The sequence below is a fragment of the Phyllostomus hastatus genome, unplaced genomic scaffold, assembly GCF_019186645.2.
Source record: "Phyllostomus hastatus isolate PE091 unplaced genomic scaffold, TTU_PhHast_1.1 phas_scaffold_317, whole genome shotgun sequence".
Lineage (NCBI taxonomy): Eukaryota > Metazoa > Chordata > Mammalia > Chiroptera > Phyllostomidae > Phyllostomus > Phyllostomus hastatus.
In genome coordinates this window covers 16,974,031-17,046,119 of record NW_025334023.1, presented here as the reverse complement: position 1 = coordinate 17,046,119, position 72,089 = coordinate 16,974,031, and positions in this window count along the sequence as shown.

The following is a 72,089-nucleotide window of genomic DNA, read 5'->3' as shown; positions in this document are numbered from 1 at the left end:
ATTTAATATGAGTGAATGAAAAAAAGTAAATTATTTTCTTATAAGTATATTTTCCTGAAAAGTTTCTTGGGGAAGTTACCATCACTCAAAAAGAGTTTTAGGCCTCCCTGAGCCCTCCAGCCAAGAATCATTTAAATAGTGCCTTTAGATTCTTATATTACTTCCCAAAATGTCATCTTCCTTTTGGGAAGGGCTCTGAGCTACAGCACCATTTAGCCAGTATCTCTCCTGTCCTTCAGTGTACCTCTGTCCTCAGCACTGATCACTGCACCGACCACTCACACCACAGTGGCAAAAGCCACACCAGCCTCATGAAGGAAAGACACCTCTGGATGCTTTTCTGAGAATGGGAAACAGGTGTAGCTGGCACTTGGAGCTTGGTAAATTTCTCTGTAGTGTATTATTACTTTTTTCTCTGCCTCACTTGGTAGTTTTAGTAATTATATTAGATGCATGTAAAAACATGTCCCACATGCCTCTGCATATGCTCCAGCCCACCTGTTGGTTTATAATACTCCCTGTCTCACACCCACACCCAAAGCACTTGGCTATTGACAAAGCCCTAGTCCTATGCTCCATTTCTGTAAGCGGAGGACATCATTTACTCAGGTAGACTCACTTCCTACTCTCCCTGTTAATTAGGTAGCTCCCTTAGTTATTGTTCTCAAATGCTATCCTTCATCTTTCATGAGACTCAATTAGTTCTGTTAGTCATTGCGCAGTGTTGTGCTTTTCAGCAGACTGAACACTGAAGATGGTCAGGGCCTTCCCTCTGTTCCTTGCTATGCACAGCACAGCTCCTGTGTCTTCTATTTGCTTTTGTACTTTAACTGAGCAACAGAATTGACCAGGAGACCTTTTGAAGACTTTTAAGTATTCCATAACTATTTATTAATTTAGTATCATATAGGAAAAGATTCTAAAAATATTTCTAAGGGGGTATATGTATAAGCCTATTGGTATAATTATCTTTTATTACTATTATCCTTGAAAATTCTAAAATACTCAGATGTTATAAATATTTTTAAAATTAATTAAACCTTATCTATTTATACAATAGGACACATTGATATCTTGAGCCTCTGATGCACAAAGAAAAATGCTACTTAAAACCTCATCTGGCTGCCCTGGCTGGCGTAGCTCAGTGGATTGAGCGCGGGCTGGGAACCAAAGTGTCCCAGGTTCGATTCCCAGCCAGGGTACATGCCTGGGTTGCAGGCCATAACCCCCAGCAACCGCACATTGATGTTCCTCTCTCTCTCTCTCTCTATCTCCCTCCCTTCCCTCTCTAAAAAATAAATAAATAAAATATAAAAAAAAACAAAAAAAACAAAACAAAAAAAAAAACCTCATCTGACAAGTGGTAGTCAGGAAATAACTCATAGTATATTAAAATCTTTTTTAAAAAGTATATTGATACATTTCAATATGACTTCAAGCACTCAACCTACTATGTCCTATTTCTAAGCAGTGCCACTCATATCACTAATTGACTTTTATGTCAAATAACAGAGGGAACTGACCAGAAGACCTTTTGATAGAAGTACCATATCCTCCTGGAGCAGGGCACTTGAGAAAGGCTGGCATGATTCCCTAACAGTAATTATACGTGTCCCCACAGAACCCCTTTGTTTCCCTTTCCCCATACATACATACCCCCAAAATGTACCAGAATTCTGACTACAGCAGGTTCTAGGATAACATTGTTTCCTTCAGTGTTTTATTTTAACATGAGGTGCTATAGAAACTTAAATCATTTTTGTATTAATTAGCCAATGGTAAAATCATTATATGTTACTTCACTTAAGATTAGGGTGGGAGAGAGTAATGAGGGGAAAATGGGGATAACTATAATTGAACAACAATGAAAAAGTTACAGGACTTATCTATCACATTGAGGACTTACTGTATAGACTACTCCTTTTGCTTTGTAAAATCTCCCATTGATATTCCACACATTGCTTACACTTAGAAGGATAATTGACAATTACTAAGAACAAAGCCCTTTCTAAGGAAAAGAATTTGATAGCAATTTGGAAGGGGTTAGATTGCCAGGATAGGTAAGTTTGCTGAATTGAAGATACTTTACACTTTTCTCAGGGCCACCAAATTGGTTAGACAATAGCAGACACTGACCTCTTAAAAGCAAAACAAAATAGCTTCTTCTGAGCAAAGACATCAACAGATGTTGAATGCACTGGATTTATAAAGTTGTAAACCCCAACCAGTTTTAGCAGGGAGCAGAGCAGGGAGATCTCAGTGGATGGGGCCCCTTCACTCATGACTTTGCATAATTACAGAGAAAAGTCTGGTTGCTGTGATGCAGCTAAGAAGTGGGCACTACTCCCTTCAAAACTTCTTTAAGACATGAAATTCATGCTTGATGGGTTTTTTAAGACTTTATTTATTTATTTTTAGAGAGAGGAGATGGGAGGCAGAAAGAGAGAGGGAAATATCAATGTGTGGTTGTCTCTCACGTGGCTGCCACTGGGAACCTGACCCTCAACCCAGGCATGTGCCTTGACTGGGAATCGAACTGGCGACCCTTTGGTTCACAGCCTGTGCTCAATCCACTGAGCACACCAGCTAGGTCCTCATGGTTTTTTTTAGATTATCTAGCTCCCATCACCATCACTTAGCCCTTACCCATATAGTAATTAAATTCTATCTGAATTCCAAGCCTTATCCTTTATATCTAACCCTTTTCCAAAAAGGAAAAGGAAAAGTAGTTTCCACTTTATTTGCTGAAGACAAATCACTTCAGCTAATGACATTAATCTTTTTGTTTAAGGATGCACATCAACAAACCTTCATTTTTTTAACTTTTTCCTCAAATTAACAATGTTAGCACTTTTAGTTTCATTTTCTGTATAGCAAACAGAAACATGGTTATGTTCATGTAGCTGGCAAGGGCCTGAAGACTTTTAATCAGAAGTGTTTCTCTGTAATAAGAGCATGATGTCACCCTTTCCAGATACTTTATGTTAAGAGTAATTGCTTTTAATGTAAAGTACTAAGAATGTAATAATGAGCACAAATGAAAATGGATTCACACCAGTCTTAAGCTTAGGTTGGGGGATAATGAGTAAGTCTGTATCCTTTGACTCAGTAATTTAATTCCTGCCATTTTTTCATACACCAGCACTGAATGATATGCCTCAAATAACAAAATAGTTGTCCATTTGTTCTTGTTACATATGATGTTTTACTTATTAAAAGAACAATGATAGAGAATAAAGCAAAGCACATGGCCAGGAAATTTGTCTAAATGGGGCATAGCAACCACAGGTGCTTATCTTTTTACCCTCTCTGAACCCTAATTGAAATTACAGGAGAAAAAACAAATTAAATTTAACTTACAAGGACAAAGAAGTTGTCTTTGTAGACAACTTCTACAAGAACAGAAAGATATGACGTAAGTTGAAAGAGAAACATATGACATAAGTTGAAAGAGAAAGATCTGAGGTCATAATACGGAAGCCAGCAAAGGGGAATGAAAGAAACTTTCCAGTATAGCACCTGTACTCCCGACATTACCTGCTGAAGACCACTCTGGGAGGAAGGGGAGAGATGTGGACCGTGGCTCATGGGGTCCACGTCATTATGGATAAAATGAGACATTCACATGGATTACCAAATCTGGTGGAGGAAAAGGGATGGCATGGCTTTTCTCTCAAGGGGAACAAAAACCTCAGCCCTTGCTCCAATGAGCTTTTATTGTCTTACTGGGAATATTACAAGAAGGTCCTCATTAACTATGCACAGGTTCACTTTAGGTGGTTACCTTTTATAGAAAACAAAGGAGCTAATGCCACTAATCACATCACAGAACAGGGATATTTGCAAATGAAAAGGTAAAATTAGTTGGACCAGTTACACTCATCCTTGGAAGGTTTAGCATGGTTTTTAGGAAGTTGCTTTGCAGTAAATGTCCTCAATTCAGGGTGAGGGAGTTTTAGCAAAAAGCAAGACTCACAATGGCTTAGGTACATTGCAGGCCTGATTCCCCATGGGAGAACCTATTCATGGGTGTTGGTCCTGTGCATCTCTGAGTGGGAGCTGGGCCCACGCCATGCAGAACAGTCTACTACAGGGGAGAGGGTAAAGTTGGTGAAAGATGGTAATTTGAAATATTGACTTATGCGTTTCAGACTTGGAAAGAAAATATTGCTAGTTGTTGAAAGATAAAGTATATTAGAGGGAAATACCAGCTAATGTATAAGAAATTAACGTAAAAAATACTAACTTCAGAAAAAATCAAAATAATTCAAGAAGATAAACTATTTAGTTGTTATAAATATACACATAACTGTAATACCCTAAGTTCTATCATTTTATTAAATAAAACTTAATAAAGAATAGTAAGAGAATAGGAACAGCTAAAGTAGGGATAGTATATGTATGCAAGCAATAGAACTTTCTCAAACATCATACAAGAAAAACAATAGATAATAGAATCTACCTACAGTAGATAATACCAAAAGTAGCAGTACACATGCATTTTGGAAGACAGAAAAGATGGGACCATCTCTTGACTATTCTTTTCATAGAAGCATTTTAGTATTATTTGACTTCTTAAAATAGGTATGTGTATTATTTAATAAAAATTAAATTGAAAAACAACAAAGCAGATATTGATTAATTACATTTCAAGCCAATTTGTAAAGAAAGAAGATGTTTCTTGTGGTGACACATGCCAGCATTATAGACTTTTAAATCAATATGCTAATGATTTTTTACAACTCTAATAACTTATGGTCTCTAATTAGGGAGCACAAAATTACGTGCAAAACAAAAATACTTATTGATGTAGACAACTTGCAGCTAGGGAGCAATAACATGGTATGTGACTTCCCTATTTATCATTAAGATTTTATAGACTTAATTTAGATTAATTTTAAAATGAAAAATATATATTATATTTGCAAAATTTTCTGTTTTCTAAAATATAATTGATAGTTAGCCAAATATGTTGACCATAACTAAACAGTTTTATAATTTGAAAATTCATTCATATCAAGTATAACATATTTAAATCACCAGTGAAAGTTTCCTCATGAACCCTTCCAGGGACAAACACTGTTAAGATGTCTGTCACCATAGATTAGTTTTATCCATTCTAGAACTTTAAAAGTGGAAAATCACAAGATATATACTCTTTTATGTATGAATTCTCTTGTTCATTACTGTTTGACATATTCATTCACATTGCTAGGCATATCAGTAGTTCATCCCTTTTGTTTCCAAGTATTATTGCTATGTGTGAATACACCTTAATGTTGTTCATTCTTTTCATGATTGACATTTGGATTTTTGCTACTTTCTAAATATTCTGAAAAAAAATTCTATGAATGTTTGGGTTCAAGTCTTTTTGTAGGCATATATTTTTATTTATCAATAGAAAATACACATGAGAGGGATTTCTAGATTGTGATTTAGGTGTATGTATGACTTTATAAGAAACTATCAGAGTTCTGGCCAAGATGGAGGTGTAGGTAGAAACCCTTCACTTCCTCACAAAACCATAAGGATTTTAGACAACTAAAATCTAAATAGTTTTTAGATTTTACCAATCAAAAATTGATGAACAACCAGAATTACCAGAAAATCAAACTGCTTGGAGATATGACAACCAAGGAATTAAAGAAACAGTCAGCCAGAACAGCCAGGCCTGTAAGAACCCACACTGAGGTGGCAAACCACATGGGCAGGCCTGGAAGAACTGGAAACTGAGACTCAGAGCTCACTGTGAACTATGGTGGTTGCCATGGTGGGAGAAACTCCCAGTCTCACACAAGTTTTTTGGAAAGTGGGCTAGAGCTGAGCAGGGAAGCTGCTCTGTTCCCTCTATGGCCCCTCCCCCACAGACAGTGCCACAGCAAGGAGGGTTGCCCCACCCAAGTGAATACCTAAGGCTTTGCTCCCTTACACTTATCAGGTGCACCAAGACAATGAAATATGGCCCAAATAAAAGAACAGAGCAAAGCTTCAGAAAGAGAGCTAAGCAATGAAGAGATAGCCAACCTATCCGATGGAGAATTTAAAGCTCTGGTAATCAAAATGCTCACAGGTCTGATTGAGCTTGGTCAAAAAATGAAAAAAAACAAGTGAAAGATACCCAAAATGAAATAAAGAAAAATTTTCAGGGAACCAACAGTGACAGGAAGGAAACCAGTATCAAATCAACGATTTGGAATAAAGGAAGAAATAAACATCCAGCTGGAACAAAATGAAGAAACAAGAATTCAAAAAAAATGAAGAGAGGCTAAGGAATCTCTGGGACAACCTGAAACATTCCAATATCCGGATTATATGGTTGCCAAAAGGAGAAGAACAAGAACAAGAAATTGAAAACTTATTTGAACAAATAATGAAGGAAAACTTCTCCAATCTGGTGAAGGAAATAGACTTCCAGGAAGTCCAGGAAGCCCAGGAAGCCCAGAGAGCCCCCAAAAAGTTGGACCCAAAGAGGAACACACTGAAGCACATCATCATTAAGTTACCCAAGATTAAAGATAAAGAGAGAATCTTAAAAGCAGCAAGAGTAAAAAAGAGAGTTACCTACAAAGGGGTGCCCACAAGGTTGTCAGCTGATTGCTCAAAAGAAACTTTGCAGGCAAGGAGGGGTTGGAAGGAAGTATTCCAAGTCATGAAAAGCAAGGACCTACATCCAAGAATACTCTATCTAGCAATAAAATAGATAGAATAGAATGGAAGGGCAGAAAATGTGCTTCCCGGATAAGGTCAAGTTAAAGTAGTTCATCATCACCAAGCCATTATTATATGAAATGTTAAAGGGACTTATCTAAGAAGAAGAAGATAAAAAAATATGAACAATAAAATGAAATAAAATGACAACAAACTCACAACAATCAGCAAATGAACCTAAAATAAAGACAAACGATGAAAACGAAAACTAAGCAAACAACTAGAACAGAAACAGAATCAGAGAAATGGACATCACATGGAAAGATTTCAGTGGGGGGCAGAGGGAAGAATGGGGGGAAAAGGTACAGGGGAGAAGAAGCATAATTGGTAGGCAAAAATAGATAGGCAGAGATGAAAAATGTATAGGAAAGAGAGAACTCAAAAAACATGGGTACAACCCATGGACATGAACAAAGGGAGGAAGTAATGCTGGAGGGTTGGTGGGTACAAGCCAGAGGGGGGATAAAGAGGAAGAAATTGGAAAAACTGCAATAGCGTAATCAATAAAATATACTTAAAAACTATCAATATTTTTTCACCGATCAATGTATGAGAATCTCTGTATTACATCCTTCTAAAAGTTTGGTGATATCAGGGTTTAGTATTTTACTTCATTTTTTATTTTATATTTTATTTTGTCTTGGCAATAAATATATGGTATCTCACTGATATTAATCTGAATCTTCCCAATGACTCATGAACCCTTTTTCATGGATTTTTGCCATTTATGTAAAGTACTTTGTGAAGTATCTGGTCAAATGTTTATCTACTTTTTAATAGTTTTTGATATTTACATTTAGGGAGACTTGTTTTATATCCTCTCAACCCAAGCCTGTTATATATACATAGTGGGAACATTTTATTTCAATTTGTGGTTTGTCTATATTCATTTCATTAAACAATGTCTTTAAGATAGTATGAATTGTAAGTGATATCTAATTTATTATTTCTATGGTTAGTTTTTTCTTCGTCCTGTGTAAAAATAGTTGCCTACCCCAAAGTCCAAAAGGTAATATCCTATGATTTTTTCTCAAAACTTTATAATTTTAGACTTCTAGGCTATGATTGTAACCCATCTCATATTAACATTCTATATTGCATGGTTGTGATTGAGATTATTGATTATATGGCATTCCAGAACATTTTAAAGAATCATTTGTTGAAGTTGAAAAGACTTAAATTTATACCTAATAACTTTATGCTTTCTGCTATTTCAATTGTACATTTTTACTGCATTAAGACATGATTAACAAAACTACACTTATTTGAAAGGCAAGTTTAGGAAGTTTCAATACATATATACATCTGTGAAAACGTCACCACAATCAAGTTAATTAATGTGTCTGTAAGAGCCAAACTTTCTTTGAGGGTCCTTTCTACTAGGCACACCTAATCTCTCCACAGTGCCCCCAGGGAAGCATTGATTTTCTTGTATCACTATAGATATTTTACACCTTCTTAGAAATTTAGATAAATCTAATCATTAAAAATTCAATATACTTTTGGGAGGGTCTGTTTTCTTCCACCCAGCACAATTATTTTGGGATTTATGCATTTTTTATTTGTAGCAGTAGTTTGTTTCCTTTTATTGCTGATAATTTTCCATTGTCTGAATGTATCATAGTTTATCAATTTACCAGTTGATGGGCATTTGCAATGTTTTCAGGTTTTTACTATTATGAATAAATCTGAAATGTACGTTAAAATACAGGTTAGAATGTGTTTGGACACATTCTTTCAGTTTTTCTTAGGTGAACAGCCTGTGTCATATGATATGTATATATGTGTTTATCTCAAGATGGTCTATTCTGTTCTTGCTTTGCTCTGGCTATAGCCGTTGTAGGAACAGCATAATGGTTAAAAGCACAGGTTTTGCAAACAGACAAACCAAATTCAGATCCCAGTTGTGCCACCTTAGACAAGTTAATTGGCCTTATTTTCCTCTTTGTAAAATGTAAATAACACTAATCCCATTTCATGGGGTCATGATGAGAACTAAATGAAATAATACATACAAGCTATATAGCACCAGTGCCTAGCATATGGGCACTTTATTAAATAGTCACTGTTATTATTATTATTATTATCCTTACAACATCATCATTATAACTTTCTGTCAAAATTGCATTATGGAATAAATGAGAATCACCTGTAAGAAACTGGGATAGGACCTCTGAAATTATTTTTTTAAATTATACAAGAAACACAGGTTGTAGTCTGTAGGGAAGGTTATGGCTTGGCAAAAAGTCCCAGATCCAGTTCTTATTGGTTTTAAGAAAATTCAAAACTGTTTTTGAAGGCGGTCATACCATTTTACATCCTTACCAGCAGTGTCTGAGAGTTCCTGTTGAATACATCCTCTTGCAATACTTGGTATGGTCAATCCTTTTAATTTTAGCCATACTTAAGATGTATAGTAGCATCTCATTGTTTTCATAATTTTCATTTTCACAATGACAAATTATGTTGAGCATATTTTCATGTGCTTATTTGCCACCCTATCTCCTTTGTCAGTCTTCAAATACCACATTGCCTAATTACCATAACTTTAAAATATCTTAAAGTCAGATCCTGTGAATGTTTAAAATTTATTCTTCATTTTCAGTGATGTTTTTGTAGCTCTAGTCTTTTCATTTTTACATTAAAAAAATCTGCTTAGATTTTCATTGGCATTGTTTTGAATCTGGATCAGTTTGTAGAGAATTATTGATTCTTCTGACCCCTGAACATGATATTATTCTACATTATTTAGGGTTTTTGTTAGTATCTCTCAGTAATATTTTGTTTTATTCACCCTATAGGTTTGCCTCTTAACCAATTTATACCTAAGAATTTTATATTTTTATGGCATTGTAAATAGTATTACTTTCTTTTTATTTCAATTACTGATTGTTAAATGCTACTATATAGAGAAAAATATTTGAATTTGTTTAACAATCTTGCATGATACAACCTAACTAAATTGATTTATTTAGTTTCCATAAAATTTTTCTACATTGATGATCCTGTTGTCTTCTAACAAAGGTAGTTTTCTTTTTCCTATTCAACCCAGGTGTTTTTATTTCTCATGCTTGTCTTATTGTACCAGCCCAAACCTGGAAAAAATGGATATCTTTGCCTTCTTTTTGATCTTTGGAGGGGATATCCTGTTGGCTGTAGGTTTATCATAAATGTACTTTCTCATATTTTACTTTATATTTCTAGTGTGTTGTGTTCTTACTAGGAGTAGATGTTAATTTTATTACATTTTTTTCTTTTGCATCTATTTAAATAATCATTTTAAAAATTTTTCTGTTTAATATGGTAGGAATTACATTTATTGATTTTCAAATGATAATCAAATCTTTAAATTATGAAAAAATCTTCATAATGGTTTTTATCTTTGATATATTGTTGAATTCAATTTATTAAATAGCTTGAGAATTTTTACAGCTATGTTCATGAAAGCTATAGGTCTGTAGATTTTTTTTCCATAATGCTGATCTCATAAAGAGTGGAAAAACTCCTGTATCTTTAATTTTCTATTGAAATTTTTAAGATTGGTATTTTTTTAAATATTAGGTAGAAATTACCAACTGCTGCCATTTCAACCTTCAATTTCTTTAATAGCTATAAAGCTATTTGGGTTAGATATTTCTTCTTGAGTGAATTTGTTAATTACTGTCTCTCCAGAAATTTGTCTGTTTCATTTAGGTTGCTAAAATTATTGGCAAAAGTTGCCATACTATTCTCTGTAATCCCTTCATATGTGAAGATTATGTCGTGATGTAGCCCTGCTAATTTCTTCTATTAGTAATTTGTATCTTTTATTTTTTGTCATGATCAGTGTGCCAAGAGGTTGGTCAATTTTATTGATCATCTTAAAAATCTACCTCATAGTTTAATAGATTTATTCAATTTTTTCAATTTGTGGTCTGCTTTCCCTTATTTCCTTTTTCTGCTTAATCTATGTGTTGTTGGATTTTGTCAAATAATTTTTTATATCTATTTAGATTTTGGAGAGACTGATGTAAAACAAAGGATTTTATGAAACATTTTAAATTTCAGCTTTATAATTTCTGATAAGGGAAAATGCATATTTCTATGAGTATGTCTAATAGGAAGTCTGAAATTGCTCTTTTCCATTTCAATAAATATAAAACTCTTTCAAATTCAGAGAACTGTTCTGAAAATTTTACTTGTTTTAAGGGGAAATTTTTGTTAGTTGCATTATTGGCTTTGTATATTTGAGAATTTATGTTAATTAGGAGAAATGGCCAGAACAGAAAAATCAAACAATCTGCAGTTGAGTCAGAAAGTATTTATGAACTGTTTCCTGTTTTCTCACTATGTGCTAGGCATCACTGCATACTCTAAAGATGTAAAAATATATAAAGTAGTAAAAGTAGGTGACAGCCTGAGTGACACAGTTTCAAAGGGGACAGGGGAAAGGTATATATGAAATTGAGTGGGTGCTTGGTTTCATTTAATTGTTCTAGAATGAGAAATCTTAATTATATTTACAGGCTGATGGTAAAGAGCCAATAAACAGAAAAATGTTGAAAACTTGGGAGAAAGATTATATATTTAATGGGGTATTTGTCATTTTTTAATAACAAAATATAGCACAAAGTCAGAGGGATTATTTCTGGATTCTTATTTCTTCTATGAGTTTCTACAAACAAATTGTCTAGTGTGTTGCAAATTTAGCCCAAGAAACTATCAGAAATGATAAAAGTCCCAAGCAAGAATAAATTTTTGTTGTTGTTGCTGATCTCTTTTTAAATATTTTTATCCCAAAATAAGCTCATACTTGCTGTGTGAAAATATGCAGCAAATACTGATAGGCAATACTAATGTCAAATGTGAAAGCCATCCCAACCATATTCTTAGAGTTAACCTAAGCTAACAATTTATTTGTTTCTAGACAAACTTTCCTCCTAAATATAAACTTTGAAGGGAAAATAACATAAACCAATCAGGTTTTATGCTTGCTTATTAGTTTCAAGAAAATGCTGAGGTCACAGAATAGCAAGACATTCTTCATTAATGAGACTGAGTACCAATGAGTCCAGTAGCTTTCACCATCAAAATAGAAATAGAAACAAAGGACAGCACAGGTTAATGAAAGAGTACTCCATAAGCCACTGAAATCCCAAATTCTGGTCTCAGCTCTGTCATTGATTTTTCTGGACAACCTTTCGTTAGTCACCTATTCTCCTTGGTCTCGATTTCCTCTTTTATAAAATGAGTGGAATTGTCTGGTCAATCACAATAGTTAATTTTAATGATTGATAGATTTTAGCTACTTCAAGTTAATATATTGGGTTATAACTTTCATAGGTTTGGGTTTGATTAGAAATAGTGCTTTCAAAAGTAGTGATCTTAGACAATAAAAATTTCAATGACACTTGCCCCAAACAATGAGTTAAAAGAACTAAACATAGCAATGGTAAATATTTGAACTCAGTTTCACTAGCATTATAAATGATATCTTGACAAAACAAAACCCTTGTAATTGGCTGTAATACTTTTAAAGGTATATTACCCTAAAAGGCTTTTAATATAAACTAATTTTTATAATCACTTTTCATAATTTTTAATAAGCTATGCAGTAAGAAGTACTCTACCACTTTGAAGATGACCAAAAATAGGTTGGATTTTTATTATAATATAAGGCATCTTAAATCATATTTTTTTTTGCAAAACACAAGTAGCAAAAAGTTCCATCAAAATTTTTTTATTTTTTAAAGATTTTACTTATTTATTTTTAGAGAGAGAGGGAGGGAGTGAGAAAGAGAGGAAGAGAAACATCAATGTGTGGTTGCCTCTTGCATACCCCCAAATGGGGTCCCAGCCCCCAACCCAGGCATGTGCCCTGACTGGGAATCAAACCAGCAACCCTTTGGTTTGCAGGACAGCACTCAATCCGCTGAGCTACAGCAACCAGGGCCAAAATTTTTTAAAGCTTAAAATATTTTACTGATATTTTTCCTTGTAACTACGTGATTTATCAGAGTTTAGACATAGTTTCAAAATAATAATTTATTCATGCATTCATTTAGAAAACATTTATAAAGTGCCAATTAAAACATTTAACACTTAGACTCACCTTTCTAAGATGATTTTTTATGCAAATACATCGTCCTAAAGGATTTAAGATGCAAATGGATACTCTTGCTCTCTTGGCTGACAAATGAAGAGGAATTAAAAATTCAATTAGAGAAATGAAGCTATTATTTGAAAAATTAGATGCAAAAAAATTACCAAACTATTATTTTTAAAATAACATACCTACCTAATCAAGTTCCATTTGTTTGGTACTCACAAACTTACTGCTAATTGTTATTTTAGACTTATAATTAGCACTTACAATGTCAACTCTCTTGTTAAGTATATGCATGTCCTAGATTGTAAATTATTATTCATGAAATTTAGGTAATGTTCATTGAACATTTATCATGTGCCCATTAGTATTCAAAAAGATAGCAGTATAATGATGAAACATGCACATGGAAATGTATGTGTATGTGCTTCAACAAGTTCACAATCCTTAAACGGGAGAGGCTATCAAAGACATTAATTATATCATGAAATGGATGATACAAGGAGCAAAGATTATTTTGGGGAGCATAATGAAGAGAGTAATTAATGGCAGGGGAAGCAAGTAGTTTTATTGCATGGGTACTTCTGATACTAGATCTACAGCCACAACTACAATTTCATTAAATACAGGTGATAAGACAGAAGAATATCCTAAGAATGGGGAATTATATATAATTCCAGGGAAGAGTGAAGATGTCTTCTTGCTTGGGAAATTATAGGTAGTCTAACCAAACTCAGGCAAAAAATGTATTATCTTATGAGAAAGGACCTACACCATTAAGTGGGGTCCAATTTGGAAGTATCTTGTGTGCCATATCAAGATACCATGACTATCTTTTCCTAAAGTGAATGTTTCCATCACTGGCTGAGATTAAGAATTACTTGCAGAGCTTCCCTGTCTGTCCCCAAATGAGGTTAAATAAAAAGAAATCTCTACAGCCAAACCTGTAAAATAATATATTTTAAGTCCCATAATTTATTTTGATGTATATTAACATTTGAAAACCACTGTGTAAAAGAAAGGAAGAGACAGATTAGGAGGTGGCTGTGTTATTCCTGTGCTGGACATTGAATTTGAGAGGTAAGCAGGAGAGAAAGTTTTATGTTCTCCTGTAGCTTATATCTTAATAGGAGAAGCAATAATAAACACTATTTTATACACTATGTCAAACTGGAGGTCAATGTACATTATTTGAATAAATAAATGAATTAATCTTGTATACATTTTGATTCCTTGTCACTTTACCTACAGCCAGTGGTTGACAAAATTGGCTGTGTGTCAGTAACAACAGGGAATCTTGTTAAACACACAGAGGTATCAGGAAGCACTGTGGAGTTGGAAGTCCTACAAATCTGTATTGCTAAAAAGCCTCTCAGGTAGTTTTTTGATTCACAGACTTTCAACCATGTCCAAATCTTCCGTGAAGATGTTTGTTTCATGTCAAAATGTCCTTGATATTTGGTCCTGTCCAAAACGTCCACACTGAGAATACATCCCTGAAATCAAATATCCTACAATGTTTATTTATACTTTAGGTTTACAGGATTAGTACATTAAAATACTATTATAGCCCTGATTTGTGTGGCTTAGTTGGTTGGGTGTCATTCTGCAAAGTGAAAGGTAGACAGTTTGATTCCCAGTGGGGGCTCATGCTTGGGTTACAGGTCAGGTCCCCAGCTGGGGGTGTGGGAGAGGCAACCAATAGATGTTTCTCTCCCTCTCCTTCTCCCTCCTTTCCCCTCTGCCTAAAAATAAATAAAGTCTTTAAAAATACTATCATATTTCTTTGGTCCAATAATTGTGTTGTAGCTGCATTGACAATAACAACCCTTCTTGACTTGGTAGTCTAGCAGCTGGTAATGACACCGGTTGGGAAGATGGGTTGGCATGGATTGGTGTCTCCATGGATATTTGAGACAGGACCAAATGTCCTGCAAGGAGCTTTAGAAATGGTCTCAGCATAAATTTGCAGAGTGGCTTTGGGCATAAAGCAATCTAGAACTTGAAGATCCAGATTTGCTAAATAATCCCAGTCCTGTACTTCGTTCTATGCTTTGTAAAACTAATCTTGAGATTTATCTGGGAATTATAATTCATTACACTCTAAAGTTAAAAACTATTCACTTCAGGTTTGTGACTGGGTGGACAGATCAAAAAGGACTCTGCACTTTAGAACAGAAAACAGACTATATAATACAAGACAGAGCTAAATAACACAAAACCAAAGAGCTAGTTCCATACAGCAAGAAGGAAAAATAAGTTATAATTGATTCTGTCTGATGGAAGTAGACTGGAGGTGGGGGTGAAATGAAAACTAAGGCAACTTCTCCTTGAAGGTCATAGCATAGGAGCAGGGTTTACAAGTTAACATGGGTTTCAAAAGAGGATGAGAATGGCACGCCAGCCAGTATAAAGAAATAGCATAAACCTAGATTCAGAAGATGTTTTGCTTAATAGTTATAATTTTGACTAACATTCTTGAGGGGTAAGGTTTTGCAAAACTCTTGTTACATCGGAAGACAAGTGTCTAGTTCTTCTATATTCATGCAGTTTTCAAGACAAGAAATTCCTTTTTCAAGCCATGCAGAAGTTTTTTATTTTGATGAGATTTTGTTTATTCTTTCCTTTAATCCCTTGTCCTTGGGGACACATCAGTGAAAATGCTGCTGCGTGAAATATCCAAGATTTTCCTGCCTAAAAGAGAACCAATAATATCAGAAAACATATTTGCCAATGATATCTCAGACAAGGATTTAATCTCCAAAATATATAAAGAACTTACACAACTCCACTCTAAGAAGACAAGCAACACAATTAAAAAATGGGCAAAGGACTTGAACAGACACTTTTCCAAGGAGGACATACAGAGGATCCAGAGACACATGAAAAGATGCTCAGTATCGTTAGCTATCAGAGAGATGCAAATTAAAACCACAGTGAGATACCACTTTATACCAGTCAGAATGGCCATCATAAACAAAGCAACAAACAACAGATGTTGAAGAGGTTGTGGAGAAAAGGGAACCCTAGTGCACTGTTGATGGGATTGCAGACTGGTACAACCACTATGGAAAACAGTATGGAAATTTCGCAGAAAACTAAAAATAGATCTGCCTTTTGACCCAGCAATTCCACTGCTAGGATTATATCCTAAGAAGCCTGAAACACCAGTCCAAAAGAACCTACGCACCCCAAATGTCCAAAAGAACCTATGCACCCTAATGTTCATAGCAGCACAATTTACAACAGCCAAGTGTTGGAAGCAACCTAGGTGCCCATCAGTAAATGAATGGGTCAAAAAACTATGGTACATTTGCACAATGGAATTCTATGCAGCAGAAAGAAAAAAGGAGCTCCTACCCTTTGCAACAGCATGGATGCAACTGGAAAGCATTATGCTAAGCAAAATAAGCCAGGCAGTGAAAGACAAATACCATATGATCTCACCTTTAACAGGAACCCAATCAACAAAACAAATAAACAAGTAAAATATAACCAAAGACACTGAAATAGAGGACAGGCTGACAGTGACCAGAGGGGAGCGGGAAGGGAATTTCAGGGGGAAAGGAGAAGGGTTTGCACAAACAAGTATAAAGGACACATGGACAAAAACAAGGCGGGGTGGAAATGGGAGGGAGGAGGGGACAGATGGGGTTTGGGTTGGGATGGGAGTAAAGGCAGAAAACTGTACTTGAACAACAATAAAATAAAATAATAAAATAAAATAAAATAAAATAAAATAAAATAAAATAAAATAAAATAAAATAAAATAAAATAAAATAAAATAAAATTCCTTTTTCAAAAACTGAAGAACTAATCTTACAAGAATGACCCTGAGCATTTGACTGTGATTCTTTTTCAGTCACAATTTGCCTAGTTCACAGAACTCTCAGAATCCCTTAATACCTTCTCTACATTATCTTTCTTGGGTTTCATTTTCTCCTTTTGAAGATCATAGCAATCTACATAATAGGCTGCCTGTCATAAGAAGAAGGAGTGTGATAGCAAAGCAGACTGTCTCAACTCCCATTGAAACTGAGAGTCTTAATAAAAGAAAAAAATGAAGAGAAATAAAAAATTAATTTTAGAGAACAGAAGTAGTATCAGTTAAATCTCACTAGAGGGAAATTTCACCATCAAGATGACATTTGAAAATGTTTCTATTTGTGAATTTATGCTAATGTTTCTTTTGGTCACATAATATGAGGGCCAATTTAAAAAAAAAAATTGTCTCTATCAGCATGTCCTTTTTCTCTCAAAGCTGACAAGAAGAGCAGTACATAACATTAGAGATGTTAAAATATGCCAAGGTCCATATAATGGAACATAAATCATAGGTAGGTAATACCAGTTATGTCAAAGTTTTGTTTTAGCATATAATAACCACTAATTTGTCCCTAAAGTTTTAGTTTTTGAAATATCAGAAACAAAGTTAGCGATAGTCTTATGTGGCTCAAGCTAGGAGATCTGTGCTTCCTAACATTATATGCACTATCCAAACAAATGAAGTGTGGAATATGTTTATTCAGAAATGGAAAGCATTTATCAATAGTGTATTCATGCAGTATACCAGGCAGAAGCAATGCACTGTGGAGATTTCAATAGAAATATCAAACAACCAGCACAGTTTATAAATAGGCTTCTTTCTAGCAATGAAATTATTTTCATATTATAGAACACTACAAGATTTGGCATTGGACACATTGAGGTAAGCAACTCACCACCACTCTACTAATAACTCTATGACCTTGGACAAATTACTCATCACTCTGAGTCTTAGTTAACTCATCCATAAAATGGGGAAAATATATCTAAACCTTAGGGTTAGTCTAAGGAACCAGAAAAACATAACATATAGCAATCACAAAGTAGTCTACATATTCAAGTGTGTAGAATTAACAGCAAAAGGAACACAGTTTCATCACTTTAACCTTTGAAGTGACAAATATCCAAAGAACAATTCTGTAACTTGAGTGTTGAGTTTTCCCTTTGAGTCATATTCTAGAATGTTAGGCTTTATTATTTCAAATGATTTCCATTACACCACAGGTTCCTCAGATGACAACTGGCATGACTTTGGACTCCTCTGGTACTTTATCTGCCCAAGTAATAGAATGCAGCCATTCATCCAGCATTCCTTGTCATGGGACTCTATGCAGATTAATTGTGAACCCTGCTCTTAAAACAGAAAGGGGACTTTTTTAAAACAAGATGGTGCTGCCCAAATGTGTAGTGTGCACACAGTTTAATGACTAGTTTCTCATGCCATGAATCCTGTAATGGAGGAAAGGCTCTGTCCTCTGGGCTTTCTCCACAGCAGTACCCGCCCCTGCTCACTCTCTTTCCTGACAAATATTTTGTTTCTGACACAGTCACTGGGAGTTAGTAAATGACTGCTATTTGCAGTCATTTTTGCAGATAAGCTCCTCATCGGCAGAAGCAGGCAATGTTAGAGGCACTGAGATCTGGTTGCATTATAAGTGACTGGCTTTGTTGGAGTTTGAAAGATTCTGCATGCAAACACATGTAGTGTAAAAAGACCAAGGCCAAAAGAAAGGATCAAATTGTCAGCATAGTCTTGGAGCAGGAGATGGAAACATCTTAAATATATTAGTGTTATATACATACATGCAGAGATATAAGGAACAGTGTATTACTACATTATCATATGTTGTTCTGAAAAATATATATATATGCATACACACATATAACTAAACAGATAATTCTAAATCCTGTGGTTCACCAATATTGACCCCATGTAGTGATACACAGAGTTGTTACTTAAGGCACAACATAAGCATATTAACCATGAATAAAATATACATATAGAACTGTTATGCAAGCTTATAGGAAATGCTTTACACAAACATATTTAATCTCTATATAAATATATCTAATCAAATGCCATAAAAAGTGACAAAATATTGGGATAGAATTAACATTCTATCAAATACCATTTTGAGATACTGCATTTTGTCAAATGGTTGACTAATGCTTCTTTTTAATCATTTCTCACTCTCTTCATATGAAATTTCCATTTTTGTTATCTCTACAATTTCACTAAAAAACATGATCCTGCCCCCTGTGACTGATGCATAGTCATTCTGCCCTATCTCAGATTGTTCTTCCAAATCCATGCCTTTCTTGGAGCTTCTTAGGACTGTCCTCTGTAGTGTCGGCTTAATATTGCTCTGGGGCTCACTGAGACAGCAAAATTCTTAGAAATGAGAACTTACCTATGACAAATTATAAAAAACATACAGTCTTTTAGAGAGAAATGTAAAATAACCTACTGTAGGGGGGCTCCACCCACAGCACCCCCCTGCCCCCAACCACCACAAATGAGAATAAGTTTACTAAGATATGATCTGCTTGGGGAGGAAAGGTAGGTGGTGGATCGCTCAAAGAAAAAGGTCCAAGAGCCTTTTCCTCAATGGGCTTTTATTAAGTTCATTTTGTACAGGAATACAGGTAAAGCTCATTAATCGTTGTTAGGCAGTAAGGATAAAACAATAGATAACATACAAAGAACTCTGAGGGCCTATTCTCAGTCAGGGTCTATTAGCTAAAAGGCTACAAAACTTTGGGAAACAAACTCATTTCCTGCTCGGACCTTTATCATTTAATTGAGAGCATTCTTAACAAAGCAGGTTTCACAGGATTTTACATATTCTTCTTAGGCCTGATTACCCGTGGAGCCTGACCTTTCCAGCATAGGGCTGTACCGCCCTCTGCCATTGTTTCAGGCTTAAGCCAGGAAGGGGAAGTAAGGCAGCCAAGAGATTAGGAGACTTCTCACAGACAGGATGAGGATTCAGGCTTTGTCAAAGCCAAGGGGTGAGGGTTCATCATCCCCTTCCTTCATAGCCCCCCAAGTCCTTCCTTGGGGGCCTCCCACGTGATTGTGCCTGTCTTAGGTTGTTCCCCCTTGGGGAATCTTACCCATCATTGGCTAACCAACCAAGCATTGGGGGCCAGTTATGGATAAAGTAAAAAAAGCAGAAGTGGCACTCCCGCCAGGGAGATAAGCTTTGTCTCCTTAGTGGCTTCTGGTCTGAAGGTTGCTCCCTCAGCCTTAGCATTGGGGGGGTTACAGTTTCTGAAACCAGGCAGGGCAGTTCCCAACAACCTACCCCAAACTTACTGGAAAATGGTATTATGCAATGCTTTGGAATGCAGGCTATGGGAGATGGTCCTAGGCTTAAATCCTGGCTCTGCCACTTACTGGCTGGCTGCCTGAACTTATGAAAATTACTAACTACTCCAGATCCATTTCATCATTAGGAAAGAAGAGTTTAATAATAACTACTCCAGAGGATGGATCTGAGGACTAAGTGACATGATGCATTTAAAACACTTTTCATAATGCTTGAAACAAAGGAAGTTCTTAGTAAATATCAGCCATTATTGTTGCTATATTAAAATTAGTATCTGCAAAATGAGATAACTTTTGTGCAATTTTATCTAAGGCTATACCTCTTGAATACATAGATTTAATTATCTCCAAGATATATTATGTCAGAATGTGGGATGCTGATTTTATCACAGTCTGTTCACAAATAAACCTTACTAGGTATAATTCTCCTGTGTGATTGACAACAGTATGTATGATAGAATGATATGCGACCACAGATGTTCTATTTCAAGCAATTAAAGGCATGAACCCAATACTAAGTGGATCCCTTCCAAATATGCTGACACGAAATAAGAAAAATAATCCATGTTCTTCTTTTTTTTTCCAAGCAAAATGTCAATCTCTTTTAAATTTCTCAGACATCAGCAGGACATTTGCTTTGTTAAGAGTTACTACTACTTGTCAGCAGAAGCAGGGAGATTCAGTGTTTGCTTTGCTTTCCATAAGCACTTGCAAAGAGAGCACCTTAAAAATATGTACATATACACAAAATACTACATTTTATGCAGTTTTCATCTAGAAAATTGTTTCTCCTGGCTTCTCTGTGTAGTACCATGAGTACAGTATACAAAGGATTAGTTGACTTAATGAACAATTTTCTTTCAGAAATAATTTATTTGGAGAGAGGAAGAATGGAGGGAAAGAGGAAGAAAGAGGTTATATATCCTTTACTGTTGTCTGGTAGGATATCCAGGTGTTTGAGTGTGTGTATGTTTGTAAAATAAGGTACCTTTACCTACACCTTGATAAAGCACTGTGTACTTCTCTGAAATCTTTCATCATGTTACTTCTCCTTCTCCTTTCAATTTCACATTGCTCATTGAAACTTATGCCAAATGAATCAATGCATGAGAACATTATTTGAGCAGAATAAACACCACTAGGTTTAAAGCATGCCTGATTTGTCTTGAGTGGTAAAAAAGCAGTCAGAAGAACAGCACCATATATATTTTATTTTGGATTCTAAACATACAGACTATAAAGGTTTTAAAAACTAATTTTGTACATACACATTATGGAAATCTTTGTCTATTTAATGTGTTTGCTTACTTGATAATTTTGCTTCCTACACTCTTGCACATACATTAATTCCTTGAAACATCGTTATGGTTGGCAGGATCTAGAGTTCTTTTCCCTGAGTTTGGATAATGTGGGATATTAGTATTTTGTTTATTTTCATAAAGCTCACTTAAACTCTTTTACCATAGCTATGGGATAGAGACATGAAAATTCTACCTCCTGAAACAGTTACACATGTTTTTGCTTAATTCATCCTGGTTTCCCTTAATGCATCAACCCCCACATTGTGTTTGCTTCTGAAGGTTGATGCTGTTGCCTAAAGGGCTAGAGGAGGCAATTTGTCCAAGTCTCTACGTTGGCAGGCAATTTGAAAAACATTCCACAGCTGACTGAATCTACATTATGCTTATCCAGCATCGTGAATTCTTTGAAAACAGGAGTAGTCAATTATCTCATCTTTTTCTTTTTAATTTTTATTTTAATTGTTGTTCAAGTACAGTTTTCTGTCTTTTACTCCCATCCCAACCCTCCCCACCTCCTCCCATTTCTACTCCCCCCAGTTTTTGTCCATGTGACTTTTATACTTATTCCTGTAAACCCTTCTCCGTTTCCCCTGAAATTCTCTCCCCTCTCCCCTCTGGTCACACCTGTGCTCTATTTCAGTGTCTTTGTTTATATTTTGCTTGTTTGTTTTGTTGTTTAGGTTCCTGTTAATGGTGAGATCATATGGTATTTTTCTTTCATCGCCTGGCTTATTTTGCTTAGCATTATGCTTTCCAGTTGCATCCATGCTGTTGCAAAGGGTAGGAGGTCCTTCTTTCTTTCTGCTGCATAGAATTCCATTGTCCAAATGTACCATAGTTTTTTAACCCATTCATTTACTGATGGGCACCTAGGTTGCTTCCAACACTTGGCTATTGTAAATTGTGCTGCTATGAACATTGGGGTGTATAGGTTCTTTTGGATTGGTGTTTCAGGGTTCTTAGTATTATCTCATCTTAAAAAACATTTTAATCTCATTTGACAAGTAATAATGTGTATGGTCTAGGGGGAGAGGTGCATGAAAGCAAATGTCTCCTCGATATTGTATAGCTTTTCCTTTGTAATATGTCAGGCTAATGTCTATGTAATTATTCAAAAGTATGTGACAATGTATGTGTACATGCACCACCACTTATATAACACTGATAATTTCCAGTGAATCTGGAATGTATGGCATTTTTGCCTTCGATTTCTAAAGTGAGAACAAGCTTTAAGAGAAATAGAGAGAACAAATTTGACTAATTTTTACCATAATGCAGTGTGACAAGAAGACGTTACCCTGATACCATTTACTCACTATGAAGGTTTAGCTCTAGCAATATTTGCTAACTACACAGAAAAAACAGAAATGCAAAGGTCACTTTTCTCGAACTCACTCTTACTCCACCTTCTGCATGTTCATATTCTTCAATGGTAAGCTCAATTATTTATTTATATTAGTACCAAAGATTTATATTATACGGAATTATGGATCCTCTCTCATAGAGTTGAAATCTAAGACTTTGTATTTTTCTCTTAGTATCTTTCTTAGTGACCTGTCCACAATTACGATATATTCTCTAGAGGATAAAATGGATGACAGATCACATCTGACTTTTTTCAATTACATACTTTTCCAATTATTTTCAAACATACTGTTCTCTGTTATGTATGTATAAATTTTTACATATACATTTTTAAATTTAGTCATTAGTATAAACCTTTTGGGAGGGCATCATTATTCTTTAACTTTCTGCATAAAGTTGTCTTAAAATCACATACATTTATGGTGAATAGGAAATTCAAGAAAAAATAAATATATTTATTTTGGGAGGTATAAGTATAAACTGGAAAAATAATCTTACAATTATCAAAATATTTTTGTTCTTGGGAAGCAATTGTTTTTGCCCAAGTGTATATCTTTGCAGGATTTCTGGTTAAAGATGGCACACTGAACACACTTTTAAAAAACTTTTTCTTCTCTCAACTATGAGATGATGGTGAGAAATAATCATAAGCAACCATGAAATGGAAATAGCTTTCATTTGCACCTCAGAGAAGTTGATTCTTTAGAACAATCTCTAATTGAATAGGACTGTATTGACTTAGAAATCAAAGTGTAGAGGTTGAAGCCTAGGTAATGACCAGATGGACTTGAAAGAGCTACAAACCCAGAACCAGCAGCTACAGAGGGGAAAAAGCCGATATTAGCTTATAATCAAGGTAATGAGTGACTGTCTATAGAACAGCTTGATAAGGTGGCTCCTCTTCATTACAGGCATCCCCAGAGGAAGATGTATCTAGTATTTTTCCCAGGGTATACCTTAAAACTGCTTCCTGTAGAAATTACAGAGTCTGACAAAAATAATGCCCCTTTTTATTACAAAATCAGAAGCATGCAATTCTGTAATATAACAATACCACAGTAAAGCACACCATATGACATTTTAGGTAAAATATTTAAATTAAAACTATAAATTATTACACCCATGTTATGACCCTACCAACCACACTCTAATGGACGTTACTTCTGCTGGACCCTGTATAGTGTTCGTCTAGCGGAAAGGTGCTATAACTCTTTATGCCTAACAGAAAAGATCAAAGTAATTTCAAAGTTAACATGGGTTGGGGTCAGTGGGGGGTATAAGGTAAGTCAGTGCTGCCAAATGCTCTGCTCCTGATATAGCCCTTTTTTTCATTTTCTTTTTTATTGAATTTATTGGTGGTGATGGTGGTTAATAAAACTTTATAGATTTCAGGTGTACAATTCTATCATTATATATTATATTATATTTTGTGTTCACCACGCCAAGTCAAGTCTCTCTTCATCACCATTTATCCCCCCTATACCCTCTTCTACCTCCTTCAACCCCCTTTCTTATTTTCATACCTTATCTGAGTTCTCTTGGCAGTCTATGCCTCTGAATAATATTATCAGTACTTTCATGAAATTTTTACATGAAATGAAGTAATTTATTTCATTCTCACAAACAGCCCTGTGTTGTAGGTATCATTATTACTATTACCCAAGAGATAAGGAAACTGGGGCACACAACTATTAAGTAATTTGCCTAAGTTCATATAGCTAGCAAGAGTTAGAACTCAGATTTGAGCACAGAGCCTGGTCTGAGTCCCATGTTCTTAACCATTACTCTTGGCCCATCCTGATGGAATGCCTGCCATTTGATGTGTCAAAAAACATCTATAGGCCAATTTCCAACACAGAGGAAAGGACTTCAGAGAAATAGACCAACAAACCTACATGGAAAACTCATGCTATCTATCTGTGTCTTTCAACTGAGTTCCTTGTTCAAAAGTCTGAACAGACAACCAAGAATCATCAAACATTTAAGGAAAAACCAACAGCCAGCAGGAGAAAAAAAAAGATAAACAAAAGACTCAAAATTTTTTAAAAAGCTAAAGGTTTTTTAAGGAACAAAAGAGAACTTTAAAAATTATGATTACACTTAGATAAATTAAAGAAGACATTTCATCAACAAAAAGTAAACACTGCAATAAAAAAGTAATTATATAAAAAATTTAGAAATTTCAAATATTATTTCTAAAATCTAAAGAAGTTTATGAAGTGGCTCAGTAGTACAAAATACCTGGTTTAAATAAAATTGTTTATCTTGAATAGCATAACTATGAACTTTTTTAGAATGTGGAGAAAATGATAGAAATTAAGAAATACAAAAGATTAAAGCAGGCATTCAAACAGCCAATAAATAGAAATTCTAGAATGAGAGAATATGTGAAATTTAGGAAGAAAGTGATAAAATTACAGAAAAATATAATTTTAATGATTCTAAAAAGTCATTTTTTATATTTAAACAGTTTACTAATCATCAAATAGAATGGTCATCTTATCCCAATACAAAGATTTCAATCTAGAAATATTTTGGCAAAATTTCTGAATTTGAAGGGAAATAATATCTTTCAGAATGGAAAAGAATACACAGGTTGCTTCCAAAGAATAAGAGCTCATACTGGCTTCATACTGTTTACCACCAAACACCAACCTTGATGGTAATGGGACAATGCCTTCATAGTTCAGGGGTAAATGACTTATAACTTACAATTACAAATTCATCTCTCAATCAAAACATTTGAAACCAACTCCAATATTTTATTTCTCATACATACCAATTTCGAAAAGTTTTCTTGAATATATGTTTAAGCAAAAAGATAAATACCTCTAAGATATAAAGAGATGTTTAATACAAGGTAGAACTAAACAAGGAAAACCAATAGTTAAAATCAAAGACAGGGACTGTTCACTAGACCTAGAAAGCAGTGTATCCAAACTATGCCAAAAAGTCAATTCATAAAGTTTGCCTTCAGGAAAAGTGGATCATTTGTCTCCTTTATCAACATGAAACAAAAACTCTGTTGATAATGGAACTCCAGAAAACATAACTTTTTAAACTTAAAAATACAATAAAATTATGTACAAAATATACTAAATGGTTATATAATTTTGAACAAATACCAGACTATGAAAGACAATTCATTTACTTAGGCATGTAGAAAGTTCTTATTTCAGCAGCAAGATTTTTGGAAATAGAATTTAATTTCTTTGGTCAAATAGTTGCATTGTTTATTTAGAGCTATATTTTTACCTATTCATAACATTGTTTTCATTAGTTATCTATCTTTAGAATGAATAGTAGCCTTAGTATTCAACAGAGTTCATTTTAATTAAAAAATATGAATGCCTTAAATCATGGAAACTTGAAAATGTGAACTTTATGTTCTAACTGATAGAAGTCAAAAACAGGAGAAGCAGAGGAGAGAACCTGCATTATCAGTTAATTTCCTCTTCCTCCATAGCAAGGAATCATTAGATACTGCTTAACAGTTTTGGAGTAAAAGCAGAGATATACATGATTTTGTAGCTAAAAAGATAACTGCAACAGGGGCAAAGGTACAAAAACAAAAATGAGGCAGAGAAAGGAGAGAAGAATAGAAGCAATCAGTAATGAAACTGCTAAATTTCAGCTACAATGATAAGATACCAAGAGATGTCTTGCAATGCATCAGAAAGGATATTGACAAATCAAAAAATAAAGGTGTGATAACATTTAGGTCTATGATTGTAACCATAATGTTAATTTGTAAAAATTAATATCAGAAATTTGGGTAGTGTGCCCTCTAGGAAATGTGGCACTGGGGTGAGGTGAAAGCAGAAAGCCTTTTAATTTTGCATATACTTTTCTGTACTACTTGAAATTTTTAATGATGAACATACAAAAAAATAAAAATGTATGTGTACATATGCATACATATATGTCTATGTGTAAATAGGTTTACCTACATGCATGTGCACATGGAAACATGCATATACGTGAATATATACATATATGTATATGCACATCCACTCTTTCAAATTTTTTTGAGTGTTTGTAAAATTCACATCGGTAACTACCTGCAGGCAGCTAATGCTGCCTTTCAATCAGTATCTGCATTGTGCAATGCTGCATCACCACTGTATTTTCCTCTAAGGGTGAAGCAGTTTCTAGGGATAATAAATACATATGGTACAATAAATAGTAGTATCTATTGGATACACAATGTTAATTCATGACTCTAAAAATGTGATGGTATATTCAGCTTCATGGGCTTTATTATTTTCTCATTGATCACTGGGCTTAAAATGCAGTTTCTCATGAAAGAAGCTTGACTCTGCTACCCATCCAGAAGTTTTCCTGTGTCCTGGTTACTGTTCTGAAGAGTGTTTTAATTCTAAGTAGAACACATTTGGAAGGTAGTGATTTTAAGATGCTAAAGTCCCACAGTGTAGAAATCTGTCCATATCATGATCCAAACAAAACTCAGAAATTTGTGCAGCTGAAGGAGGTCTAAATTATCTGATTAGTATAGTCCCTTGACTATTCTAGGAGGTAATAAAGTTTTGATATAAACTAATAAATCTATTAGCCTTATTTTCCCTAATCAAGAGTGTACCTAACTTTTTATATTGTCAATTTTTCAAATTCTAATTCTAGTGTTATCTTTTTAAACTTTATTGAGAAGTAATTGACAAATATATTGTATATATATAAAGCATATAGTGTGATAATTTGAAATACATATGTAGTAGAATGATTACCAAGATCAAGATAATTAATACATTCACCACATCACACAGTTAATACAGGTAACTCTCGTGTGTGTGTGTGTGTGTGTGTGTGTGTGTGTGTGTGTGTGTGTGTGGTAAAAATGCTTAAAAGCTACTCTCAGGAACTTTCAAGTATACAGTATCATACTATGAACCATAGTTACTATTCTGTGCAATAGACCCTCAGAAATTATTCTTCTAATAAATTAAGTTTTGTGACCTTTGAGCGACATCATCCATTTCCCCTTGCTCCAGTCCATGGCACCCACCAGTCTATCTCCTGTTTCCATGAAATCATGGGTTGTTTGTTTGTTTGTTTTCATTTTGTTTTATTTTTATATTCTCCATATAAATGACAGAATACAGTGTTTGTCTTCTTTCTGGCTTATTTCACTTAGCATAATGCATTCCAGATTCACCCATGTTTTTGCCAATGGCAAGGTTTTGTCCTGTTTGTGGCTGAATAATAATCTGTAGTCTACACGTACTACATTTTCTTTATCCATTCATCCACTGGAGAACATTTATTTGTTGGTTCCTTATCTTAGCTATTGTGAGTAATTATGAAGTGAACATGGGGGTACAGATATCTCTTCAATATACTGATTTTAATTTCACTAGATGTATATCCAGGAGTGGGATTGCTGGATCATATGGTAGTCCAGTTTTTTTTTGGGTGGGGGGGGGCGGGGAGGAACTACCATACTATTTCCATAATGACTGCATTAATGCACATTTCTTCCAATGATATATGTTTCATTTTTTCAACCTCTTCATCACTGTTTGTTATCTCTTGTCTTTTTGATAGTAGCCATCCTAACAGGTGTGAGGTAATATCTCATTGTGGTTTTGATTTTCATTTTCTGATAATTAGTGATATTGATCACCTTTTCATATACCTATTGGCCATCTGTATGCCTTCTTTCGAAAAAAAATATTTATTTTTAGTCCCTTTACCCATTTTTAATTGAATTATTTGCTTGTTTTCTAAGTTGCATTAGCTCTTTATATATTTTAGATACTAACCCCTTATCAGATATATTGTTTGAAAATGTTTCCTCCCATTCTGTAGCTTGCCTTTTTAGTTTATTGGCTGTTTCTTTTGCTATGCAAAATGTTTTTAGTTTAATGAAGTATCACGTGTTTATTTTAGTTCTGTTGTTTATATTTTTGGTGTCTTATATAAAATCATTGCCAAGATTAATGTTAAGGATCTTTTTGGCTATTTTTTTCTAGGAAGTTTATGATTTCAGATTTAATTTAAGTCTTTGATCCATTTTGAGTTATTTTTAGTGGTGCAATATGGTGGTCTAGGTTTCTCCTTTTGCATGCAGATATCCAGTTTTCACAACACCATTCTGGAGATAACACTACCTGTTTTTAAGCTGTATTATACAAATCTATAGCAATAAAAACAGTATGGTACAAATGCAACAAAAAGAGGTACACAGACCAGTGGAATAGATAGAGAGCCCAGACATAAACCCATGCATAAGCAGTCAACTACTTTTTGATAAGGATACCAAGAACACACAAGGGAGAAGGAAGAGTCTCTTCAATAGAAGATATTAGGAAACCTAGTATCACCTTTTTCATGAAGTTTTTACTAATCATCCCAATCGCATTTATTTAATACTGATTTATTTGAATAATGAAAATAAGCATAATTTACTGAGCACTAATTACTTATCAGGTAGTCAGATACACATATAAATGAAAGTTATAGACCTTGTTATCAAGTGACCAACACTCTTGTGAAAAAAACAGATATGTAGGCAAGTCAACACACAGTATAATATAAAAAATGAAATGCTGTTAATACAGGGAAGCATGGAATGCTTTAGGAAATGGGAAATGCTTTAGGAAATGTTGAATGCTTTAGGAAACGCCAGGATTCTTAAAGGAATATCTGAATTCAGTTGTAATGGAGAAGTCAGAGTTAATCAGGCAAAGAAGCCTGCAAAAAGTCTTCTAGGCAGAGGACACAATTATAACACATATTAACTGTACTTGCATAGTTTTCCAAGTTGTGCTCCCAAAGAATTGCCCTGGCTGATTGTAGATTGTGGATTGAGCAACTCAAGGATGGAAGCAGAAAACCATCTGGAGACTATTGCAGTGATCTGTGAGAAAAATGATTGTGGCTTGGACAATCGTTGTGGAAAAAGATGAAAAGAATAGGAGGGATTTTGATATCTTTTGGAAGAAGAAATGACATAAATAGGTGATGAGCTATTTGCTGGTAAATGAAGCAAAAATAGGAATAAAAAAACATTCCCAGAAACCAGATCAGCAGTGGAATTTTTAGTGAGATATGGCAGTCTGGGAAACATGTTTGGAGTAAGGAAGGTAATTAATTATTTAATATTTGAATATATCATGTATCCCTAATTAAGTAAAAAAACAAAACAAAACTCTTAAGAGTTCCAAATATGACATGTTGCTAAAAGATTAATTCCTTAAGAGGTTAGGATATAATACTAAGAAAATTAGTTTCATTTAAATTATGTCAAGTAATGTTTGTATCAGTTATGTAGCTAAATGTAAATAACTTCACTAGTTCACTAGTCAGGGAGGGTAAGGTGGTTGAAGCCAGGATCAATTTTAACTAGGCCGCATGGTGTTTCCTGAAATATGGCCTTTTATCACACATGGTGGAGGCATAAATTGAGAGAGGGGGATAAAGATATTCACGCTTCTACTTTCTGGAAGTGCCACAAACCTGCTTAAAACCACTGAATAGCTTGTATTTGCTATTAGAAGGAACTGCACACTCCTCTCAAACCTCCCACTGCACTCCAGCTATACTGATCCTCTTTCTATTCCCTAAACATGCCCCGATTCACATCTTTGCAATAACTATTCTTCTGCCTGAGTAATCCTCAACAAGCTCTCTGATGGCTTGGCTCAATCTCATGCCTTGAGTTTCAACACAAATGTCCACCCCTCAGAGCAGGTTTCCTTTAACTCTCTAGCCAAAGTGACCATGGCCTGTCAGTTCTGCATATCATAGCACTATAATAGTATATGTGTTTTTGTTTAATTGTCCCCAGAATGTAATCTCCATGAAGGCAAGCTTTGGCTATCTTCTTCAGTGCAGTTCAAGTCCAGGTATAAAAATGGTGAACAAACACTGCTAGTTGACTAAAAAAATAAAAATTAAATACTACAAAGCAAATAGGAGGCACAATATATACTATATGCTTTAATATTTTCCTCTGCCTAGAAAAGTGGATCTATCCACTTTTCTTTGCCTGATTAATATGTACTTGTTTCTTACAAGTTTAGTGATGATATTAACTCTATAGTTCCATGTATGTAGTGCATGTCATCTGCAAATAGTAACAGTATTACTTCTTTCTTTACAGTTTGGATTCCCTTTATTTCTTCTTCTTGTCTGATTGCTGTGGTTAGGACTTCCAGTACTGTGTTGAATAAGAGTGGTGAAAATGGACATCCCTCTCTTGTCCCCATGTTAAAGGAAACACTTTTTGGTTTTGCACACTAAATATGATGCTAGCAGTAAGGTTGTCATATATATGACCTTTATTGCATGGAGGTATGTTCCACTGTGCTCTATTTACACTGTGCTGAGAGTTTTTATCATAATTGGGTACTGGATTTTATCAAATGTTATTTCTGCATTTATTGATATGATCATGTGGTTATTAATCCTTCATTTTGTTTATGTGCTGTATCACATTTATTGATTTGAAAGTGTCATACTAACTTTATATCTGCTGAATAAAACCAACTTAATCATGGTGTATGATCTTTTGAATGTATTGCTGGATCTGGTTTGCTAATATTTTGTTGAGGATTTTAGCATCTATGTTAATCAGGGATATTGACTTATAATTATCTTTCTTTGTGGTATCTTTATCTTATTTTGGAATTAGGATAATGCTGGCCTCATAAGATGATCTCGAGAGTCTACCCTCTTGAGTTTTTTGGAATAGTTTGTCTTGGAATGTTTGATAAAATTTGTTTGTTGGGAGTTTTTTCTTTACTGCTTCAATTTCATTAGTTGTATTCTGTCTATTTAGGTTCTCATTCTTTCTGATTTGTTTTGGAAGGTTGTATGTTTCTAGGAATTTATCCATTTCATCCAGATTTTCCATTTTGTTGACATATAGTTGTACATAATATTCTCTTAAAATCTTTGTATTTCTTTGGTGTCAGTTTTTTGTTTATCCTCTTTCATGTTCTGATTTTATTTATTTGGACCCTCTCTCTTTTATTCTTAATGAGCCTGGCGAAGTGCTTGACAATCTTGTTTATCTTTTTTCAAAGAACCTGCTCTTGGTTTCATTGCCTCACACTTGTCAGAATGACTATCATAAAAAAATCAACAAACAAGTGTTGAAAAGGAAGTAGAGAAAAGGGAACCCTCGTGCACTGTTGGTGGGAATGCAGGCTTGTGCAGCCACTATGGAAAACATTGTGGAGTCTCCTCAAAAGATGAAAATTGAAACCGCATTATAACCCAGTGATTCCACTTCTGGCAATATATTTGAAGAAACTTAAAACACAAATTTGACAGAATATATACAGCTCTATGTTCACTGCAGCATTATTTACAGTAGCCATGATTTGGAAGAAGTCCAAGTGTTCATCAGTAGATGAGTGGATAAAATAGGTGTGATACATTTACACAGTGTAATGTTCCTTAGCCATAAAAAAGGAAAATTTATCTTTTGTGACAGCATGGATGGATTTGGAGAATATTATGCTAAGTATACCAGTCAGATAAAGACAAATACCATATTATTTCACTTATATGTAGAATCTAATGAGCAAAGTAAACTAACACAAAATTGAAACAAATAGATACAGAGAACTGACTGACAGCTGTCAGAGGGAAGAAGGACTGGGGGCTGAGTGATAAAGGTAAAGGGATTAAGCCAAAAAAAAAGAAAACAAAAAACCCTCATATACATCACAGTATGGTGATTACCAGAGAGAATGAGGTGTAGAGTGAAGTAGAAGAGGGTATAGGATAGGTAAATGGTGATGGAAGGAAATTTGAACTTCGGTGGTAAATGCACAGTAAATATATATATGATGTGCTATAGAATTTTACACCTGAAACCTATATATTTTATTAACCAATGTCACCCCAATAAATTCAATAGAAATAAAAATAATTTAAAAAGATATCACTTCTAGGAGTTCCTAATTAGTTACTTTGCCTTCCTTCTCAAGAGACAGGTAGCAAGAACCCCTATGATCCTAGAGCATTCTATGTTTCCTCCTATCAAGAATCTTAATTTATTTTATTGTATAAGGGGGGCCTTTGCATCTTCCCCCCAGACTGCCCTGCACCTGCTCTTCCATCCTGCTCCTACAGCACCTGAGACTGTCCCATGCACAGTTCCTTCCCAAATAATACCACAAATGCCTGCCATGTAAGCCCTTAGTACTGTGTGGAAATTTTACTACACTTCTCTTATCAGTTCACTCCCTAAATCTCCTGAACAATATTTTATAGTTTTTTCTTTTCAAATCACCAGCACACCATGCTCATCACACCCCTATTTGTTGTTTCACCTAAAAAATAGAAACAATAAAGAGAGAACTTTCTCATGTTTCCAATGCCAAATCTGTATATTGATCTGCATCTCTACATTATTTTTTACTTGCAACACAGCATGTGCACTATGTCCAATCTAAGTGAATACCACTGCCTATGTACTGGCTTCAGTATCTTTTGTCATGCCAAAAGACTTGATAATTTTTGGTTTTCTGATTTGTCAGGACTAAATAATTCCCACCTGTATATAAACATTCTATGACATATATTACCTTAAATTATTTTAAATCCTCATTTGCCACCTGATCCTTCTCCATGTATTACCTTGTTCTATACTTTCCTTTACAATAGAGTTTCTTAAAAGGATTGCTTACACTTTCTGCCTGCTTCTTTTCTTCCCCTTCTCTCATGAATCTGTATCCAGGTTTTGTCAAAAACACTCCAAGATAGTGTTCTTGTTAAGGTCACTAATGACTCCTACATTTGTAACTCCCATGTGAACTTTCAGATTTCAACTTAATGGGTGTATCAGTAGCATTTTAAACCACTGATTGTCTGCCTTATTCTTGAAACACTTAGCTCATGGCCTCCAAACCACACTCCTCATTGATTCTCCTACTTCATAAATGCTGGCTCTGCATTTTTCTTCCTAAAGTGTAAATGTTGAAGACTCTTATTCACTTCTTGATAAACAGGCTATTGATTCCCCAAATCATATCTTCAACCCTAATACAACTAATTCCCTAATGAATGTCAGCAATTCCTAATTTCCATCTAACAGACCAAAAGCTGTCTTTTGCTCCCCAGACCTACTCCTCCTCTCATTTTTTTTACATCAGTAAACAGAATCTCAAGTCTTAGAGTTGTTCAGGCCAAAACCTTGGAGTTGTACTAAATTTTTCTCCTTTCTCACAACTACATTTAATCCACCAGCCCATCGTGTTAGCTCTGCATTTAGATTATATCTATAATTAAACTAGTCCCCACACCTTCAGTGTTATCCTAGGCGATGAAACCTTCATCAATAGTCTGGAGTACTACCCTGCTATTGCCACCTAAATTACACTGTCAGCTTTTTTACTTCTTTGGAGTCTGTTTTCCACATATCATTTCTAATGAAATAATCTTCATAAAGAGAACTCTGACCATTTTTTTACTCAGCTGAAAAGCCTGAAATATATCTGATAACTCTCATAGAAGACTCACTGATTTAAAAAATATATTCTGGAGTCAAACTTGTGAGTTTAAATTGTGGCTGCCCCACCATCTTGCCCTGTGACTTGGTTACGTTATTTAACATTTCTCTGTCTCAATTTTCCTATGTGTAAAATGTTAATAATTAACACACAAGACTCCTAACATTGACGGTTGAGTTGAAACTGGTACAGCTCTTGGGATGATGCCTGGCACAGAGGAAGTGCTATGTAAGTGTTCATTGTTATTCATTGTGGTCTAGAGGCCTTACATGGTCTAGTCCTCCAGTGACTGTCTAACTTACCTTGTTCATTTGCTCCAATCTTGATGTCTCTTGCTGTTCATCAAGGATGCCAGCCAAATCCGTTTCCAAATCTGTCTAAAAGTCTTTTGAATTCCACATGTGCATGGCAAACCATAGCAAATTCCTTGGATTTTTACTCAAATAGTATTTATGAGATTCTTCTTTTTAATTCCCTCACATAAAGGAGTATACCATGTCACATTCCATCTTCATATGCTGTGCCATTTTTCATATCACATAGTACATTTTGAAAAATCATGTTTTCCAGCCCAGGCTAGTATAGCTCAGGGAACTGAGCATGGGCCTGCAAACCAAAGCATCTCTGGCTCGATTTCCAGTCAGGGCACAAGCCTGTGTTGCAAGCCATGTCCTCAGTAGGGGGTGCACTAAAGGCAACCACGCATTGATGTTTCACTCCCCCTCTTTCTCCCTCCCTTTCCCTCTCTCTAGCAATAAATAAGTAATTTTTTAAAAAGAAATCTATTTAGCGGGGCTAAGATGGCGTTGGAGTAGGAAGGAGTAGATTCAGCTTCCCTCTGCTCAGAGGAGAAAATCCTGGCTGATCTATGGAGTAGAGAAGCAAGCAACAAACATACTTCAGCATATGTGAAAATAGGGGACCAAGGATTGTGGTAGAACTGAAAAACTGGGCCCTAAGAGGAGTGCTGCAACAAGGTGGGGTCCCAGAGACCAGTGGAGGGTCTGGGGGCTGCAGCCCCAGGACCAGTGCCTGCTGCTGGGTTTGCCACAGAGTTCTTGGGAGAGAGCCTGGACAACTGCTCCCTCCTCAGCCAGACAAAGTCTGAGAAATACTGGGAGGAATCCAGGTGCTAGCAAACCCAAAAGGGCTGTGAACACCTTTGGAGGCTGTGGACACTGGAGGGGTTGGGTTGCACAGCAGGCCCTGATCCCCAAAGTCACCAGTCTGGCTAGAGAGTTTGGCTGTGGGAGAAGCCAGGCCATTGTGTGGAGTGGCAGGCTTGAACAGGAGGAATTTCTCAAGAGGAAGGAGTGAAAAGACAGACACTGTTTGGGAAATTCTCCTAAAGAGATCAATCACTCCAGCCTCCCTGTCACCCAGGTGAGGGCACTCAGGCACACCTGTGTGCGGGGAGAGCATCCCTGCAACCCAGTCCACAGCAGTAACCCTGGAGAAAGGCCTGATTCCCACACCCAGGGCTCAAGGCTGAGGAGCCACATTAGCTTCCCAGACAGTGAGAGAGTCAGTGCACGTGCTGCTGACCCAGGAAGAAAAGCCATTCCAATCACCTCTCAGCCTGCCACAGCCAGCAAAAGCAGAAAAACTGGTTTGGCCACTTGGAAACCAAGGGACTTTTAAATTTTATTCTATTTTTTAACAATTCTTAATTTTTTAATTTTTACTATTTTTATTCTCTTTTAATTTCTCTTGTTCCTCTCCTGCTATCTTGTTTTATTCGTTCCTCCTTCCTTTCCTCCAATTTTATCTCTTCTTTCTTCCTTCGTCTGCCCTTTTTATTTGTATTTTTAAAAATTTTTTCTAAATACCTACAAGTGAGACAAAATCCTGGATCTGTGAAAAGACCAAAGTTGAACCCAAAGAAGGGGCATCACAACAGCTGGGACACTGAGACAAATTTCACTATGCTGTTACAGAGAACCTGCAAGTTGTTGGACTATTTGTATTATTATTTTTCCAGTATTCTTACATCATTTTTTATTAGTATTTTTGTATCCCTCTTCTTTCTGTATACTCTGCTTTGCTAGGCTGGTTATATTGTATGACCTGGCAGCTTTCTCCTGATATCTCTTTCATAGTGTATTGCTAATCTACTGTCCTTTAACACACCTGTATCCCATTAGCACACTACTCGAGGTTCTGTACTCCCTATTCTTGTTACCTAGATCTCATAGATTCTGTCATATGATTGTTGCTCTAATATTATTGTAAATAATTGCTGTTCCATGCAATTGTAAATACTTCACAACACCCCCTCCCCCCCAGATCTTACCCCTTTTCAAAGTTTCCTGAACTCGATTACTGTAGTGGTTAACTATATTCTCTCACACACTACACCTATTTACTATCCTTTACTCTCACCTTACCTCAGAATCTGACCTCCCACAACCTCACTGCTTTCTAGATCCAACTCACAATCCTTCCTTCCCCAACAAGAGTCTAATCTTCTTTCTATCCTTTCTAAAAGTCAGCTAGCTGGGTGGAAGATCATGGTTAACACTATACATAGTCAAAGGATCTCCTATCACTTCTCTACTTGCTGCTACTTTAAATATCATAGAATACTCTCTTGCTGTCTTAAACCATTTTGCCTTCCCCCTCCAACTGATCACAAAAAAGAGTAGGTGGAGGTAGTGAACACCAGGATACTCACTGGAAGAGGAAACCCAACAACAAAGGAACTACTAACAGATAACAAGAGAAGAAGGTGAAGGAGGTAGTAGTAACCACACAAACCTCAATCCAGGACCTATCTGGAAATACAACTAAACAGTAGAGACAGTACCCAATACAAACAACTGAACAAGATCAAGAGAGAATTCTTAAAACCTTATACACACAGAAGAACCAGCTTCAACACAACCTGCCCTCTCAAGCACAACAAAATACAAGAGGTGGTGGACAGAGTGACCCTTATCTAACCAGCTGGTGGGAAGGAACCACCAAAGAAAGACCCAACAACTATCAAAACCCAAAGGCAAACACAAAGCCAACTTAAATGACAGCCCAAGACCAGTGAACTTGGGAGATCAAGGAAACTGCACCAGTGAAACTCACTGCTATTCTACCACAGAAGTTCACACCACAAACCCAGGGAGCCTGAACAGATCAATTTAAGAGGCTGAACCTAACAAGAAGAGTCTCACAAACAATGGGAAGACAAAGAAACAATCCCCAAATGAAAGGAAAAAAGAAAACCTCAGAAAGAATGCTAAATGAAATAGAGGCAAATCAACTATCAGATACTGAGTTCAAAGCAATGATCGTTAGGAAGCTCAATGAGCTCACAATGAGCTACCAGAAACTACAGGAAAGCTACAATGAACTCACTGAAAACTACATCAACATGAAAAAGGAAATAGGAACTATCAACAAGGGCCAAGAGGAAATAAAGAATACAATTTCTGAACTGAAGAACACAGTAGAAGGAATAAAAAGCAGGATCGATGAAGCAGAAGATTGGATCAGCAAGCTAGAGGACACAGTAGAAGAAAACACCCAGAAAGAGCAAGAAAAGGAAAAGAGGCTCAGAAAGAATGAAGAGGGATTAAGAGAAATGCAAGACAATATAAAACATAATAATACCCATGTAATAGGGATACTAGAAGGAGAAGAAGATCAAAGAATAGAACACGTATTTGAAAAAGTAATGATGGAAAACTTCTCTAATTTGATGAGAGAAAAAGTCATACAAATCCAGGAAACACAGAGAATCCCAATCAAGAGGAACCCACAGAGACCCACCCCAAGGCACATCATAATTAAAATGACAAAATTTCAAGACAAAGAGAGAATCTTAAAGGCAGCAAGGGAGAAAAAGGAAGTAACATACAAGGGAGCCCCAATAAGGCTAACAGCTGACTTCTCAATGGAAACACTTCAAGCCAGAAGAGAATGGCAAGAAATACTCCAGGTAATGAGAACCAGAGGTCTGCAACCAAGGCTACTATATCCAGCAAGGCTCTCGACCAAGATAGAAGGCCAAATAAGAAGCTTCCCAGACAAAAGAAGTTTAAAAGAATACACCTTGACCAAACCAGCTCTGCAAGAGATTCTAAAAGGACTGCTTTAAGGAGGAGAAAAGAAAGAGAGAGAGAGAGAGAGAGAGGAACACACGTACATAAAAGACAATGAATAAGTACCTATCAATAATAACCTTAAATGTAAATGGATTAAATGCTCCAATCAAAAGACATAGAATAGCTGACTGGATAAGAAAAAATGACCCACATATCTGCTGTCTACAAGAGACCCACCTCAGGATAAAAGACCTACACAGGCTGAAAGTGAAGGACTGGAAACAAATCTTCCAAGCAAATGGACAGGAAAAAAACCCCGGGGTAGCAATACTCATATCAGACAAAATAGACTTCCAAAAAAGGTCCATAAAGAGAGACCCAGAAGGTCACTTCATAATACTCAAGGGAAGAATCCATCAAGAAGACATAAATATTGTAAATATATATGCACCCAACATAGGAGCACCGAAATACATAAAGAAAATCTTAGAGGACTTCAAGAAAGATATGGACAGCAACACAATTATAGTGGGAGATTTTAACACCCCACTATCAAAAATGGACAGATCTTCTAAACAAAATATCAACAAAGATATTGTGGCATTGAACAATACCCTTGATGAAATGAACTTTACTGATATATACAGAGCCCTCCATCCAAAAGAAGCTAAATATACATTCTTTTCAAATGTACACGGAACATTCTCAAAGATAGACCACATGAGAGGACACAAAACAAGCCTCAAGAATTTCAAGAAAATTGAAATCATACCAAGCATTTTCTCAGACCACAAAGGACTGAAGCTAGAAACCAAGCTGAAGGAAAAAAACCCAAAACACTCAAAATCATGGAGATTAACTAGCATGCTATTAAACAATGAATGGGTCAAGAATGATAGTAGGGAAGAAATCAAAAGGTTTCTGGAAACAAATGAAAATGAACTCACAACAACCCAAAACTTATGGGACACAGCCAAGGCAGTCCTGAGAGGGAAGTTCATAGCGATACAGGCCCACCTAAAAAGGTTAGAAACATTCCAAACAAACAACCTAACCCTATGTCTACAAGAACTCGAGGAACAACAACAAAGGCAGCCCAGAGCAAGCAGAAGGAAGGAAATAACCAAGATCAGAGCAGAATTAAATGACATAGAGACTAAAAGCACAATTCTAAGGATTAATGAATCCAAGAGCTGGTTCTTTGAAAAGATAAACAAAATAGACAAGCCTTTAAGCAGACTCATCAAGAAAAAAAAGAGAAGACCCAAATAAACACAATCAGAAATGAAAGAGGAGAGATTACAACAGATACCACAGAAATACAAAGGATTGTAAGAAATTACTACAAAGAGCTGTATGCCAAGAAATTTGAAAACCTAGGTGAAATGGACAAATTTCTAGAAAAATATAATCTCCCAAAACTCAATGAAGAAGAAGCAGAAAGTCTGAACAGACCAATAACAACAAAAGAAATTGAAGCAGTAATCAAAAAACTCCCAACACACAAAAACCCGGGACCAGATGGTTTCACAGGAGAATTCTACAAAGCATTTAAGGAAGAGCTAACCCCTATCCTTCACAGACTATTCCAAAAAATCCAAAAAAGATGGGAGTCTCCCAAACTCTTTTTATGAGGCCAACATCATCCTAATTCCAAAACCAAATAAAGACACAGCAAAGAAAGAAAACTTCGGGCCAATATCGCTGATAAACATTGACACTAAAATCCTCAACAAAATACTGGCAAACCGCATCCAACAATACATTAAAAAGATTATACACCATGGCCAAGTGGGATTCATTCCAGGGATGCAAGGATGGTTCAATATTCGCAAGTCAGTAAATGTAATACATCACATAAACAAAAGCAAACACAAAAACCACATGATCATATCAATTGATGCAGAAAAAGCATTTGATAAGGTACAGCACCCATTCATGATAAAAACACTCGGCAAAGTGGGAATAGAGGGAGCATTCCTCAACATAATAAAGGCCATATATGAGAGACCTTCAGCCAACATCATTCTCAATGGGCAAAAATTAAAACCTTTTCCATTAAGATCAGGAACAAATTAATGCTGTCCACTTTCACCACTTCTATTCAATATAGTACTGGAAGTTTTAGCCACAGCAATCAGACAAGAAAAAGAAATAAAAGGCATTCAAATTGGAAAGGAGGAAACAAAACTGTCACTGTTTGCAGATGACATGATAGTATACATAGAAAATCCTACAGACTCTACCAAAAAACTGCTTGACCTAATAAATGAATTTGGCAAAACAGTGGGATACAAAATCAATATCCAGAAATTAAAGGCATTTCTGTACACCAACAATGAAACAGCAGAAGCAGAGATCAAGGGAAAAAATCCCATTTGAAATAGCAGAAAGAAAAATAAAATATCTAGGAATAAACCTAACCAAAGAGGTAAAAGACCTGTATTCAGAAAATTACACAACACTGAAGAAAGAAATCAAGGAAGACACAAACAAATGGAAACAAATACCGTGTTCATGGATTGGAAGAATTAATATCATCAAAATGTCCATACTACCCAAAGCAATTTACACATTCAATGCAATTCCTATTAAAGTACCAATGGCATATTTCACAGACATAGAACAAACACTTCTAAAATTTTATATGGAATTATAAACGACCCCGAATAGCTGCTGCAATTTTGAGAAAGAAGAGTAAAGTAGGAGGGATCACAATACCCTAACACTAAACTATACTACAAGGCTACTGTAATCAAAACAGCCTGGTACTGGCATAAAAACAGGCACATAGACCAATGGAACAGAACAGAGAGGCCCAGAAATAAACCCAAGTCTCTATGGTCAATTAATATTTGACAAAGGAGGCAGCAACATAAAATGGAGTAAAAATAGCCTCTTCAACAAATGGTGTTGGGAGAACTGGACAGCCACATGCAAAAAAATGAAACTTGAGCACCAACTTACACCATATACAAAAATAAATTCAAGGTGGATAAAAGACTTAAATATAAAACATGACACCATTAAAGTCCTAGAGGGGAACGTAGGTAGGAAAATCTCAGATATTTCAGAAAGAAATTTTTTTACTGACGTGTCCCCTAGGGACATAGAGCAAGGGACATAAAGGAAAGAATAAACAAATGGGACCTCATCAAAATTAAAAGCTTCTGCACAGCTAAAGAAAACAGTATCAAAATTAAAAGAGACCCAACTGTATGGGAAAACATAGTTGCCAATGATACCTCAGACAAGGGTTTAATCTCCAAAATATATAAAGAACTTACATGACTCCACTCTAAGAAGACAAGCAACACAATTAAAAAATGGGCAAAGGACTTGAACAGACACTTCTCCAAGGAGGACACACAGAAAATCCAAAGACACATGAAACGATGTTCAATATCGCTAGCTATCAGAGAGATGCAAATTAAAACCACAATGAGATACCACTTCACACCAGACAGAATGGCCATCATAAACAAAGCAACGAACAACAAGTGTTGGAGAGGTTGTGGAGAAAAGGGGACCCTAGTGCACTGTTGGTGGGACTGCAGACTGGTACAACCACTATGGAAAGCAGTGTGGAACTTCCTCAGAAAACTGAAAATGGATCTGCCTTTTGACCCTGCAATTCCACTGCTGGGACTCTATCCTAAGAATACTAAAACACCAATTCAAAAGAACCTATGCATCCCAATGTTCATAGCAGCACAATTTATAATAGCTAGATGCTGGAAGCAACCAAGATGCCCATCAGTAAATGAATGGATCAAAAAACTATGGTACATTTACACGATGGAATTCTATGCAGCAGAAAGAAAGAAGGAGCTCCTACCCTTTGCAACAGCGTGGATGGAGCTGGAAAACATTATGCTAAGCGAAACAAGCCAGGCAGTGAAAGACAAATACCATATGATCTCACCTTTAACAGGAACCTAAACAACAAAACAAAGAAACAAGCAAAAATATAACCAAAGACACTGAAATAGAGGACAGGCTGATGGTGACCGAAGGGGAGAGAAGAGGGAATTTAAGGGGGACAGTGGGAAGGGTTCACAGGAACAAACTTAAAGGACACATGGTCATAAACTAAGGGGAGGGTGGTAATGGGAGGGAAGTGGGGAGGGTGGGAGGGGGGACTGGATTGGGAGTAAAAAGGAGAAAACTGTATTTGAACAATGATTAAAAAAAAATTGTTGCAGCACAATGTTTAAAAATTGCTGATCTAGACTTATAAAGAGCCAGAAGGACAAATGCTTAGTAATCAGTTCCATACTAAACTTGTTCCTGGGGAAAAAAAAAAAAGGAACCTAAACAAAAAACAAAGAAACAAGCAAAATATAACCAAAGCCACTGAAATAAAGACCAGACTGACAGAGTTCAGAGGGGGAAGAGAGGGAATTTCAGGGGAATTTCAGGGGGAAAGGGGAAGGGTTTACAGGAACAAGTATAAGGACACAGAGATAAAAACTAGGGGCGGGTGGAAATGGGAGGGAGGAGGGGAGGATTGGGTGGGTGGGTTGGGATGGGAGTAAAAGAAAATTGTACTGCGACTAGAATTTAAATAAAATTTAAAAAAAGAAAGAAAAAAGAAATCTATTTAAAGAAAAAAATCATGTTTCTCTCTGTTTATTTGGACATTATCTTCCATGTTAGGGTTAATTTTCATGACAGCAGAAAGTGAGTCTGTTTGTTCAATGCTGTACACCTCAAGCCTAGGAAGATACATGGCACATAATAAGGGTTCAAAAACATTTGTTTAACTTGTCCTTCATAATTATACATTTGTAATTATTCACAATGAGTCATTTTCTCTATTAGATGACAATTAACATGTAAAAATCCTTCTTATTAGTGTGGTATAATAACAAAGTCTGAACATAATTAATCAACATTTATTGAATTTTAAAAAGACTTTATGAAAGAGTCAATTTTGCCACAAATTAATGAATTTGGTACTTTTCAGAATTTAGTTTCCAGGATCCTTATTGTGATTACTATTTATTCAGGTCTGAGCCTTACAGTAATTATAATTATAGCAATTTTGAACACATCACAATTGTAATGGCCACATTTCCAAAAATAAGTTATTACTAAAAATGTAAATTATGTTCAGTAAACTCCACTTAAGAGCTTAGAGTGTATGTAGACAATTTTTAAAGATTATCATTAAAGTAGAATGCTGGATTTAAAACATTTCTTCCCTGCCAGCTAGAAAATGTTACTAACCAGAATGTTACTGTTGGCTGAGTGAATTTTTGGTTTGCAATTCTGTGTATAGAAGACAAAGAGTATGTTCAGTGTTGTAGCTTCTTAAAAGAGAGCAAAGAATACTGCTAAGAATCTAAGGAGATTTTTTTAAAGATTTTATTTACTTTTAGAGAGGGAATGAGAGAGAGAGAGAGAGAGAGAGAGAGAGAGAGAGAGAGAGAGAGAGAGAGAGACATCAATTTGTGGTTTCTGGGGGTCATGGCCTGCAACCCAGGCATGTACCCTGACTGGGAATCGAACCTGTGACACTTTGGTTCGCAGCCCACACTCAATCCACTGAGCTACACCAGCTGGGGCTCTAAGGAGATTTTTGAAAACCACAAATCTTCTATCATCCCACTGCAGTCAGTCAGTGTTGCAATCTAAATTTCATACAAAAAAGAAAAGAAAAATTTTGACAAAGTAATTTTAATTTTCAAATACTATAGGACCTCTTCCACAGTTGCTTGCAATCTACCCATCTTTCTACCATTATGTCTTTAATCTGCTAACCGAGGATAAAATGGAAAGAATACTAAAGATATCTTGTTAAGAATCGTGGTACCTTAGAATAAACTGTACAATTAGTAAAATTAATATTGTGTTTTGAAGATCCAAGTCATAGAAATTTTATCTTTTAGTACTCTTCATGCAGGTCTCCTAATAGCTCACATGTGAGAAGGTAATAGCAGGACTCTAAAGCAAATGAGGCAACAGAACAACAGTGAAAATTAAGGAAACCATATTAGTTGAAGCTTGGTTCAGGAAACACACACCACTGTAGGTGGTTTAGACAGCAGGAACTTTGATACAATAGAATAAGGGCTTACAAATGCTTCTAAAGGGCTAATGAAAAACCTCAAAGCTAAGAATTCTTGGAGAAACACCAAGTACATTACAGAACTTATGATCAAGTCAAGTTACTAATTCTGACTCAATCAGAACCATGGAGAATCAGGAAGCCACCACTGGAAATATTGAGTTCAAGAACACACCAATGTAGATAGGATCTAAACAGTAGTGTGTGCTGGTAAATACGTGACAACCAGCTAGGGTAGGTCCCCACACCACCTGCTGGATTAAAGTGTTTGTCAATTACTGTGAGTATAAACAATCTCACCATGGCCTATTACAGCACCCAGGTGAAATCACTAAATATGAAGTTGCAAAGAGGTTAGCAAGTGACACACAATTCCCTAGTCTTACCACAGAACAAATAAAATATGTAATAACTAAATTCAAAAGCATAGAAAATACTAAGATGCAGTAATTAGGAAGTGATGAATTCTGAGTATTTATTACCTTGATTTCTAATATAATGTATTTAATTTTAAATTTATATAATTTAAAATTTAATAACAGTTCTGTTTAAAAATCAGTTCACAGAATTCCTTTAAAAAATGTAACTCTCAGCTCTCATAAACTCATACAAGTTGGCTCCAGCATTCTGCTGTATACAAGGCTCAAGAAACTTAGGATAATAAGGCTGCCATCACCACACTGTTGCAACTGAATACATTTAAATAGAAAACCTTCCCAAAAGTCTACTTCAGTTTGCCAAGTAATGTTTAAATAAAGCATCTGCTCAACACTATTTTCCTGAGATCCCCTTTCATTCCCACAACTAACAAACAGGGCATTATTTCTAAGAGTTTTGTTTTCTCAGTCAGTAATGGTTATCAACTTATTCATCACCTCCCAGTTTCTAAAATGCTCTCATTGGTAGTACTAGTATATTGGGAACAGAAGTTGATAAAGTGAAAGGGAAAATATGTGAAGGAACTGGCAAGTTTATAGTAAGAATCAACATTGTGCAAAATATTTAAGTGCATAAATAATCAAGTAAATGAAATTAAGATATTTGGTTTAAAAAAAAACTTTGATGAACAATAGTAATGATATTTTCTTTCATCACTATTAATTCTTCCACGCAACTGATAGCTCATATTAGGCACTAACATTGAGACCAGTAGCAGAAAAACGCTTGTTATGGCCTCTATCTTCCAAAAGCTACATGAATATTTTTATGGTCTTAATAGTGCCTTTCCTGTCTGGTAAGTTGATAAATAGTACTACCATTATCCAAAAAAAAATAATAAAAATGTGGTATCTCATCAATAAATCTCAGATGGGCAGGTTGTAAGAAATAAAGAAGAATAAAAGTGTAAACAAGATAATTTTAAAGCATAGGTGGCTATATAATGCCTCCCTCTTGATGAAGGAGATATTTTGGAAATATATTAAAATTTATTAGAGATTACTAAATATAGTAGATAGAACGAAAGATAAAAATTTTGGTTATATTTTTTCAAAACAGTGTTAAAATAAATTGTTCATCAAGCAATAAAATATAAATAGAGAAAATGTAGAATACCAATCTCATTGGGGGCTACCACTGTCACATTAAAGTTTAAGGTGTCCATTTCTTATTACTATCCCTTCAAGAAGTTTTAGTAAAGATAAAACTCTTATTTGTGATACATATAAAATGAGTTCACTAACTAAACTTTCTTTGGCTGAATTTACTTTTTAATTTGTTTATATTTCTTATACTTTATTAATTATGCCACTACAGTTGTTCCAGTTTTCCCCCATTGCCCCTTCTACCTAGCAACCCCAGTCCCTCAGGCAATCCCCACACCATTGTCCATGTCCATGCTCATATCTATAGGTTCTTTGGCTACTCCATTTCCTATACTGTACTTGACATCCCCATGACTATTCTGTAACTACCTGTTTGTAATTCTTAATTCCCTTGCCTCTTCACCCATTTCCCCACAACACCTTCCCATCTGATAACCATCAAAACACTCTACATATACATGGCTCAGTCTCTGTCCTTCTTGTTTGCTTAGTTTGTTTTTCAGATTCAATTGTTGATAGATATGTATTTATTGCCATTTTATTGTTCATGGTTTTGATCCTCTTCTTTTTTTTAAATGAATCTCTTTAACATTTCATATGATAATGGTTCAGTGATGATGAACTCCTTTAGTTTTTTCTTGTCTTGGAAGCTTTTCATCTGACCTTCTATTCTAAATGATAGCTTTGCTGGGTAGGGCAATTTGGCTGTTGGTCTCTGTTTTTCATGACTTTGAATATTTCTTGCCAATCCCATCTAGCCTCCAAAGTTTCTTTTGAGAAATCAGCTGACAGTCTTATGGGAATTCCCTTGTAAGTAACTAACTTCTTTTCTCTTGGTACTTTTAAGATTCTCTCTTTATCTTTAACTTTTATCATTTTAATTATGATGTGTCTTGGAGTGGACTTCTTTGTATCAATTTTTGTTTAGGACTCTCTGTGCTTCCTGGACTTGCATGTCTATTTCCTTCACCAAATTAGAGAAGTTTTCTTTCATTATTTTTTTTCAAGTAGATTTCCAATTTCTTACTTTCTCTTCTCCTTCTAGCACCTCTATGATGTGAATGTTGGATCACGTGAAGTTATCCCAGAGGCTGCTTACACTTTCCTCATTTTTTTTATTATTCTTTTTTCTTCTTGTTCTGATTAGTTTTTATTTCCTTATGTCCTGAATCATTGATCTGATTCTTGGCTTCATTCACTCTACTGTTGTTTCCCAGTAAATTGTTCTTTGTTTTAATTAGTGTATCCTTTGCCTCTGTCTGGATCTTTTTTATGCTGTTGAGGTCCTCACTAAATTCCTTGAGTATCCTTATAACCAGTGTTTTGAACTCTGTATCTGATAGATTGCTTACCTCCATTTTGTTTAGTTCTTTTTCAGGAATTTTGTTCTGTTCTTTCATTTGTACCATGTTTCTTTGTCTCCTCATTTTGGTAGCCTCCCTGTGTTTGTTTCTATATATTAGATAGAGCTGCTATGACTCCCTGTCTTGGTAGTTGGTAGTGTGGCCTTATATAGTAGGTGTCCTGTAGGGTCCAGAGGCACAGCCTCCCTTATCACCCAAAATAGGTGCTCAAGGTATGACCTTTGTGTGGGCTGAGTACATCCACCTCTTGTACTTCAGCCTCGGTTGCTGTTGGAAGATCAATGGAAGGCATTTACCCAGGCCAGTCAGTTTAAAAGATTGGCTGCAACCACTGACAACCAACCTCTACCCTCCATGGAGATTCAGTGGTGCAGGAACAGGGTGGTGGTGCTCCTCCTAGTCTGTAGCTATCCACTGGGTACACAGGCTTTCCAGTTTCCTGGATGGTGCAGGCCAAAGTCGTCCCTATTCTGTTTTGCCCAGGACCACCCTGTCTTTGGCTGAGTTTAGAATGATTGGGCAGTAGAAGAATTATCTCTGTGCAAAATATTGCCATGAGAGCATAATTAAAATCATAAATTCTTTGCAAACACAAGCACATATTGTTTAAACATCTTCAAGAGTCATTCAAATGATGAAGCAGAGTTTGAACAGAGAATGTGTTTATTGAAAACAAATTTTCAGATGTACAAAATCTAACTAATTAGCACTGTAATTTTAAACTCACACATAGACTATAGCTCAAGATTTCACTTTCTCTTATAATTCATATTTCTTTAATTTAAGCGATTTAATATCTCACATTTTTTGGCAAGAAGCCTGATAGAAAAAATATACACTTTGGGATCAGATAGGAGTAGGTTCAAAACTAAGTTCATTTAGTTCATTCTTATCTGAGGCTCAGTTTCTTTACATGTAAAACGTAATAAAAAAACACCATCACGTGGATTTTGTACCCTTCTTATCAGAAGTTCTGTGAGAATATCAGGACCATAAATATGTTGTGAAATATGTTCCACCATCTGGACCCTAGAGCATTCCCATAGTTTATAAGTCCAGTAGGATGATGGGTCCAGTGAAAGAGGATGTGTATGAGACCAATGATTTGAACTGACTATTCATTAGATAGTAAAACATTTGTCTACTCTGTGAATTTTGACACTTTCTCAAATCAAATTATCTAAAATCACACCATATGAACAAAAATACAATAAAACTTGGTAACTGCAATTATTGTCTATCTATTCTTTCTTTTTATTAGTAAGTATTCCAAATATTCAAAAATTCCTAGCAAAATATAAGGCACCCTGGTACTCACTACACAATTTAAGAAAACATTTAAATTAGAGTGGAATGCATTCTTTCAGTAAACTGATTATTAAAATGTCATTTTTGTTAGTTAAAACTTCTCTAATTGTTGAAAACGTAACCCCGAATAATTTAAATCTTCTGTTGTACAAAAAGGCATTAATTTGACTATGTGCATGGGGCAAATATGGGTAAAATTAATACAATCTAGTAGGAGAGCTAAAATGCAATTGCTAAAATGGAACATCTATAAAAACAAAGTGGAGTTTGAGGTAAAATACCACAGAGAATTCAGAGCAAGGGGCATCCACATTCAATTTTAAAGTAAGGAAAGCACTCATGGAAGACATGGCTTTTGATGTAAACCATAATAATTAGTAAGAACTTGAGAGATGGAAGAGTATGAGGCATGATTTTTTATCAAGAGCCACACAAAATAACCGTATAGTTTAAACAAAAAGTAAATATATTGCATAGTTATTAGGAGCTTAGAGAATCAATAAATAGCTAAATGACACTGCTGAAAAATAGGAAAGAGAAAGGGTGGGTTTAAAAAATTGGCAAGAATCATGCTAGGCAAGCAAAGAAAATCTAGCCAGAAATGACAGGCTATACAGCCTTTAAGCCATCACTACACTAACAACAATGATGACAAAAATATGAGTTGTAAATGTCTTTTGCTTCTTGTATTACTTTCCAGAGTCAACATCATAGGTGTGGTTAGTCTAGAGGCATCTACTCTAGGTCATAGGCTAACTACTTAGCCTCAAAAACTGGGGAACAGGGAAATAAAAAAAGAGAAACCTATGCTGCAACACTGTAAGTAGGAACACAGTAGTTTGCGCTAATTTGGCAGGTTGTGATGTTTGTATGTAATAAAATACATTTTTTTTAGTTTAAACTAAAGTTTAAACTAAAGTTTAAACTCAGTTTAGTTTAAACTGAGTTTTCAACATTTTGGAAAATATGAACCTTGAATCATTTACATTTTGAGTAGTACTGGAGAAATTTACTTGGCATTGATATTTTGAGTGAAAGGAATACTCATTTGAAAGGCATCCTTCTTTGCCTACATAATCCTCAGAATAGGCAGAAAGTTACTATTGACAATGCAGAGTTTCTCTAGAAGGATAATGCTTAATCCAAGTTCAAAGATTTCCTGAGCAAGTAGAATAAAAAATTACAATACTGTGAATTAGACATGTATTGTACCTCTGCACTAAAATATCTCCTTTTCCACGATAAAACTAAAGAAGACCAAGATAACTAGAAAAGTTGTCTTTGAAGTGAAACTATAATTCATTAGCAATAAGAAAATGGTTGTTTAAAAATAAGGCCAGTTAAAGTTATTAGACAGGTAGAGATGTTATGTCTTGTTAAATAGAGTAAAAATTTGCAATTAGCTAATAGCTGTATTGTCACCATTTCCCTAAATCAGAAACCTTCTTGAGAAACCAAAAATGTTGTAGAAAGACATGCCACAGATTCAACAATTATCTAATGCCAATACACTTTGCCATTTAAGATTGTGCTTTTTTTCTTTTATCATTTTTTATTGTTGTTCGAATACAATTGTCTCCATTTTCCCCTGTACCACTCACCCCACCCTCCATCCTTCCCCTCTTTGGCTTTGTCCATGGTTCCTTTATACATGTGCCTTTATAATCCTTTCCCTTCTTTTAAATAAATTGGAATACTAAAAAGTTAATAAAGATTAACTTATCTTGGTTTCCTTTCTATTTCTTTTTAAACAGTAAACACTTCATTCTGATTGAAGCTTTTCTTCTGAAGTACAATGAATATCATTACTTCAGTTTCAGTTGTTAACTTTTTAAAGAATCTGAGTACACATGGAAACAGAACTCGGAAGAAAATATTTGTTCTAATATTACAATTACTCTTACAGGAGTATATATAGAAAAAACATAGACAAGAAGTTAAAGTGCTTTTATTTTTTCCTGTAAAAATATATTTAATGCATTTATTTGTAGAACTTCAAGCATAATAAAAACATTTTGAATAAAAAAGATTGTGCCTTTTTAATATACTCAAATCATATAATGTCATATGATATTTTTATTTATAATTTAAACTGTTCTAATTTGTGTATTGTTATGTATGAATATAATTTTATTACAAAGATATTGGCTAGCATATAATTTTATTAACATATTTTGATTGTTTTATAAAATGTTACTACAGTTTTGTTTTTGATATGTTTTCAATTTTTTAAACATTTTTTAAAGATTTTATTTATTTTTAGAGAGGGAAGGGAAGGAGATAGAGACAGAGAGAGAAACATCAATGTGCGGTTGCTGGGGGTTATGGCCTGCAACCCAGGCATGTACCCTGGCTGGGAAACAAACCTGCGACACTTTGGTTTGCAGCCTGAGCTCAATCCACTGAGCTACAGCAGTCAGGGCTGTTTTCATTTTTTCATTTATTGATTTAAAATTGTGTGATTTTATAACAAAATGATTTGTTGCACATAAATACTCAAATGCCAGTAATGTCATTTTGCTTAGTATTGCTATCAGTAACCACTTTAAAACAATACTTCCCACAATGGAAGAATTTCCCCAAACAATAATGAGCCTTTGAGGTAGAACAGGAGAAGATTCGATGCAGGATCGAAGCAGAGAAACTCAGCACATATTGGGAAATGGTGAGATATTTAGTAGGAACTTCAATTACAAAGATGAACTTACTTTTTGTCATATCTTTGTTTTAGCCATGGGAAGTCACATTCTCCTGGTGAAATCTGAAGTGTGTCATACAAATTTTTGAGTGGAATTTGGATGACTTGTTGATAAAGACCTTGGCAATGGAACAGATGCCATTTATGCATACCATGGCTGATGAGATCACATTTTCATCTTTATAGAAGGTAAGTGGACAGACACATGGATCATCCAACCAAGCATATGGGCAGAGCAATTACATTGAATACAGACAAGTCAGCAGTTAATAATTATCATCATAAAATGTTTAATTATGCTGAAACCTTTCCAGGAAAGTGAAAGTGATCAGAGGATTGTATAATGGAAAAGGAGATATTTCAAATACAAAAAAAAGCAAGTGATTAAATGCATTCATTCTTCAGCAAGTAGAAGGAAAAATTGTAATGACCACTCAGGAATGAATTAAAAAATATTTTTAGCATGATTTCATGCCAAGAAAATGTTTAACACTTTGTTCTATTATTTGCCATAAAAGTCTAACTAGTAATCCAAAATTACTAGATCAATTACATTAATAAAATCTTAATAACATTAATAACAGAGCGTTGCTAGTTGCTAACCTAGTAGTTCTAAGCGTTACAGTGTTTGGTCTACTAGCCACACATAAAGGCCCTTGTCAATGGATGAAATATTAAACACCCACAATGAATATCAACACCTTGTGGAGGAAAACTCCTTTCAGGTACAGACCCTATTCGATTTTACAAATCTTTTTTTTAAAGATTTATTTATTTATTTTTAGAGAGGAAAGGGAGGGAGAAAGAGAGAGAGCGAGAAACATCAGTGTGCGGTTCCTGGGGGTCATGGCCTGCAACCCAGGCATGTGCCCTGACTGGGAATCGAACCTGCGAACCTGCAAACTTTGGTTTGCAGCCTGCACTAAATCCACTGTGCTACGGCCAGCCAGGGCGATTTTACAAATCTTAAAGCGCATGTAATAATTCCTTCATGTGGGCTGTTTAACAGCTCATTAGTGCAGCAGAAAGTCATTTTCCTCAAGCAATCATACAAGTTCAGCTAGATGAGACAGAGTGTGTTGCCCAAACTAGAACTGAGCTGGAAAAGAATTAAGAGCATTTATAACTAAAACCTTGGTTTTAAATTCAAATGAAAAAGAGCCATGGATCTTTGTAAGATGTCACAGTACTTTGTGAAAGAAAGGAGGTAAATTGGTCCTGTGATATTTGAAACTACCTAGAGGCTCTTGTATTCAGCAAGGAAAGATGCAACAGCTAACTTCTACAAGGATTAACAATGCTAGAACATGGTCAAATGGCACCTCTGTGATTTGGGAGAGAATTATTCTGTTTGAAGAGGAAAACTTGGAAGAAGTGATATTTGACTAGCACATTTAGAAACCTTGTATCATTTTTAAAAACTGTCATAGTAACTTTGCAAAATCTCACGATATATATGCTGCCAAACTTTCCCAGCAAAACAACATCTCATTTACATTATAAAACAACATCAGGCAATGGATAAAACATTGCATAAAAAGACTGGTGAGTTAGGATCAAGTCTCCCTTTGCAACCTGAAGTTATGTGATGAAGCCTCACCAAGCTCAGGCCCCAGTTGCTTTGTACACCAACTAGAAATACTGATACCTCTATGCCTGAGTATAGAGCAGACTAGGTCTCTTGGGGTTCTTTCACTGTTGAGATTCATCATTCTGTGATTGAATACATTCATACTCCCACAAAAATAAAGGAAAAATAAATTATTTTTCATTCCTTTATGTGCAACACCAGTGAATAAAATGCCATCATTTTAATTCTAACAACACTATCATTCTGAAAATTCACAATGTGCAAGCAATGGGTTAAGCACCATATAATTTAATCCTCAGTATAATACTGAGTAATTGGAATTAATTTCCCCATTTCATAGATAAGGAACTGAACATGAAAGAGCTTAAGAAATTTGTTGAAGGTCGCATGTATTCTGAGTAATAGATTGATTTAAACCCAGGTCTCTTGGATACCAAAGGCACCATTCTTCCACTTTGTGGCAGTTTCTCATGCTTGTTAGCACTGATGGAGTTGCATTGCTTCAACAAGGCAGTACCCATATTGGACCCAACTGGTTCTAAGGAATCCATCTTTGCCCTCATCCTCTAACAAACCTTCCAGTTAGAAAAATTGTGATAGGCTATATGGTACTTTTAACTCTGCCAAAACAATACCACATATAGATTTGTTTATTATCACAGAAATTTTGTTTAGCAAATATAATTGCTATGCCTATCCCTATTAGCAAACAAAAATATTAATAGTAAATAATAAAGTACAATAGAGAAAAAATTTAAAAAAAAACAGTTTTCCAGAGTCAGGGAATGATTAGGGTGTGATTAAAAGCAATCTGTACAAAGAATTAAGCAGAACTGAATCTTAAGTTGTGTGTTCCAAATTCCCCTCCACATCTCTCCTTATCACTTCATCTGTTTTTGCTTCATGGTCTCCTGAAGGCTGTGGCCTTTTCTGAGTACTGCAGGCTCAGCTGCTGCCGCAGCAGCAAGCCTTGAAGCAGCAGCATCTGCAGTATTGGCTCACCAAAATGCATTTGTCAGAAAGACAAACAGGCCAGTGAAAGATCCCTTCGAGCTGGTGATAGATATCTTAAAGAAAAGTGTATGTAGAGGTGAATACCAAATAGAAAAAAAAAGCACTGACAAGCATCTGGGAAACATTTTTATATATTGCCTCTATTATTTGATAACTTTCTAAACAAGGATCTAAGACATTTTGTCAAGTTGAGGATTAATAGGACTGAAATACAAACAAAAATAAAGTTGGGCAAGCAGCCTATTCAAAGAGCTGTTGCATTCAGGAAGACAGTGCCTGGGGACTGGTTACTGACTGGGTCCCAGTGAGGATGACGCTTGACTGCTGAGAGCACAGGTAGCCCATGTTCTCTGTGACTGCCTGTTCACTGGTAGAGAGGAAGCCCAGTGCTCTAACTCCTTTAGGTAACTGGCTCAGCACTTGAGCTTTTCCCCACCACTTGCTTTACATAATTCACTGAAACCATACTTATTTCTAGCTTCCTGGAAGAGGCTAAAATATGTCAGGATGGCCAAAAAGATTGCTATCACATATAAGAATGTTAAGGGCTTGTCCTGGCTGGCATAGCTCAGTGGATTGAGCGCGGGTTGCAAACCAAAGTGTCGCAGGTTTGATTCCCAGTCAGGGCACATGCCTGGGTTGCAGGCCAAGACCCCCAGCAACAGCACATTGATATCTCTCTCTCTCTCTCTCTCTCTCTCTCTCTCTCCCTCCCCTCCCTCTCTAAAAATAAATAAAAATAAAATCTTAAAAAAAATGTAAAGGGCTCAGAAAGATGTAATGAATTATGATCACTTACAAATCTAAGAGTTAATGATAATGGCAACTAACATCTACTGATAGCTACTATTTTCCAGGGACTGTGTTTAATGTTTTATGTGATTACTTCATGAAAACAGTATTTTGTAGGAAAGGAAAGTGAGTTACACAGACATTAAATTTTTGCCTACAGTCATACAGATGGTGATTAGAAGAGCCAGGAACTTGGATGTTGGACTCTAGAGTGGGACCTCTTAACTACTGCACTAAATAGCAGTTTCTTCTCACACAGCATGTGTTAGGCACTGTGCCAGGTGCATTATTGTATTTCATCCTTGATATTGATCATTCACATTTTCCAGTTGAGGAAACAGAGGCTTAGATAAATGAAGCAAATTATTAATTTAACACACAGCTGGTTAGTAGTGGAGCCCGGATCAAATCTATTTTTGTTTTGCTTTACTTTGTGGATTCCAGTATTCACCCAAGCATGTGTACTATCTTCCATGTTGCCTCTATTTAAAGAGCAGCACTGCAAGTACTGAAAACAAGAAATAAAACATCTAATCTTTCTGCTTCTTTGTTCAAATAAGAAAACTGAGGCTTGAAAAGAATGGCGACTTATTCAAGATCATGTGAGTATTTACTGCAAAGCAGTGACAAAAACTTTCAGGCAATTTATCCAGAAATTATTCAAGTAAGTGCTCTTTCCTCTCTTAAGATAAGCTCTCTGACCTTTTGTCATTAAATAATGTCTACTGTGAGGCATATAGAATTTAAAATTACATAGTATTATTTATGGTTATTGTTCCCTTTGTGGTTTTTATTCAATTTATTGGGGTGACATTGGTTAATAGGATCATGTAGGTTTCAAGTGTACATTTCAATGGCACATGATCTGCATATTGCATTCTGTGCCCACCACCCACAGTGAAATTGTCTTCTGTCACCATGGATTTGGCCCCTTTGCCCTTCACTACCCTGCCTTTTGTGTTTAAACAGAAAATTTCTCTGTAAGGAGCAATGTTTTTACCTGTATTATTTTTTTAACAACTGGAAAAATAATACATGATAGGAAAGGCACAGTTATTTTATTCTTAGTCATGGGTTCCACTCCTACATCTAATATTAAAACATTGACTCTGTCAACACACTTAATTCACCATCTAATCAAGCTGCTATATTTCCTGAACATATTTGGACATGTTTATTTTCACTTAAGTCCATACCAAAGATTTAATGCCACATCAAGCTTGATCCATATAAGAATTTCTAATGGTAACTTTCACTAAGCATAATTGTGAGCATGTTTTACTGAAAACACTGAAAAGTAAAAACCCATCCCTCAAGTACACTTTCATAGAGCAGCTTAGTTTGCAAAGCCAGGGGACAAAACTTTAACAGTCGGGTCCCATACCTAAACAGAGCTGTGAAGATGGTTAAAAGCACAGTGTTCCTAGGACAGGATACAGAGCAGCCAAAAAATATATTGCTTAATTCATACAGTAAAAAGAAATCAAGGATGGAAAATACGGAAGCTGAGAACAGTCACCCAATAAGGATGTTTTGCCCAATTTCTTTGTGTCAGGCATTTCATTGACTTGAAAAGGGGGCCAGCAATTCAGAAGGAAGCACTACACAGTTATATTTGGTAATGTTTACCACACATTTTCCCAGAATGACTATTTGGCCATTTATTCAGATATTTATACTATAGGAAACAGGTGAAGACTCAGACAATTCCAGGACAGTTAGAAACCAAATGGAGTCCTGGCTTAGATCCAGTTCCTGGAGGGTCAACACAGCTCAGGGTTCCACCTGCTGATAATGATCCTAGTCATTGAATCTATAATTTTAACTAATATACTTGTAGTTGGCAAAATCCTCCTATTGGCTCCTTGTCATATCGTATAAGACCTAATTCCCTGTATCTCCTGCGATAGTAAATTACAAACTGTACTTCATTCTCTTGGGAATAACAGTTACTGGTGTCATCCTAGAATAATGAAAGGATACAGGAGTGGTGGTCACCATCATATTACCAGACAGTCTGCCAGTTTGGCCCTGACATAACTGGATCACAGTGGATTACTACAAATTTTTGCAAGTAGTAGTCCCAATGAAGTTGCTATACTATATACAGTGTATTTATTACAGAAAAATAACATAGCATTGAGCAAGTAATACTGAGCCATTGATTTGGTGAATGTATTTTTATTGGGTTGGTCAAAAAGTCCATTTAGTTTTTTCTGTAATATAAAAGACATGTTTTATTTTCAGTGATAACTTTATTGATTTGTATATTTTAAGTATATCAGCTCTCTCCCACTATTGGCTTCTAGTGGGTAGGAGCCAGGAGAGCTGCTAAACATCTTCCAATGCATGAGACAGAATTATTTGGACAAAATGCCAATAATACCAAGAAACTTCACAAGCCAGCCACTCTTGACATCAGTCACAGAAACTTCTCCATACACTGCACAAAATTTTTGTCTGTGTTTCAATTGTGTTTTTACCTTTCTTGAAATAATGAAGCATAATATGCTCAAAGTGTTGCATATTTTCTTCCACCTTCAATACTAAAATGGCTGCAAAAAATTCAGATTTTTTTATTGGGTAGTTTTTTATTTTATTATATCTTTCCATCCCATTTATACCCTTCACCCCTCATTTTTTTTCCTTTATTTTTTCATTATATATTTTCCCATTACTATTTAGTCCTGTTATACCCCACCTCCTGCAATCACCACAGTTGTCCACGTCCATGAGTCCTTTATCCTTTTTGCTCAATCTCTGCACTCCCTAACCTCCCCACCCCCTTAGCTCTCCTCTTGCTTTTTGTCTGTTAATCTGTCTCTGTTTCGCTTGTTAGTTCAGTTTGTTCATTAGATTTCACATAGGAATGAAATCATATAGTATTTGTCTTTCTCTGACTGGCGTATTTCACTTAGCATAAAGTTCTCCAAGTCCATCCATACTATTGCAAAGGGTAAAACTTTCTTCGTTACAGCTGAGTAGTATTCAATTGTGCAAAAGTCCCATAGTTGTGTTATCCACTCATCTACTGATGGACACTTGGGCTGCTTCCATATGTTGGCAATTGTAGATAACATTGCAATGAACATAGGGGAGCTTATGTTCTTTCAAATTAGTGTTTTGGGTTCTTTTAGATATATTTCCAGCAGTAGGATTTCCGGGTCAAAAGCCTGATACATTTTTAATTTACTGAGGTATCTCTATACTGACTTCCACAGTGGCTGCACCAATCTGCATTTCCACCAACAGTGCAAAATTATTCTACTTTCACCACATCCTCACCAGCACCTGTTTGTTGATTTATTGATGAGAGCCATTCTGACAGGTGTGAGATGGTATCTCATTGTAGTTTTAATTTGCACTTGTCTGATTAGTAATGTTGAGATCTTTTCATATGTGTATTGGTCATCTGTATGTACTGTTTGGAGAAGTGTGTGTTCAAGTCCTTTGTTCATTTTTTAATTGGGTTGGTTTTTTTTTTTGGTGTTGAGTTTTGTAAGTTCTTTATAAAGTTTTGGATATTAACCCCTTATCAGATGTACTGGTGAATATGTTCTCACATTCTGTGGGTTGTCTTTTAATTTTGCTGTTTTCCTTTGCTATGCAGAAAGCATTTAGTTTGATACAGTCTCATATGTTTGTTTTTTCTTTTGTTTCCCTTGCCTAGAGAGATATACCCAATAAAAAATTGCTACTAGCAAATGTCCAACATTTCGCTGCCTGTTTTCTTTTAGGATTTTTATGGTTTCAGGTCTTATTTAAGTCTTTGATCCATTTTGAATTTGTTCTTGTATGTAGTGTAAGAAGGTGGTCTAGTTTCATTTTTCTGCGTGTATCTGTCCAATTTTCCCAACACCATATATTGAATAAACTATCTTTAGCCCATTGTATGGCTTGTTTTCTCTGTTGAATATTAATTGACATTGTGGGTTCATTTCTGGGATCTCTATTCTGTTCCACTGATATATGTGCAGTTTTTATACTGGTGCCATGCTGTTTTGATTACTATGCCCTTATAGTACAGTTTGATGTCAGGTAGCACAATTCCTCCAACTTTGTTCTTCTTTCTCAGGATTGCTGTTGCTATGGGGGGGGGGTGGTTCTGTGTTTCCATATAAATTTTTGAAATATTCTAGTTCTGTGAAGTATGTCATTGGAATCTTGATAGAAATTGTCCAGATTGCTTTGGGTAGTATGGACATTTTAATGATGTTAATTCTTCCTATCAATGAACACAGTATGACTTCCACTTATTTGTATCTTCTTCTGTTTCTTTCTTCATTGTCTCATAATTTTCTGAGTACTGGTCTTCTACACCCATGGTAAGATTTATTCCTAGGTATTTTATTCTTTTTTAAGCAATTATGAATGGGATTGTTTTCTTAATTGCCCTTACTGTTAGTTCATTATTGGCATATAAAATGCAACTGTTTCTGGATACTAACTTTGTATTCCACTACTTCATTGAATTTATTTATCAGGTCTAGTAATTTCTTGGTAGAATTTGGGGTTATCTATGTACAGTATCATGCCATCTGCAGATAAAGACAGTTTTACTACTTTCCAATTTGGATGTCTTTTATTTCTTCTTCTTGTCTGATTGCTGTGGTGAGGATTTCCAGCCCTGTATTGATTAAGGGAAGCAAAAGCTGACATTCCTGTCTTGTTCCCAATCATAAGGGCAACGCTTGTAGTTTTTGCCCTCTGAGTATGATGCTGGCAGTGGGTTTGTCATGTATGCCCTTTATTATGTCTATGTATGTTCCCTCTATTCCTACTTTGCTGAGAGTTTTAATCATAAATGGATGCTGGATTTTATCAAATGCCTGTTGTGCAGTGATTGTTATGCTCATACAGTTTTTGTCATTCATTTTGTTTATGTGGTGAATCACATTTATTGATCTGTGAATGTTGTACCAAACTTGTTTTTCTAGAATAAATCTCACTTGATCATGGTATATCCAGTTTGTTGGCATATAGTTGTTCATTGAGGCAGCCACTGACCACGAATGCTGCAGCTGCTCATGATACAAGAAAACATACACATGGACTAGCAAGTCCTGTGGAGGAATAGGAACAGCATGGCCACTCTCTCTAGTGGAGAGCGTCCCGAGTCGCCACCTGAGTAGGCTGTTATTAAGAATAGAGATACAGTTTGTTGATTACAGTCTGGCAGGGAAGATCAAAAGGGATAGATATCTTTCAAAGGGCTGAGAGAGTTCACACTGATATTTTGGGCTGAGATTTGGGGGTTTTATCACTTAAAAGGTTACAGGACCTAAAAGGCTAGTTTTGTTTCCTGCCTGTGCCTTCATATTCTAATTCAGAGCAGCCTCCAGCAAGCAGGTCTCACCGGATCTTGCATATTCTATGTCCCGGGTCTGATTACCCTGGGAATCCAATGACTCTGGTCTGGACTGCACTGCCCCTGTTATTTCCGCAGGCCTGAGTTGGGTAGAAGAGATAAAGGCAGCCAGGAAACTTGGATTTCTCACAGCTAGAACAAGGACTCAGGCTTTGACAAAGCCGAGGGGGCAGGGGTCAATGTTGATCACCCCTTCATTTCCACAGCCTCCTGAGTCTCTTCCCTGGGGGCATTCCCACGTGACTGCATCTGGCTTAGGTTCATCTTCTTTTTACAGAATTGTTACCCACCATTGACTGCCAATCACTCAATGGGAGCCGGCACAGAACAGGTAGCGTTCATGCCAGGGAAATAAGTTTTGTCTCCTTAGTGTCTTCCTGGTTCGGAAGTCTCTTACTCAGCCTTAGTGACAGGGGGTTACAGCTTCCTGAGACCAGGCAGGGTGGACCCCAACAGTTCATATTTTCTTACAAACCATTTTTTTCCCTTTGATGACAGTTATTATTTCTCTGCTTTCATTTCTGATTTTATTTGTTTGGGTCCTTTTTCTATTTTTATTGATGAGTTTGATAAAGGTGTGTCAATCGTGTTTATCTTTTCAAAGAACCAGCTATTGGATTCATTTATCTTTGTATCTTTTTTTCTCTATTTTGTTTATTTCTGCTCTGATCTTTATTTCTCTCTTCCTTCTACTAACTTTGGGCTTTGTTGTTCTTTTTCAAGTTCTTTTATGTATAAGGTTAGATTGTTTATTTGAGCTGTTTCTTGTTTTTGTTTTGTTTTTTTGAGATAGATCTATAATGCTATGAATTTCCCTCTTAGAATTGCTTTCCCAGAGTCCCTCAGATTTTGGATTGTTTTGTCCTCATTTTCATTAGTTTCAAGGTATCTTTTGATTTCTTCCTTGATCTTCTTGTATACCCATTCATTGTTCAATAACATGTTATTTGAATTCCATGTCTTTGTGTGTTTTTCAGTGTTCTTCTTGTGATTGTTTTCTAGTTTCATAGCACTGTGATCAGAGAAGATGCAGGATGTGATTTCAGTCTTCTTAAATTTATTGAGGCTTGTTTTGTGTCCTAATATGTGGTCTATCTTATAAAAAGTTCCATGTGTTATTGAAATGTATGCATATTCTCCAGCTTTAGGGTAAAATGCTCTGAGCATATCAATTAAATCTATTTGATCTAGTGTGTCATTTAAGGCCACTATCTCCTTGTTGATTTTCTTTCTGGTAGATCAATCCATTGAAGTCAAAGGGATGTTAAATTCCCCAACTATGGCTGTATTTCTATCAATCTCTCTCTTTATGCCTATCAAAATTTGCTTTACATATTTAGATGCTCCTATGTTAGGTGAATAAATGTTCATTAAGTTTAATTCCTCTTGTTGGATTTTTCTTTTTATCAATATGGAGTGTCCTTCTTTGTCTCTTACTATAGCCTTGGTTTTAAAGTCTATTTTGTCAGATATAAGTATTGCTGCCCCAGATTTTTTTCTCTTTTCTTTTACATGAAATATATTCTTCTGCCCCATTACTTTTAGTCTATGTGCATCTTTTGATCTGAGGTGGGTCTTTTGGAGGCAGCGTATATACGGGTCTTGTTTTCTTATTCATTCAGCTACCCTATGTCTTTTGGTTGGAGCATTTAAGCCATTTATATTTTGGGTGATTATTAATAAATATGTATTTAGTACCATTTTCTTGTTAGACTATTTTGCTGTTGTTTCTTCTTCTTCTTCTTCTTCTTCTTCTTCTTCTTCTTCTTCTTCTTCTTCTTCTTCTTCTCTTCTTCTTCTTCTTCTAGCAAGCCCTTTAACATTAGTTGCAGTACTCGTTTGGTGTTAACAAACTCCTTTAGCTTTTTATTGTCTGGGAAGCTCCTTATTTCTCCTTCAATTTTAAATGATAGCCTTGCTGGGTAAAACAGCCTTGGTTGTAGGTCCTTGCTTTTCATCACCTTGAAATATTTCACACCACTTCCTCTGGCCTGAAATGTTTCTGTTGAGAAATCAGATGACAGCCTAATTGGAGCTGCCTTGTATGTAACCACTTGCTTTCCTCTTGTGGCTTTTAGGAATCTCTCCTTGTCTTTAAGCCTTGCCATTTTAATTATGATGTGTCTTGGTGTAAGTCTCTTTGGGTCCAACTTGTTTGGGACTTCCTCAGCTTTCTGGACTTGTGTTTCTTCTTCTTTCACCAGATTAGAGAAGTTTTGGTCATTATTTCCTCAGATAGATTCTCAATACCTTGTTCACTCCCTTGTCCACTCCCTTGTCCTTCTGGAATTCCCATGATGTGGATGTTATTATGATTCATGTTGCCCCAAAGGGTTCCTAAGCTCTCCTCTTGTTTTTAAATTCTTTTTCTTTTTACCGCTCTGCTTGGGTGTTTTTTCCTACCTTGTCTTCCAAATTACCAATTCGATCCTTTGCAAGACTGGCTGTCTATTCCTTCCAGTATAGTATTTATTTCAAATGTTGCATTCTTTACTTCTGACTGATCCTTTTTATGGTTTCTATTACTTTTTTCATGCTGTTGAGTATCCTTATAATCATTACTTTAAACTCCATCTGATAAATGGCTTGCATCCATTTCATCTAGTTCTTCTCCTGGAGAATTCTCTTGTTCTTTCATTTAGGGCCTTTTTTTTTTGTCTTCCCATTTTGGTTGCCCCTTGGTGTTTGTTTCTATGTATTTGGTAGATATATAAAGACTTTGGTGTAGCAAACCCTGCCTGTGAGTGGTCCTGGGCATCCTGTTTGGAGCTACCAGTGATCTACAACTTGTGGCTCCCTCTGATGGGCCTGTTTTATGCAGAGAGAACCAAGCTGCACACCCAGGCTGGCTTTTACCAGCATCAGGCGGTTGGGGTGGGGGGCACTTCACTTCAAGAGAAGTCTCAGATTTCTTAGAGATCTACCTGCAGACTTTCTGTTGGGCTTAAAGAGTGAATGTCTTCAGCTGCATTTCTTAGCATCATGGCTTAAGCACCACAGGATGGGGCAGAGTAATGGCTGCAGGTGGGGCTATTGCTTCCCCTCAGGCTGATACCATTTGGAAAGGAGTGCTCTGCTTAAAGAAGATGGCTTCTCTAGTATGTGGAATGACTAAGCAAAGGGATCCTGGTGGTTTTCCTTCAGTTCTCTTCCCAGAGCCACCAGCTCCAGACTATCCTCACTCTGCCTTCCCTCTGCTGGAGCCCAGGGTAAGTGTCTGCAAACAAAATTTTGTGCATTGGCCCTTTAAGAGTCTCTTTGTGTCTCCAGCCATCTCTTCTTGGCAGACAGAAACTTTGCTGCTTTTTATAGCGGTACGTTATTTGGGTTCTTTTCCTGGTTCTTGTGCTGTAGGCTAGGGAGCCCAGTTTGGGGTTTAGACCCCACACTTCTCAGGGGGACTTTCCTGACCACTGAAATAGCCCTCCAGAATTTCAGCCACTGCCCATGGGTGCCCAGTCAGCCCTCTCCCACCTCCTCCACACACCCTTCCAGTCTTCTTGTGGTTATATGGCTTCTTCCATCTGTCCGTGCTTGTGAGGCTTTGGTCCAGCTAGTGTCCAGTTAGTTATTCAGGATGATTTTTTTCTATAGTTCAGTTGTAGTTCCAGTTTGATCCTGGGAGTAATTTAGTGTAGCTTCCACTTACTCCATCATCTTACAGGTCCTTCCACCAATTCTCATAAGTTTTTTTTTTAAATGGATGCTAATAGGACAGCTGTCGCAATACAATCTAACAAAATTGAAGTTAAATGAAGCTAAAGATGACTAAGTGCTACAAGAGCCATCATATAGAAAAAAACTACATGAACTTTTTGGCCAATCCAATATATTAAACTCTGTTCTGGGAGGTAGAGAATATGATCCATATCCATGTGTCCCCATACCAATGGATTCTTCTGAGTTTGACCATTGGAAATTTCTATGGAAGGTCAGAAGGGACTGGGTGTCTGCCTGTAAGGCCACCTTTAGTTGCTTGTGTTCCTTAACTGAAGGTTACTGATCTAAGCAACTCTGTGTCTACAGGTTTCAATGTCTCCTATGTCCCTTTATTCCTTTATCCCTAAGGAAGTTAATAGCTTAACTACCATTTAGATCCAAGTTGTAGTACTAATTCCAGACCTTTGTAACTAGTTCCTTAATAAGCCTTCCTTAATTATCTTATTTTGAATGTGTCTTCTATTTCCTTTGGAAGTCTGACTGTTTGATATGAGACCATCAAACTCCCCTGAAAATATTGAAAGGGTAAGGACAGATAAATTGAGAATTAGGAAGATAAAAATTATACTGAATAGTTCTTGAATTAATTTTCTTCTCAATGACTCCTAGACATATTTTAAGAATGTTATCAAAATTGAATAAATGACATTTTATACATCATTGTATTAAGATGATGATTCTCAATATGTGGCCTCTGCACCAGTCACATCAAGACTAGAGAAGTTGTTAGAAATGTAATTTCTTGGGCTCCATCTCAGACCTACTAACTCAGACACTCAGAAAGTGGGGCCCAGCATTCTGGTGTATGCTACAATTTGAGAACCACTATAGTAACATGAATTATGACCCTGACTTCCTGATATTTTACACAGAGAAACAGGAATCTAGTATAATCAAACACACTGGAGACTCTCTTTAGGTAAAACCAAAAATGTTACATCAAGACGTAAGTAGATAATGAAATATTTACATGATTGTGCCTATTGCCAAGCTCCAGCACTTTTTTAAAGTTAGAAAGTGACTAGAAGGTGTATCTCCCCTGTCACAAGTTTATCATAATTTTCAGCTCTAGAAACTACATAAGCCATAAACAGATGCCTAGGTAACAAATATAATTACTTATAGGTGATATGTTTTTCCTAAAAGTTTTCTGCAGAATAATATCACCATGAAAGGCTTTATTAGGCAGTTAAAGTACTAAAAAAATAAATATTTTAAATTTATAAAGGCAATTTAAAATTTTAAGATAATTTAATTGTTATAAAGGCTCATTTAAAGCAATTTTTAAAATTTGGCAGATTCATTAAATTGAATTGTAACATTTGTAAGTGAAAACTGAAAGCTTATGAATTAATAGGTTTTCAATTTGAATATAAAACAAATATTAATTTCATAAATATCTATGAATTTACTATTTTTTTGTATACAAAATCCACCCTCTGGCTCCATTTTGTTTATTTGTTTGTTTGTTTGTTTGTTTGTTTTGTTCATTAGGTTCTACTTATAGTTTGAGATCAAATGATGTTTGTCTTTCACTGCCTGGCTTATTTCACTTAGCATAATGCTCTCCAGTTCCATCCATGTTGTCATGAAGGATAGGAGCTCCTTCTCTATGCTGCATAGTATTGCATTGTGTAAATGTACCATAGTTTTGTGATTCACTCATTTACTGATGGGCGCTTAGGTTGCTTCCAGCACTTGGCTATTGTAAACTGGGCTTCTATGAACATTGAGGTGCATAGGTTCTTTTGAATTGGTGCTTCAGGGTTCTTAAAATTTAATCCTAACAATGGAATTGCCAGGTAAAAAGGCAGTTCCATTTTCAGTTTTTGTAGGAAATTCTATACTGTTTTCCACAGTGGCTGTACCAGTCTGCATCCCCACTAACAGTACACTAGGATTCCCTTTGCTCTACCATCTTGCCAGCACTTGTTTGTTGGTTTGTTTATGACGGCCATTCTCACTGGTATGAAGTGGTATCTCACTGTGGTTTTAATTTGTATCTCTCTGATGGCTAGTGATGCTGAGCATCCTTTGATATGTGTATGAGCCCTCTGTATGTCCTCCTTGGAGAAGTGCCTGTTCAGGTCCTTTGCTCATTTTTTAATTGGATTGTTTGTCTCTTCCTAGTGTGGAGTCAAACAAGTGAGCAAAACAGAACCTGAGACATGGAAATAAAGATCAAACTTAAAAAAAATAATACCTGACAGTAACCAGAGTGAGGGGGGGCTAATGGGAGAAAGGAGGGGAAGGGTCATCAACAAGCATGTAGAAAGGCAACATGGTCAAAGACAACAGGGCAGGGAGGATTGAATGTAGGAGGTGGGGGTGGGTAGGGCAGGGGAGAGTAAAGGGGGGAAGAAGGGGACAACTGTAACTGAACAACAATAAAAAAAATTTAAAAGTACACCCTCAAGGGCACCAAAAAATTCTCCCAAAGGCAATCATAAATGAGAGATTTGGCAAACTTTGTAATATGTTCTATGTATAGCCCTAAGATGTTGATGAATTGTTCTCATTCTGAATATCAGATTATTGACTGGTAATTAGTAAAATTTCACCCAGTCAGATTACCTATGTCTTATAACTTTTCACTTGAAGAACAATCAAATCAGTATTCCAAAATCTGTGATGAAAACTATTTTTACTTCCCATACATAACATTTACACAAAAAAATAAGTATTAAAAATATAATTATTACTGAGCTGCATTCTAGGGAAGGAGCAGCATTACCAGGGTAAATAATTGTTCATTAAGAAAGCACCTAGATGGGTATTGATGTCAGTAAGATGGCCAAATAGGATGTCCCTCATTTGTATCCCACTCTGAAGATTACTCAACATCACTAATCATCATAGAAATACAAATCAAAACCACAGTGAGATATCCCCCTATACCTATCGAAAGGGCTATTATCAAATAGGCAAGAGACAAGTGATGGTGAAGATGTGTGTTTAAGGGAAAGTTTGTGCTCCTTTGGTTGGAATGTAAATTAGTGCAACCTCTTGGAATACAGTATGGCAGTTCCTAAAACATTAAAAATAGAACTATCATGTGATCCAGCAATCCTATTTCTGGGTGTATGTGGGAAAAAATGAAATCACTGTCTCAAAAAGATATGTGCACTCCTATGTTCATTGAAGCATTACTCACAATAGCCAAGAAATGTAAACAAACTAAGTTTTCATCAAAATATAAGTGGACAAAAAAGATGAATATGCCCACACAATAGAATATTATTCAGGCATAAAGAGAAGGTAGTTCTGCCATTTGCACAACATGGGTATATCTTCCAGATACATGCTAAATAAAATAAGTCAAACAAAGAAATACAAATACTGTATTATTTCACTTACTGGTGGAAGCTAAAATTTTTTTTAAATAAAATGAACTCATAGAAACAGAAAGTAAAAATATGGTCTTTAGGGGCCAGGAGAGAGGGTAAATAGGGAGATATTAGTCAAAGGGCAGAAATTTCCAGTGATAAAATGAACAAATTCTGGGAATCTAATATATAGCATGGTATTGAATGTTGCTAAGAGAATAGATTTTAAATACTTTCACTACAAAAAAATACTAGTTATATGAGGTGATAGATGTGTAATTAAACTTTTGTGGTAATTATTTTACAACATATTCATGTATCAAATCATCATGTGTATACCTTAAGTTTAAAAATGTGACATGTCAGTAATGTCTGTATACAGCCGAGGGTGTGTGTTTGGAGAAAACACCTAGATGGGTTGCTGCTTAGTTATTCAGGTGGTCACTATCCTATCCTTTCTCCTACAAAGTGTGGAAGGAGCTACTAGCATCAGACATCAATAAATTGTTGAGAGTAACAAATATCAAACATTTGGAGAATTAGAAAAACAAAGAGAGAAATGGAAGATCAGATAAATGGGGGATCAGGTGGGCTGTGAGGAAGGTAACTGTGAAAAGTTTACCTGTGAAGGGTTGGACAAAGGGCTATAGTGGGTATGGCCAAGGGGCCAAAGGATTGAGTTGCTTGATAATTTGATTTTAAGTTAGACCTATTCTATGTTGTTTTAAAATTCATCTTGGTTATTTTTAATATTTAGTGAAATAGTTTTGTTCAGTTTAGTATAATCAATGGCTGTGGAGGCTAAAGATAGGGGAGATTTTCTACGTTTTGGGGTAAGAGAACCACCATACAATGTAAAATTGAGAACTCAATGGAAACAAGAATTTGTCAAAAGAAACCTGTTTGTGTTACTTGTGGAGCTTCTCTTTAACTTCTCCTCAGATATCTACCCATTGAAACATGTAATACCACTCTATAAGTTTTTGCTTATAGTATATTTGTAATGATAATTAGAAAGGGTAAAATTATTCAGATACATTAAATTCTCAAAAACACATAAACATATGTGTTATGAATCATCAAGGTTAAAAGAAAGCATTGCAAATGCCTTTCATTCTCGAAACAGTATGTGGGAGGAATCAGTCATTCTAAGCCATAGCCAAGATTTTCCAACCTAAACTCTTCTCTCTTCAAGTCTCCCTTAACCCACTGTAATTAGTATCCATCTTCCAGCTGAGGTGCTTTGGAGAAATATGTGAGGCAAATTCTCACATATTTCTTCTCTTTAAAAACTAAATAAAAAATATATAGAGTATCATTAAATAAAACTCCTACAGCATTGTATGGGCTGATAACTAACCCTTTAAAAAAACCCAAACCATGTTTAAAAGGAGTCATTACTTGATATTATTGTTCCTTTTGTGTAAGGAGCTCTACGAGTTGTGGAAAGAGAAGGAGACGACCTAGTAAGTTGAGTTATTATTGAGAAGGAGTCACAGATGAAGAAAAGTCCCTCCCACTTACCACATTTTCAATAAATTTCTCTGCAAGATGTCATTACACTATTTTACAGACTATGAAATGGAGGCTTAATAAAAGTTAAGAATTACTTGCCAAAGATCAAATGGCTACTATGGGACAGACTAGGATTTAGAACCTGCTTTTTCCATGGATAGCTTGATAGGTTTCTGAGTTGGAATTTTCTTGAGTAGAGAAACAAGATAATGTTATTATTGTGCATTGAAATGCATAGAAAACAATCAGTAAATGGTTGTGTGAAAAATTCTAAATCATTATTTGTTTTATTTCACTCAGCCACCTTTTTGGTCCTAACCTCTCTTCTGCCTGGCAGTTCCTCATGAAGTTTTGTGAAAGCATTAAGTGGCAAGAAATTCTAATTTAACCTTGGAGCAGTTAAATCTCTGAGGATTCAATATATCACTTAAATTAATCACAGGAAGTAACAAATGACAATTGACAGCATTACAGGGGCCAGTCAGGTACACTGGCGATAGAGTTTTTAAAAACAAGTGTCTAGCCGAATGAGATCCTTATCCACTGTCCTCATTTACATTGATTACTTATTGATCTCTACCATTTACTAAAGGGGTTGACCTGAAGAGATGCCTCTCACTGGGCTTAGGTACTACTAAAAACAGTGACATCATATAAACACTTGAAAACTTCATTACTAGAGCTAAGGTTACATAATTATTGGTAAATATTATTTTCTCCTTTCTTGTCATCTCTTCACAAGAAAGGTTAATCATATTATCCCATGGGATAAAATAGAGACAAACCTGATTGGAGCTAAGCAGACAATGCACAAATATGTAGATATTCTTCCACTTTGGTATTCCCCCCTTAGACATATGTGCTTTCTCTTAGTTAATTGAAAGCACAGGGCCAGCTCACATGATGCCAAATTCTAGTGTGATATAATCCTCTTTCCACAACAGCTTTTGGCTGCAACTTCTAAAAATTCACATTGGAAAATTAGTGATTCACTCTGCTGTGTACAATTGTTACATAATTTCTGGTATAGTATTATTTTTGATTTGACAGTGAGGGAAAAAAATTGGAGAGGATTTCCAGAATGTACATTTTGGTAAGTATATTTTGCATGTTTCTAAACTTCATGTTAAGTGGATGAAGAGTTTGAGAACTTAAAAGCCTCGTTAGGAATATGTAAGAAATCCCTAGATATTACTGTCACAGAAAATGAATAGCTTTTCACTAAAAGCAGATAAGTGAACTCTTTGGAATACTTTCATTTTCTTAAGAACCTGCATTTCACAAGCCCTCAGGCCACACTGATTACGCTAGACAACAGGCTTCCCTACCCCTGAGGTGACACCACTAGTGTTTCTGCTAAATACAAAGAGAAAATTGACTGTATCTTTTCCAAGGCAATTGACAATAGAGCTATAGTGATCTTTTATTTCTTTCCATCTTTAAAGTAGCCAAAACCAAAGGAACAGTCTGACCAGTTAACCTGCTTGCACAATTACAGGGCAATGATGATCACAAGAATATGGGGCTCTCTCTGCCTCCGCCAACTTGATTCTGCAAAGGTACCATCTTCTAGGTGAAATGACACTCAGAAAACTACAGTTATTATAAGACCAATGCAGTTATCAGGAAAGGGAAACACTTTGCTGTCAGCTTTCTGGCTCAGCACACTCCCAAGCTTATGATTATCGCACAGCTGCAAAATTTGGAGGATGCTACTCATTAGTTAATTCTCAGCTAGGGTTTCTTCTCGGAGGTACCAAAGCCTGGAGGCTGGGTAACTTTCTCCTTTACTGCCACAACAGTCTGTCTAAATAAAAAAAAGGGAAAAATGTCTGTTTCCTAGACTATTTCCCACTCTCAGGTTTTTGAAAGTTTCTCTTTAGCCACCTGAAAGTCTTTGTATCTTTAATGATTCAACCACACACCTAAAACACTGATGGAGCAGGTTCAGTCTTTTATAATAACATTTATGAGAAAATGAGTATCTCTATCCTTCATTGTTATTGTGATTATAAATAGCACTATAGAATTCAGGAGACTTGAGTTGTACTTCTAAAACCACCACAAATCATTTAACTTCTCCAGCTTTCACTTGCTCTGTCTCTAAAATGAGGTGTTTAGGTTAAATGCTATGTAAGAATCCCTTCAAGTTTCTATGATTTTTATAGACTTGTTAATTTAGTTCAAGCTAACAATACCTTGAGGTGCTAACCACCATCACATGAATTGATACCATTTTATAAACTATTTCATTACACAAATATACACCCTATTTAAGGACAATGAGAACTAGAATTATTGAAAATCTACTAAAACATCAGACACTATTTTACATTATCTTATTTAATCCTCATGAAAAATTTTAGAAATATTTTAGTGTTTCCATACTTCAAGTAAAGAAATATAATTTGGCAGATTAAAAAACTTAGATAATGTATTCTGCTAGACAGTAGCAGAGTTTGGGAGCTATAAAGCCATGCTTATTTCACATTTTAGGGTGCCTTCTACTATACATCGTTTTACCTCTTTCATTGGTAAAACGTTGTCTCATAGTGTTTTTTTTTAAGATTGTTCCTCAATAATTTGTTGAATGACCTCTATATATCTGGCTATATCTAGATATTAAAAATATAGATCCTACCATCATGGACCTCATATTGTAATGGAAAGAGATACAATAAAAATTATGAGTAAATATCTAGTCACTATGTATTAAATAGTGAAAAAATGACAAGGAGAAAAATAAAACAGAAGGATGGAGAATATTGAAGTGAAGGAGTTTAAGCTTGTTGAAGGCGTCATCTGACAAAAGAACTAACAGGGGTGAGGGAATAAGACATACGAATAACTTGAGCAGCATTATAAGCAGAGGAAATAGTGAATGCAAAGTTCCTGAGGAACAAATGCTCCACCAATGAGGGCTGAGTGACTGGAATGTGGGAAAGAGGCATAAAATAATGAGGTAATGTGGTAATGAGTGGTGGTATAGAATAGATTACGGGGGTCTTGTAGACCACTGGAAATTCTTTGCCTTTAATTTTGAGTGAGGCATAAGACCTTTGCAGGGTTCTGAGGAAAGGAATTGAACTTACATCACAGCAGTATCATCTGGTTGCTAGGTTAAGAGTAGAATATAGGGGAGTAATGAAAGAAAAAGGGAGAACAATTAGGGGTAATAGTGATAATGATCTAGGTGAGAGATGATATAGGTCGTCACTAGGCTTACAATGGTGGCATAGAGATAGTAAAATATAATAAGATTCTAAGTGTTTGAAGGTAGAAACACAGGACTTGCTGATGACTTAGGTAAGGGGTCTCTTTATTCACCCTGATGACTTGGGTGAATAAAGAGAAGAATTAAGGGGTGGGGCACTGTTTTTGACCTGACAAACTGCAACTTCATATTTACCATTTATTGAAATAGAGGAAGCTTTTGAAAGAGCAAATGTGGGGGAACCACCAGGACTTTTGAACATTGAATATCTGAATATTTAAAGTTAGATTATAAATTTGTCTTTCCTATTAAATACCCATGAGGTCATTAAGTGATTTAATATGTATGTTCAGGCTTTGGAATAGAGATCTGAGATGGAGATACAAAATTTTTAATAATCAGCATACAAATGGCACTTAAGGTT